The sequence below is a fragment of the Erithacus rubecula genome (assembly GCF_903797595.1).
Source record: "Erithacus rubecula genome assembly, chromosome: 18".
Lineage (NCBI taxonomy): Eukaryota > Metazoa > Chordata > Aves > Passeriformes > Muscicapidae > Erithacus > Erithacus rubecula.
This window is the reverse complement of record NC_136670.1, coordinates 8,556,898-8,627,804: the sequence shown is the minus strand read 5'-3', so window position 1 is coordinate 8,627,804 and position 70,907 is coordinate 8,556,898. Positions and strand designations below refer to the sequence as shown.

At 47.2% G+C, this 70,907-nt stretch overlaps 1 protein-coding gene and 1 long non-coding RNA gene across 3 annotated transcripts in view; both read right to left on the bottom strand.

Annotated features, from left to right (window-relative positions):
• LOC306809863 overlaps nucleotides 1–5,411 on the bottom strand; it is an 11,501-nt gene extending 6,090 nt beyond the window's left edge. Inside the window, exon 1 of the long non-coding RNA XR_013776317.1 lies at nucleotides 5,267–5,411. This is a non-coding gene — a long non-coding RNA (uncharacterized lncRNA). The remainder of the gene's footprint in view (nucleotides 1–5,266) is intronic.
• Nucleotides 5,412–37,932: 32,521 nt separating this feature from the next.
• LOC306809815 (uncharacterized protein) lies at nucleotides 37,933–54,428 on the bottom strand. 2 transcript variants are annotated; one of them, XM_079321695.1, is made up of 8 exons: nucleotides 54,297–54,428; nucleotides 43,953–44,133; nucleotides 41,822–42,008; nucleotides 41,672–41,731; nucleotides 41,152–41,481; nucleotides 40,400–40,475; nucleotides 39,885–39,971; nucleotides 37,933–39,171 (listed from the first exon to the last, which is right to left on the bottom strand). In XM_079321695.1, exons 3-8 carry the CDS (start codon nucleotides 41,994–41,996, stop codon nucleotides 38,724–38,726), a joined length of 1,176 nt encoding a protein of 391 aa, XP_079177821.1. In that variant the 5' UTR covers nucleotides 41,997–42,008; nucleotides 43,953–44,133; nucleotides 54,297–54,428; the 3' UTR covers nucleotides 37,933–38,723. The 2 variants fall into 2 exon arrangements, with proteins under 2 accessions (XP_079177821.1, XP_079177822.1); XM_079321696.1 differs by lacking the exon at nucleotides 54,297–54,428 and adding an exon at nucleotides 44,265–44,314.
• Between the last annotated feature and the right edge of the window lie 16,479 nt (nucleotides 54,429–70,907).

Below are 70,907 nucleotides of genomic sequence, written 5' to 3'. Positions count from 1 at the left end.
GGAATGAGGGAAATCCCAGCACAATTCATGGAGCGTTTCTCTCCCAGATGATTTATGGATACAGCATCTGCTGGACATGGGGTGGACACTGGGCCTTAGCTCAGCTTTCACACCCCCTAGCCTCATTCACAGTAAATTTGGGTGTTATTCTGGCAGTTGGACTAGATGATCATTGAGGTCTATTTCAACTAAAATATTCTATTCTATTCTATTCTATTCTATTCTATTCTATTCTATTCTATTCTATTCTATTCTATTCTATTCTATTCTATTCTATTCTATTTTTTTTTCTTTCTAAAAATACCCCTCAAAAGAGCTAAAAGTGCCCCTTTGTCTGATCCCAGTTGTAGATCCAATGCAGTTCATCCAGGCAAACTGCACTGACAAACTCAGCCCAAGGATCATGCCTCACCCCGTGGGAGTTCAGTCTCAGCTAGGGTGTGATGGAAACACCAAATCAACCTTCATTTCTTTCCTCTGCACACAGCAGGGGCTGAAACCTGTCTCATCAAGTAAAGCCTCCTTTAAATTAGGTTGATATTATGGACTTAAGAAGCTCCTGGTGACAGGATCGACACAGACAGGCTAAAACAAACACCTGAGCTGAAAGCAGAGGTTGCAGGCAAAAGAGAGCAAGTCATAAGAGCTTTGAAATGCCCCCCAGCTCACAGCTTGGGTGTCCTGGTGAGAGACATCCCTGTAGTTCTGTCTTTGCACAAAGGAGAATCAGAGATTTGGAAGTGGGAAATGTGTGTTCCCTTCATGTCAAAAAGAGACAGAACCCCCCTCACACAGACCACCACCCCTCACAGCAAATTTGCCAGCCAAAATCTGCCACACCCCAGCTGATTTCGTGTCCACACGTCAATCTCTAATCATGAAAATTAATCGTGAAAATTAATTTTGAGGCATGCTGGCACTGACACATCCTGATGGCTCGGTGAGGGCAGCTCCACTTTGGGCTGCAGCCCTTGTCCCTGCCAGCAGAGCTGTCCCAGCCCCACGGGTCCCCTCCCCAGGGTCCCCGGGCAGTGTCCGGCTGTGAGGGAGCACCGGGCACAGACCAGATGCACACTTCTGTATCAGACTCACTAATGGCCTTTCAGGTACAACATTATTATTTTCCTCTAATGGCTGCTTTTCTCTTTCTTCCTCGCTGGCTCATAAAAGACACATCATAACTACAGAGGGAGGGGGGGAAAAAAAAGGCGAAAGCTTTGCAAATTACAGCAATCAGAGAGCCTGGACCATTAGCAGCATCTGGGACTGCATTTTACATAACAGTGGACACTTTCTTTGAAACAATTACAGCTAATAATGAATTAGGATTGACTGGGCTGTAAACGTTTCAAATTGCAATTCAGAGACTGTCACTCCTCGCCATCCCCTTCTTGCTGGAAAAAGCCCTCATAATACTCCTACTCAATGAGGATCTTAGGAGATGAGGATCTCCGTGGCCACGAGTGCAAAGTCCTATGCTGTGGCCTCATCCTGGGCTCTGATGGATTTGGGATCTTGCCTCCAAATGCAGATGCTTCAGGGAAGAGTTTACAGTGTAAATTGATGTATCAGGGTGGATTGTCCTGGTCTTTTTTAACTAATCCAAATTTAAGGATGGATCAGCAGGCTGTCCTTGTCTGCAAAGGAGCAGCTTTCCAAAGGGATGAGGGGATAGCTCCTCCCTAAGTCACACTGAGGAGCTGCTGTGGCCCGTGGGGTGTCCTGTCCACAGCTGCCCCAGTGCTTCCCTGACCCTGAGCTCAGTCTATTCCCGAATTTCTGTCCCATGTGGGGTCAGGGGCTCGATCCTCACATGTACCACAGCTGAGACCACAGCTCAAAATCCATTACAGTCTGGGGATTTTCTGCCTCATCTGGGGCAATGAGATCCTCCAGCTGTTGGGAATTTTAAAAGTATGGGAGTTTAATATAAAACAGAAAAGTTATTTGATAATATGGGCTGTTCTCACCTTGTTTCTGGGGGTTACACTGGCTCTGCAATGCTTGGGAACACACCATACCCACCAGGACAGGAGCCAAGAAGTCCCTGTGTCCCCCAGGCAGCCCCAGACCCCCCAGACAGAGCAAGGGCAGAGCTGGGGGTCACTGGGGCTCAGTCCCCCCCCCCATGGCCAGCACAAACCCCCCAGCTGAGCTGTGTGCCTGCATGCTCAACCTCTCACTGCAGCTGCCTCAGCAACACAGGTACCCCAAGAGAAAGTGTAAAAAGGCTTCAATCCCTTCCCTTTTGCTGGAATAAAACCCTTCCTTTAAAAGAAATAAACATAGAGGGGGAGATTGAGAGGAGGAACACTCAGGGTGTCTGTGGGAGTGCAGATGTGCTGTAAATGGGGTGCTCTCAAAGCCCCCTTCTCTCCCGAGCTGGCAGGTCCTAAAAGGCCACTTGTTCTGCAAGCTGGCTGCTGTTTCACCCATCGTGTCACCTCAGGTCTGAAGATATTCACACAGGCTGATGCTCATCCTCGTTCCCAGGAGGGTCACCAGTCACACACTGAAGCAAAGGGGACAAGAAGAGACAACGAGCACCCCAAATCTCCCCCAGCCCCAACCCCTTCCAGGGGAAAAGCAGCATATTCAAAATTAAAGGAGACAAAATCAATCTTAAGCAAAATAACCCCTGTGTTCCTGTGTCTGATACACCCTGAGGAACAGTTTTGTTTCTATTCCTTGATGACATTTGAGTTTTGAAATGCTCAGCAAGATGCTCCAGTGCCAGCAGACCATGGCTGCCACCTCCTGCACCCTGGGCACACCTCTCCTACCACTTGACCCTGCCAGGTTTCATTAACAGCATCTCTTTCCCATTTTTGGGAATCCTGAAGCCTAGCACTAAGCGTGCCTGGCAAATGGCTGCCAATTTCACAGAGATGGCTCACACCAGCCTTAAAACTCTAATTATAGAAGAATAACAAGGCTCTAAAGCTCAGAAGCACTTAGATATTATTTCAAGCCAACCAACGAGGAAGTTACAGCTGCTGTAATTAAACATGACACGGAGAAGTCAAGCATTAAACGCAGGTTCATTAAGAAAGCGCAGGGGCTCGGTGATCCATAAAGGCAGGACCTTGTAGTTGTGGGCCAGCTGGGGAGAAATTCAGAGAGAAGTCTCGCCCATCTACCTCGAAAAGGCAGCAGCAAAGCTGCTAATTGTGTTTGCATGACGATAACGAGGCGCTGGCAGGATTTCTGGAGGACAGCTCAGTTGCTGGCTGTGGTTGGGTTATCAGGGCACCACCCCGTGCTGGACACCAGCCAGGCACAGTGTAGGGTCAGACCCTGACCCCACAGCACCCAGAGCTTCCCTGGCACCTCTGTGAATGAGCTCTTACAGGAAAATAGAGCAGGCAAGGTAGGATCCTGCCTTCCCCTTCCTGTTTCTCTCCCAGCTTCCATCCCCTCAAGGTGCCATCTCCAGGTACCCACCCAGAGCCCTCAATCTCTCTCAGGAGGCTGAAAATGAGCATGCACTAATTCAGCAGTTCTCTGGGCTGGTTCCTCAAGTCCTGCAGAAACTGGGGTGACGCATCCCAGGCAGGGACCATCTCAGGGAGTTCCAGAGGAGCAGAGATGGGAAATTCTGTGATTTCAACTGCAGGATGCCACATTTGGTAGTTTTCAATTTGCAGATCCAGCAGTGTAACCAGTGTAATAACCATCTGTGGTTATTACACAAAAACATCCTAAACCCAAGAAAATGTTCTCATTATTTAGATGCTGCTCCACTTGCAAACACCTCCAGTTCCCCAAGCTGCTCTTGCTGGGTGCAGGGCAGGATTGGACTGAGCCAGGTGGTCTGTGGGTGCTGGCATGGGGCAGGTTCACTCTAAATTTTCACTCTAAATTTTCACTCTAAATTTACCTAAGCCCAAGGCCCTTTCCACATGGGAATGGCAGTGGGACAGGGAGGCAGCCAGGCACACTGGGACCCCACAACTCCCCATGCAGCACCTTGAGGACAGGACCCACAACCACAGAAACAGGTCCATAACCTACCACCCCACTGAGACCCCCGAGGGGAGAAAAAAACCCACTGGGGAGTGGGTGGAAACACGCCACGAAAAATAGGCACTAATCCTCAACCACCCCCAGATCTGCAAATAAATAAATAAATAAATAAATAAATAAATAAATAAATAAACAGACCCCATCAGGATGCAGAAGAGGGGACGAAGAATGGAAGAAAGGAGGATGAACAGCGCGACCCCCCCCGACCCTGAGCGTGCAGCCCCGGCTTTGTGCAGCCCCGTCCCCCCTGCCCGCCCTGCAGTCAGGGCAGCTGCCTGGAACGGGGCCGGCTGCCGTGGGGGAGAGGGCAAGGGGGCAGAGAGTAATTTATTTACTCTTCACAATGTGCTGTTTGAACAGACTCCCAAAGAAAACCGAGGAGGAAGCAACACTCTGCCAGGCGGGAGGAGGAGGGGGATGCGGGGCTGGGGGAGATGGTCCTAAATGGATTAAAAATTTACCCTGCAACTGTGGGGCTTTAATTGATACAGGGGGAGGGGGGGAGCGGTAAAATTTCCCTCTAATTGTATTAAAGATACACTAATTAGGTTGATTAAAAACAGAGAGGCTGTTTCTTTCTTTCCCCAGAAGGCCTAAGGGATGGCGATGGGGAGGGGGGAGAAGTGCAAACAGATTGGAGTTTAAAAAAAAGAATGCAAGAGAGAGAAAAGTGCTCAGCCCCTGTGAGAGGTGCAGACCCATCAGCTGCCCAGGGCACCATGAGAGCAGGAGAAGTCTCCCAGGAATGGTAGGATGACCCAAGCTTTACATTCTCCCCAGAAATGAGGTGCCAAGGTGGCAGAGTCACTTTCAGCAGCTCCAGTACCCCAAAATCCAGACCTTTGCTCATCTGTAATGCCCTAAAATTGGGGGTTACATTAGTTTTGGCCCTGTTTTGTGGACTTTGGATCATCCTTATCTGCATCCTTATCTACACAAATGTCTATAAATCCTGTGGGTAAACAGATGTGCACATATATAAACTTTAAAATACAAGCTGTACTTTTGCCCCAAAAAGAACAAACCTAACACAGTGATTTAACTGCTTAGTTCCCACCCAGGTGACCCAACCATTAGAGAATGGAAAGGGAGAGGATGAGCAGGTTCATCTCCCATTGCAGGTATTCTCCTTCTCTTTCCACTTTCTGATCTCGTTTCTGCTCACTGATGCCACCCCTCAGCCCAGAGCCCACTGAGCAGAGTGTGACAGCCCCTCTGAAAGCCTCAGTGAACTTCTTACCTGGGAATTCCTGGTTTGAGGAGCCACCTGACCTTTCCTCTTTCTTAAGAAGGACAGAAAATTACTTTTCAGCCTGGGGAAGAGTTTCCCTCTGAAAGGTTTTATTGCTCGTGTATGAGGCAGTTGCTAATTGATCTGTCAAACGGCCAAGCTGTAAAACAGGAATGGCAAATAAAGAGCTGTGACTTTAAGGGAGATAAACAATATTGTGTCGGCTGCTTTTTTTTTTCCTTCCTTCCTCTTCCAAATGACCATTTTATCCTTAGTCTGAAACCACGGGATGAAGGGCAAACTCAAATTGAGGAAGGAAGCTTGATGATTTCTGATGCTTCCATTACTGCATAATCAAGGACTAAAACTGCAATCAACAGAACCGCCTTTGCAACCCAGCAGCTTTCAAAAAACTCAAGTGAAAGGGAGATAATTTTCTTTGTGGGACTTTATGTTCCTGAACCACCACCTCCCTTCCGCCTTATTTTCTTAATGTTTGTTCAGGAAAGAGAAGTGGAGGGCTCCAAGGAGACAGGCGGGCTTGGATGAGCGCAGTGAATTGTGGTTTAGGTTGGAGGGGACCTTTGAAGGTCATTTATGCAGAGGTCGAGTGCAGAGTGATGCAGGACAAAGGCACTGCAGCCCTGAGAAGGCAAAGAAATCCTGGAATGATTTGGCTTGGAAGGGACCTTAAAGATGACCTCGAGCCAGGGACGCTTTCCACCAGAGCAGGAGTGAAAAGTGCCACATTCCATCACCCCCACCTAGAACTCGGTGTGAGCCTCTCCTGGCAGCAGCTGCTGGTGGCACTCTGGTTTGGCTGGCAGCAGGTTCCTGCCAGGTGCTGTGACAAGAGGATTGGGGTGAACCAACTCGATTTCCCAGTGACACCAGCAGCGCCACCTGAGCCTGCACTGGCTGTGCCCACAAACACCCCAACTCGAAACCAAATGTAAAAACTTTTCTTCCACCTCCCCCTTTAATTTAGGCATCTCTGAGGCTCTGGCAGGGAAAGGGTGTGCAATTGCTGGGGCTGCAGCAAGAAGCGATGCAGCAGAGCCTGGATCCTTTCATCTCCGAGTGACGGGGCGCGCTCCGCTCTTGAAAGCGTCTCTTGGCTTCAGAGGCTTCCCCAGCCCCTTTGACAAACACCTCCAGCCTTTGTAGGTGACTATCACGCTCTGCCACAAGTGACACGTCCCGCCAGCTCTTCCCTCCCCTGCACAAAAAGCAGCACTTGAAAGGCAGCTTTTGATGGCGCTTGACTCGCCCCGTTTTTGAGCAGCCTCGGAGCAGCAGCGCTTGGCTCTGGCTGGAGGGACCCCTGCATGCCCAGGGTGTGCCAGGGGGGTGGCAGGGTGGTGGTGGCTGACGCCAGGTGGGAAACACTCAGAAGCAGCCCACCCTGTTGTATTGCAGGGCTGTCTGCACCCCTGCACCTCCACACACTCCCCTGGATAAAGCACCAGGACAATCCCCTGCAGTCATTTTGGGGTTCCAAGGTGAGAAGCACTTGAACCAGTGGTGCCACGAGGTAGGAGGAGGAAGGGAAAGGGACATCAGCATCATCAGCCAGCTCTCAACCTGCTCCAGCTTCACCCCCCACCACCAACCCTCCTTTTGCATATCAGATATTCCTCCATCAAGTCTCCTTTTGCATGTCAGATATTCCTAAACCAAGTCTCCTTTTGCATGTCAGGTATTCCTACACCAAGCCCCCTTGTGCATGTCAGGTATTGCTGCCACTCTGACTCTCAAGGAATTGAAGGTGAATAAAGCTCTCAGTGCACAATCCCATTATTACACAATGCTTTTACACCACAGAAATGACAGCTGAGGTTGTAAGACAGTGGTAACCCCTGCTTGGCTGCCCAGGTTGCCCATTGCTCTCAGCTTTCATTATACACAAAGCCACACTTTATTTTTTCAGTACTACTATGTTTGCTGGGAAATTAAGTTTTAGAAGGACTAAAAATATTAACAAATTTAGGCTGAGAAAATGGGAGGAGGAGGAGGAGGAGAGCGGATTTTAAAAATGTCAAAACACTCAGATGCAGCATTTTTAATGAAATGTTTCACTTCAGAAATGCCAAAACATTTTGTTTTGACATTTTCAAAGTGAAACTTAATGATTTTTTTTTTCCTTAGTAACATCATGGATTGCTTTGTAATAACCCAAGTTAAAGAAAAAGGAATGAGGAGAAAACTTTCCACCATTCTTCCAGCAACACATTGACATAGAAAGAGCATTTCCTTCCCTCTTCCTGCCATTTTGCCAACAAATTTAGGCATTTTCTGTTTCACTTCACATTGCACTAATGAGTTTCCCTCCTTTTTTGCACTGAAAGCAAGCTCTCATCTTCTGGAGGATGTCCTGCCCACTGTTGCTCTCCTGGCCCAAAGAGGTTTCAACACAAGCAGCTTCCTTGGGAGATGAGCTCCTCCTCTGCTGTCCAGGTGCTGAACATCCTGCAGAATGAAACCTCTCTGTGCTCTCACCCAAGCCAGCAATCACCCTTTTCCTTTGGTTCCAGCTGCACTTTGGATCTTCCTGGGTCCCAGGCTGGAGGAACTGTGGCATGATCCAAATGAGTCCTTGACTTCACCTGGAGAGCTGTGTCCAACTTGGGAACCCTCAGCAGAAGAAGGATGTGGACCTGTTGGAGAGAGTACAGGGGAGGATGTGAAGATGCTACAAGAGCTGGAGCTGCTCTGGAGCCAGGCTGGGAGAGCTGGGGGTGTTCAGCCTGGAGAAAAGAAGAATCTGGGGAGACCTTGGAGCCCTTTCCAGTGCCTAAGTGTGCTCCAAGAGAGATCAGGAGGGGCTTTGGACAAGGGCATGGCCAGGACAAGGAGGGATGGCTTCACACTGACAGACAACAGCATTAGATTGGATATTAGGCAGAAATTCTTCCCTGTCAGGGTGGTGAGGCCCTGGCACAGATTGCCCAGAGAAGCTGTGGCTGTCCCACCCCTGTAGGTGTTCAAGGCCAGGTTGGATGGGGCTTGGAGTAAACTGAGATGGTAGAAGGTGTCCCTGCCCATGGCAGGGGGTTGAATGAGATGGTCTTTTAAGGTTCCTTTCAACCCAAACCATTCTGGGATTCATGATTTGATACCCCCCCCAAACCTCTCACAGGGCAGAGGGAGAGGGCTGGTCCACAGCCAGCAGCATCCTGAGCCCTCCTCCTCTGCATACACAGCCATAAAATGGACCATGAAAGTTTATCAGCCATGAACCAAATGACTGTTTACACGTGTTTATTATGCACTTATTTGTGCTCTGCAACCCTTCTCCCAATGCCTTGCTCATAACAGTCCCTGTCCTGTGCTGAGACTCTGCAGTCTAACACTGACCAGTGCAGGATTGGGGATTGGGAGGGTATTTCTGGGATCAGCCTGCATGGAAAGGTCAGAAAGCTGAGTAATAAACACTCCAGCCCATGGGGCCATGAGGTACCAGGCATCCTACACTTGTTTTGAGGCACTGGAGGAGGACTCCCCAGCCCGGCAAGGGGAGTCCACCACATGGCATAAATCCAGGCCAAAGGGGCCCTCTGGATAAAAATAACCCTTGCAAAGGGAGAAACACAAACAGAGGGAGTTGCAAGCTGTGAAAAGAGCAAATAGAATCTCAAACCCCCAAAATGAAGTGAACTGGGTGCCTTTGCAGCCCCTTTGGATGAGGTCCCAGCCCAGGCATGAGCAGCTGCAGCTGGAGCTCCAGAACTGCAGCAGTTTTGGCTCCTAGCAAAGGAGGGTAGATGTTTCCTCCCCACAGGTAAAGAGCTGATTCCTTGCAGGGAATGGCAAGAGCTGATGCAGTAGTGGAGAAATACATAAATCCAAAATATGTCAAAAAAGAATAAACCTGTATGAGGAACCAAATGAAGACTTTTGTCACTTCTTGCTGGAAAACACACACCCAAGGAGGCAGTGAGGACAGCTGGTGGCATCACTCCAGGGGAAGCCAAACCCAGCAAACCCTGGCAGATTTTCACTGGGGGAAGGAGGCAGAGCCCCAGATAACCCTGGCCTGCCACTGACCTGTGCTGGGCCAGGCTGGAGCAGGGTCAAAGCTCAGGAGAAGGTGATCCAAGCCCTGAGCAGCCTTTTCTTTTCCAGGCTCATCCACATGTTCCACTGTGGGACACTTCTCTTTGCTGAGTGCAGAAGAGATCAAAAATAATGAACTGCTTGCACACTGCCTGCATATGCAGACCTGTATTTACATATGGAAATTAAATCCTTGGGTAGGCAAAGCCAAGCACATCCAATGGATTTACATCAGGCTCCTCACTGGGGCTTGCTTGGAAGTGTCTCCACAGTGCCAAGGCTCACAGGCTGAGCCACAGTGTCCTCGAGTGGCTGAGGGCAGGGGACAGGGAAGTGTTTGGGGATGCTCTTGGCACAGTGGCACTGTGGTTATCCCTGCAGCAAGGCCAGCTCCCTGCCCCTCAGAGTGGGGACCAAAACCCCTCCATTTGCTAAACAGAGTTCTGCATCCTATTTAAAGGACAGCGCTGCCTATTAAGCAGTTTACTCATTTTTAATTAAGATTATTCAGTACAGCAGGTTTTGCTCTTGCAGCTGAGTGCTTGCAACTGGCCACGGGCTCAGCAGGAGGAAAAGAGCTTCAAACACTCATCCTCTGCAAGGAGAGGCGTTTTGTGGCAGTGAAAAACTACAGGGAGAAAGCAACAGCCCCCGAAATGTGAACTGTCCCTTTAATTTCTGTCAAGGCTAAAGCCCACAGACTACAAAAACAACATTTTAATTTAAATTCCGATTCCACATTCATTCATGGGAGCTGGCTTCGAGCGGGGATTTCATTAAAGGCTTTAATAGATTTTATAGGACTTGTCAGATCCGGAAAGGTTATGGAGCAAATGCATTTTCTCTGCTTCCAGAATTTCAACAACGGCTCGGTAAACAAATTTACCATGAAAATGCAAAGAGTCCAACCTTGTACAGACAAGGAGAAATGAACTTCATCTGAGTAACTTAAAGGCATCAAGATTCACTCTCTGTCCCTTCCCACCTCGCTTCCCTCCACTCTTTTCCCTTGGCATGCTGTGCAACTTCCAACATGGTTCTTTCTTTTTTTGGTAGAAAACCAGAGAAGGAGAAACATCCTTTTCCATGGATCACACTTGGATTCAGAGCTATTAATTAATAATGGCAGCTTTGGCAGCAGTGCAGGGATGAGGGGCTTAGAGGGGCTGCTAAGAGAGCTCTCATCCAAGATCAGCTCAGAGATTTTAGACACCAAGGTACCTTCTTTCCACAGGATTCCAGAGGAAAGCCAGACCTTCCCACATCATCCCTGGAGCTTCAGAGGAAACTGCACCTTCTACAGGGGCACTGCTCCAGCTGAACCACATCTGCCACTGCAGGAGGATGCAGCCACCATTGAATGGGACTGCTGCCACCACCCTGACTGACTGACAGGTGTCAGCTTGGATTCTGACTCTGGCAGTGTTTTGGGATTGCTCTTTGTAATACTGCATTTCTATTTTAATTTACCTATTAAAGAACTGTTATTCCTAATTCCCATATCTTTGCCTGAGCACCCCTTAATTTCAAAATTATAACAGTTTGGAGGGAGAAGGTTTACATTCTCCATTTCAAAGAGAGGCTTCTGCCTTTATTGGCAAACAGCTGTCCTTCAAACCAGGACAGAGAGTGAGCAGACAGGAGAGTACAACAGCCACACCTTTGCTCCTGATCCATCAAGGGCTTTGTGAGTTTTTCCTCAGGGTCTTCTTGACCAGCCCTTCCATTCAGCCAGAGAATGAAGCTGATTTGGGCTGAACAGCCAGAAATGCACAGGCAGATGTCCCACCTTGGGGACACGGTGCTGGGGTGGCTGCACTCACCAGTCAGAGACTGGAGCTGTGGGGCATCACTGGTGAGAGCCAAACTGCAGGAATCAAAGGCTGATGCCTTGGCAACCGAGTCGTGGCAATGCTGAATAAAGTGAAGAAAAGGCCTCTTGTTTTTGGATGAGCTCTGTAAACAGAGATGAATGTCAGAGGAGATTTTGCCTGAGCATCCTTTAGAGGCTCTATAGTGGCATCACAGAGAGAATCAGCTTGGAGAAAATTATAGCTAATGCAAACCTCCAACCAAAACCTTTTTTTTCTGTTAGAGGCTAAGACAAGTTGATGACTTTATTATTATTATTATTACGATGATTATTTTCCCTCCTTATGACTTTGCAATTTGAGATTGACAGGTCCTACCACAGCTGCTCTGGATGCTTTCCCAGCTCCACAAAGAGAGAGGCAGAGTGAAAAGCAGCCGGGCGGTTCAAGAGCTGCTGGCAGGGCGGGACTGGGACACAGAGCTCCAGCACAGAGACCCCATGGATGTGGGACCCTGTGCTGAGAGGGGTGGAACATCTGGGAGCCCCTTTCATGGGAACAGGCTCTGCAGGTGGCTGGGATGTAGCTGGAAGCTATGCTGTAATTATAGGAAGCTGGGGAAAGAAGCAGATTTAAATCAAATGGCTACTGAGTTAAAGCATGAGAATTCCTGTGTAATTTATGGTGCATTAAATAGCCTAAATATTCTCTCCTCATGAGTTACTCTAATAGCTAATAGCCCTCATTTCAAAGCAGCGTTTTCTGTGATTCACCTTAATCTAGATTTTTCTCCCTAGCTGGCAAGCACCACAGTAAAATTTCCTCCTCCAATGAGTGGCATTTTCTTCAAATGATTCAAATTCCTTAGGAAATCAGCTTGCTAAACTCTGGTTACATTGACCAAGAATGGAACTTTAAACAAATTCACCAAACAGAGTCTCTAAAGCACCTCAGGAAGGTTTATGGCTGTACCTGGGAGACATGGATGGATGGATGGGTGGATGGATGGATGGATGGATGGATGGATGGATGGATGGATGGATGGATGGATGGATGGATGGATGGATGGATGGATGGATGTGGCCTCAGGGTCCTACAGACACGCCTAGGACACCCTGACTGCTGTTTGTGAGGTGTCAATCAGCCTGGATGTTGTTTCTGAAGACTCCATCGACACTTCAACACTCACAGATAATGTAATCACTTACAAGGCAGTGAAAACCATGTTGCATTAGCCCAGCTGAGTGTGATCAGCACAGCAGAGCAGGAAGACAGAGAGGAGACTGACAAGAAAACCTCTGGACATTCCTGATCCAACCTCCTTTCTGAACAGGGTTGGAATTTAACTCAGGATTTTGGAGCCTTGCCCAGCCAGGCTTTGAAAACTTCCAAGGATGGAAATGGGAAAGTCTCTCTGCCTGCACAACTCTTGCTTAAACCCTGTCTCCCTTACCAGGAGCCACTTCACCCCCTTGGCTGTGAGGCACCAGTTTGTACCACAAGTTTTGGGCTGCTGTGATGTGTGGTTTGCTGGAGCAACCCCCCTTCACATCCCCATGCACTTGCAGGTGCTTCCCATGCAGATTGCTGGAAGCAGGAGCATGCTCAGAAAATCCTCTCAACCCATTCATTAAAGCATTCAAAGTGATCTAAGTGCAGCCAGGGCTCTGAGCTGACCCAAAAACCCAGAGCCAGCAGCAGGAAAACACTACCCAGAGCAGAAGTCATAAAGAAGTAGGAAAATCTTTTTTCCTGCTGCCATCTACAGCTCGGAGTGTGGCAGGAGGCTGAAGGGGAAGGCAGGGAAGGGAAAGGCTGAACTCCAGAAGCTGCTGCCATCTGCTGATGTGAGGGCAGCCAGCACAGGCAGGGTGGAAAAACTTGGCACACGAGCACACCCACCCCAGGGACTGGAATGGGAGACTGAGTCCCCACTCTAAAAATCTTCTCCCTCAGAAGAGATCCACAGCTCCAGATTGTTGTGCTGCATAGAGTGTCCCTCTCAGCAGCTTCTCCTTGGCTGAAGTGAGAGGGCAGAGGCTGGAACACCCTCAGGCACCTCCTGGGGCTGCTTTGAGCAGTTTCCAGCCCTAATTTGTCACCGCAGAAAATCCACCCCTGCTGTGAGGAGCACCCTGAGTCCCAGTGACCCTGCTCCCCACCACCACACTGTGCCACCCTAACCTGATTTTTAGTGTCCCCTGGGATTTCCTGAAAGCTCTTATAGGGTATTTTTAAAGCAGGTTGGTCTTCACCTCCCCTGGCCTGGTGCCCTGCTCAGATGAGATGACATGAGGGAACAATGTCCTCTCAGTGCCATCCCCCTCAATTCTGAAAACTGCTCTGCAAACTCCAGATGGGATTTCAGTCCTGTTCCTCCTCCAGGAGCACTGACATTTTTAGTCTCCTGCATATCTTCTCCCAGAACTAGAAATGGAAGAATCCCTGCATCTGTGTCTCTGTGGGCACCATGCAGAGCTTTTGCAGGAGGAAAGGAGGGAGGAGGAGAATGGCTGAGTAACTTCCTGGCTTAGAGTCAAAAAATCCCATTCTGTATCATCTTTGTCTTCATCTGCATGATTAAGTTGCACATTCATCCTCCCCAGGCATGTTTTGGATCTGCTGTTCCTCCTTCCCTGCTCTGCTTGGGTGGTGGGTCAGATGGAGAGCCCCCTCTCCATCCAAGAGAGGGGAGAGAGGTGTCAAACCACAGCAAAAGGCCAGGGCAGAGCTGTTCCAGCCAAGCAGCAATGACAGAGACATTCAGACCTCAGGTGACCAAGGATATAAAGCAGGAGCCAGAGCAGGCAGTGGCTTCCCAAAGGAGCTGTCATAAAACTGGCAGCAGAGTTCATGCTGGAGAGCTGAAAGGGATCCAATCTAATGCAAGGAGGGGTTGAAAAGAACAGTAATAATTGACTCTGACATTAACTTTGAGGTGGTTTGGCTTGGGGATGCACAAGGAAGGAGAGCAGGACAGGCCCCACCCAGGAAAGATGAGTGGGGATCTTGTTCAAACAAAAGGGGGAGTGACAGAACTTTGGGATTACTAAAGCAGAGGGAACACACGGTGATCTGTGCTGCAGGGGAAATGAGGTCAGGCTCTGTCAATGCATCCCTCTGCAAGCAAAGACAGCTCCAAAGGGCCTCAGACTCATCAGGAAGGTTTCCAAGGACTGAAAGCACCCTCTCAGTTCATCCCCCTCCTTCAATGCAGGCTTTGTGGAGCTCCCACTTCCAGGACAGGCAATATTCCTTCCTGCTCTGTCTTCCTCCAGCCTCAGGGCTGCAACAGAGCCAGGTTTGTTGGATGGCACAAAGGGAGCACAGAGCATTTCCCCCAGATGTGTGGCTGAGCACATCCCTGCTCCAGCTGCCCCCTCCCACAGCCCTGTTCTGCCTCCCCTCACTTCTGCATAAAACACCAATTTCACAGTCCCAGCCTAAAGATCAGCTCAGTTTAGCCTGGCAGGCAGCATCCCCCAGATCTGTGCTCTGCCCACTCTGAGCCCACCCTGGAGCATCCCTGGTGCTTCACAGGGACTCTGTGTCACACTGTGCCACCCCAGTGCCACACTGCTGTCCCCCCACGGGGCATTTCCAGCACTCCTTTCCAGCAGTGCCAGAAGGATTTTGCAGAGTGATTTCCCTCCATCAAACAGCAAAGAAGGCACCAGAACAGCATTTGGATTTTCCAAGGAGTAAAAATTTTAAAAGCCATATTTTGAGAGGAAACTCAGTGGTGCAGAATCTCAGCAGGTTGCAAAGCATTCCCAGCATCATCCCAGCAGCAAACTAAATTATCACATCTGACATTTCCCCTGTCCCTCCAAAGGCCAAAATAATTCCTTTGCTCTGGATACAGATCAGTTGGCAAACAAGCTTTCAGACACAATTATTTTGCCCTGAGAGGATTCTGCAGCTGCTCCTCTTTTTCTTGAGATCAATACCTTAAGGATAATCCTGCAGATTATCCTACAGTTTGGTGCTGTTAGCTCAAGCTCCCTTGTTTGCTTTATTTCCTTGAAGAATTATAACTCCTTCTGGGTGGGGGAGGGAAGTATTTTTATATTCTCTATTTCCACAAATGAGACCTGATATCATATATTGTCTATAGTTGCTTGGAGATGAATTTTGTTGACTTTTTAGTTAAATTGAAACCTTTTCTGAGCGCATACTGATTTCAGGTGGTGAGTCATTCCTTCCCAAAAGAGCAGAGCAAACAATAGCAACCACTTAAACAAAAACAGGGCAGATTTACTTCCAAATCTAGCACGTATATTCTTTTAAAGTAAATCAAATCTGTGGGAGTTTATTCTCTTGCAAAGTCCCACAGGCCTAAGGCAGCAGAGATCAGAAATCTGTTCTGTGCTTTGGAGGGTTATTTTTATTTGTTTTGAACAGTTCTAAACATCCAGAATAGCAACTCTTGACTATTTATGGCTGAAAAGTTTCCCAGGTGTAAACTTGAAGAGATGGGAGACTATCTCTGCTACTCCTGGGATAGACAGGATGTTCCTAAAATAAAGTTTTACCTCAGAATAACATCTTTAGAGCATTTGTTTTCTGTCCAGTGTGTCAGATTCATAAAGCTCCACAATACATAATCAAAAGCATCCTAGCTGTGGGATGAAGGAATCTGCAGAACCTGAGGGACTTCTGAGGGCTTGTGACAGGACAAGGGGCAATAGCCTCAAACTGAAAGAGATTTAAATTAGATGTTAGGAGGGAATTCTTCCCTGTGAGGGTGGCACAGGGAGCCCAGAGCAGCTGTGGCTGCCCCTGGATCCCTGGAAGTATCCAAGGCCAGGCTGGACAGGGCTGGGAGCACCCTGGGATAGTGGAAGGTGTGGAAGGGTGGAACAAGATGAGTTTAAGCTCCCTTCCAACCCAAACCATCCCATGATTCAATTAATCTGAGGACTTCAAAAATCCCCCTGTGCCTGAGGTGGACATGGGAGCTCCAGGTCACTCTCCTGATCAGCCACCCGAGGCAGAGGAGGGTGACACTGTGTGAGCTCCAGGTCAGCACACAGCATCCTCAGATAGCACAGCATCCCCAGAGAATGTGGGGCCAGCTGGCAGCAGCACCTCCCAAAACCACCAAACAGCCCCAGGCACCCAAACCCTCTGCTCCTGTCTGCAGCCCTCACCTGCTCCTTGGCATCCTGCACAGCAGCACTGGGAGCACCAAAAACCACCAGGGGAGAGCTCTGGAGTCAATGCAAATGTCACATTTCTTCCAGGATGTTGCACTAAAACTGTGACTTCAGCATCAGCTTTGACCTTTGCCACACAAAGGATTTCCAAACAGATATTTTCCAATATCTCGCAAATTTATTTTTGGAGCTCCCTGCAAGATATAAAGTAAGAAAAGGGGTTTTGGGGTGTGAAACCTGCCAGGCAGATGAGGGACACGGGACAAGCCCACAAGGTGGCAGAGCTGTCCCGCTCACCGCTCACGGCAGGGATGCAGCAAACGCTGCGGGCTGGGGATGCTCCACCCCGGCACCCCGGACTATCCAAACGGGAATAAATTAATAAACCCGCTCGGGAAACAGGAGAAACAGCTCTCGGGGTGTGGCCACAGTGAACAGAACAGAAAAAACTTTTCTTTTTTCTTTTTTTTTTTCTTTTTTTGTCTGCTCTAATGTTTCTAACTGAATTTTGCTGGGGGATGTTACAAAGTTCTTAACCCCCTCGAAGAACTTGTAAGAAAGAAAATGCAAATTCTCAAGGAGATTTTGCTTTTATAAATTGTAAAATTATAACAGTGCTCCAGAAGTGAATGGTGGAATAATTGGAGATTTCCCAGCTGTTCAGAAATGGGAAATTTCTTCCTGTCTTCTCTGTACACACCCCACTCCAGCTCAGTTAAACAACTGGCAATAAACTGGTCATAAATATATTCAAGCAGGAGAATAACACTGAGTTTCTAAACTTCAGAACAATTATATAAAAAAAATATATAAATGAAGGGAGAAAGAACCAGCAAGAAAAAATAATTAGCATTATCTTGTCATAGTTCTTGATCAGTTGAGGAAGAGCAATAAAACAACCACAGATTTCAGCCCTGCTGTCACATCATTCCAGGCTGTGCAGTGGTAAATTTGGTTTAGTTTGTGTGAAGCAGCATCTTCCTGTGCTTTTCAGTGGTGTCCTTGGGCTTCAGAGCAGACTGGAGATTCTCCTCCCTGCCATACACTTATTTTCTAGGTCTTGAGTGTCCCTTTTCTCAGCTGGGTTTGGAGCTGACTCTGGTTTTAAATAACCACCAGGACATGACCTTGGAGATTGGTGTGCAGAGGAGAGAGGTGAATCACAGCCAGCCCAGCAAATGGACAAATGGAAGGTTCAGTGCTCTGAGTGGAAATCAGAGAGAAGTGATCTTTAGAAAGAATGCTCTCTGAAGTGAGGGAAGCTTCAGGAGGAATTTTTTACCAAAGGAAATCACTCTCAGAGAAAAGAAATCATTTGCTAAAGCAAAATTAAACCTTCTGTCACTCAAATACACAAATCAGCAGCTTGACAAAACAGTTACTGCAGCAACAGGTGGGAAAAAATGCCACAGAAAACTCAGATATTCCCTTGCCCCCCAATAAATTGAGGAAAAAACAGTTTCCAATTTCACTGAGCATCACACAGATGTGCAGTGGCTCTGCACTCTGGGCTGGGGTTTGTGCTGGGATGCTGCAGAGCCAGGGTAGAACTCACAGTTTGTTATTGCAAACCTTCCTCTCCATCAGTCTGAGAAAAGCTGGGAAACCCTGACTGATTTGTGAAGAGCTTTGTTTTCTAGGAGAAGGAGGAAACCTTCAAGGAAGCTGCAGTGTCAGTTCTTCAGGAAAGGGAAAGAAAAAAGTTTCTAAAAAATCAAATTTATAATAGACAGATTTGGCCTATGGGGCCAAAGAAGTCCAAGTGCATTTGACCCCAGCCCCTGTGCTGTGCATTTCCAAAAAATTATATTTCCAGCAGGACTGATCAGACCTTGAGCTGTGCTGTCAAGTGCAAAGCAGCCAAAATCAAACATACTCCAAGAGCCATGAACCTCAGCTTCCCATGGCCAGTGCCAGAACAGACACAAAAATCCCAATTTTTACAGCCATGGCACACAGTGACCCCTGCAATTCAGTTGACTCTTGCCTTTCCTTTAATTACTGCTTCACTATGTGCAAATAATTGTATTTATGCTGAGGAACCATCAGCCTGGGGGTTTGTCCTGGCTGAGGAGGCTGTGGCTGTCAGGACAGGCTTGAAGGGCTCTGCACAAACTCTGCAGCTGCCCCAGCAGCACCAGCACCTCTGCAGCCTGCACATCCTCCACCCCGAGCATCCCCCTGCCCTGAGCTCCAAATCCCAACAGGTGGGCTGCAATAAGGGCATGTTTGCTGCTGGCCAGTGAAAACTGAAACAGAACAACCTCTGCAAACATCACAGCTCTCCACAGAGATCCCAGACAAACCAAACAGTGCTCTACCTTTTCATAAAAGCAGCCTTTGCCAGTTCAGTGGGTAATTACTGGCTCCACAGATGCCTCTGCCATCCCATTTGTGGGTATTTTTATCTTGCCAAGGAGCCAGAACTTTCCTGTGAGCCCCATTCTGTGCTGTCTGTTCTGAAGAGCTCATCCATCCCTCACTTGCCTTGCTTCATATATTGCTTTAATGTCTTTTCCTTAACAAAGCAGCTTTTAATTCTGATTCCTGTGCTTCCAGCTCTCATAAACAGCACAAAAAGGACATTACAGTCCCCCCCAGGTTTATTTAAGCATGTCCTTTTTATTAACCTGCATCATGACTGTCTGAGCTGAAATGCTAACATTTGGCAATAAAGCAGTAGAAATGGTTTGGGCAGCTCTTTTAGGTAGGTCAGTAGTAAGGTGCTTAATTAAGGGAAGAGTTGTTTCATGGCTGAAAATATTCTCTTTGGTCACTTGTTTTCTTCTTCCAGGTCTTTCTGCTTGCTCCAACAATCCCTCTATATCCTACAGAGTGGCAAAGCCCCATTAGCCCCCAATAAATAGTGTTTCACTTCTCCCCTTCTCTGCACCACTTTATGGATTCACCAAAAAAAAAAACCTCCCTCAAAAAAATTTTAGTTTTTCTCTTTTTTTTCCAAAACTATCATTTCCAGCCTGTGATTCCAGCTAATTTATAACACACCACTGCAAAACAACATTGAACTATAGAGAAAGACCATGGGAAGCTTTGACACCATTAGTGTATGGAGGAATTAATGGGACTAGACTGTTAAATATGATTATTTTCCTCAGTCTTTCCTTAGGGTGCCGATCACTGGAGCACAAGTGCCACGTGCATTAATTAATTGAAACAACACATTTACATGATTAGGGATTAACTCCTGTGCTTCTCCATTGACTAATTAGTGTATCTATAGATCTATTTAGAAAGAAAATACCTTGGGGAAAGCAGGAGACTTCAGAGTTTATTTCATATAAAGTGTCTGTCAAATTCAGGGATTAGAAAAATGCTCACTTCTCCCTTCCCTCCCCTGGCACCTCATATTTGCTGCTTTTATTTCTCTTGACTCCCATGTGGTATCTGCCACGAGTTTTACCAAGAAAACACTACTGAGGTTTTCTTCCCTCATTCTGGTCCCAAGTTTCCTGTTGGTTGTCATCCTCAGGCTGCTCATGGGCTCCAACTGTCAACACACTCTAGTGGAAAAGAATATTTGACTGGGGAGTTCAGCCTGATGGATTAATTAACTTCCCCTTCTCCTTCAGCTTTCCTTGCTCAGGGACTCTCACATTTCACCCCAGTTCCCGTTTAATTTTCTCTTTTGTGTTGTAGGACACAGGACAAGAAAAGAAAAGGCAAAGCTGCCCAACTCAGGAAAGGCTTTGTAATAGTCTGTAGCTGCAGCCTCTAAAATGCTCCATCCCTGGCAGAAAACTGCACAGAATATTGACTTTTAACATCATCTAGTCCTTTAAAACTTCACCTGATTGCACAATAACTTCCCACCACTGCTCAGAGAAGAGGCTTTGTTTCCCTATTCTCCCAGAGAGGCTTTTAGGGGCCTTGCTGATGGCTTAAAGGCAGCACTTCAAGGTACAAGAAGCAGTAAAAAAACCCAGCACCCTTCTGTCCCTAGAGCCTCACTTGTATTCATTTAAATGAATCTTGGCCAAAATCTTGACAAAACAACCACTTTCACCATCACCTCAAGGCAGAAGCAGCTCTGCTCCTTTCCAGGGCTGGCTGGTTGGAGGCTGAGGAGGGGCAGGGAGAGGAGAGTGAATTCAATAATTACCTCTATTAGCTCATTTCTTTCCCCAGCTCCAACAGTGGAGCTTCCTCTGCTCATGGCAGGCTGAGGAAGAGGAGGCTGAGTCCCCTCCTCCTGCTGAGCTGTCCTGTGGCTGGACACAGCAAACTTTGGGAATAAATATCCTTTCCTTTACCCCTTTATGGGGCTTTTGGTTTGAAGTGCAGGGAAATCCTGGATGGGGTTTCCTCCAGGGATAATATTCATATTATCCCTGCAGATCTTCATGCTGCATATCCTCATTAACACACTCACTAAAAGACCACTACATCCACATACTTTATTTATGCTGTATTGCCATAAAACCTGTGTTTTAACACCTGGACACATGCAGATGTTTCACCTTTGTGTAAGGAAAAGGACCAGGACTGGTTTTCTGTATCTAACCCCAGGGTCCCACCCCAAGTGGTCTGGGGAGCAAAACCACCTCCCATTGCTGAAATGTGTCCTCAGTGGGAAATATAAACAGAAATAGAAGCAGCAGCCCTTTCTTTGGTCAGGATGAGATTTTTGGAAAACCTTTGGAGGGTCTATGGGAAACACTGAGATGCTGCAGAGCTGACACTGCAGCCACTCTCAGCACCAGGGAAATGTCATTTCACACAGCAGCATCACCCAGCCATCAGGGGATGAGGTTTTGGGATGGCTGTGCCCCTCACGGCCTGGGAACAGCTTTGCCACCGAGGCTCAGCAGCAAACGTTGCATTTTAGTGATTCACACTTTCCCTCATTGAAGGTTCGTGAGCTCGTTTTGGAAACCCAGGAAAAGCAGGACTCACTGCTGTGAGAAATGCTTTATTCTAACCCAAGAGAAACTCGACAGTTCTCACAAAATGAAATCCCAAAGGAGCTTTTTTCATTCAGTCCTGCTCAGTGACCCCTGCTTTTCACCTTTAGATATCTGAATTGTGCTGCAGGTACCCACAATACCAGGCTCACAAGCTAATGCCCAGACCAAAGCTCTCACACTGCAAATTGCCTTCCAGAGAAGCAATATCTGCACCCACAGCTCTAGAGCTGCTATAAAGCAAGATACTTCTCCATTTTTGTAATTTCTGTAATGTCTTGGACTCCTTAAGTATCTGAAATAAAGAATTCCTGAAAAAAATACACTGTGCCTACATAAGTACATGTTGATTTTAGGCTCAAATTCCAGTTTTCTGCTCTCCAGCACCACTCATACCCAAATGTATTTTTCTATTTTATTCACACTAACACCCACAAAGACAACAGAAATTAAAACAAGCCAAATGGTTCTTTATCTTTTCATACACTCATTTTGAATTTTAATCTCTGCTAAATAAGCTTTGATGGATGAAATAATTTAAAACAATGCTTTGACTCAAAGAGACAAAGAAATCATGCAACTGAACATCAAAATTATAATTCCTTCCTCTTGATTTTGACAGGTTTTTGAGCGAATAACACATTAACTTACAATCAGCAGGTTCAAGAAGCTCACTCTATTTTTTTTTCCCCTGTATACAGAAAGGAAAAGGAGGATAAAAAAAGCCACTTGGCACTCCATTAGCAGCCGGTCCTTCACTTAGTTTTAATGAGCAGAGCTGGCTGCGGTGACTCACGCTGCTAAAATCTGTCCCTGCAATCCCGATCGTGTGCTCACAGCGACACCCCAAAGGAGTGTCGGCTCCTTGAGGGGTGCAGGGGGATCCCACACCGACAATAAATAATACTTCCCCGTCAAAAAATCAGCGCTAACATGGGGCTGAAATTAGGCTGGAGAGCAGAGTCAAACAAAGCAGCGTTTTCAGGAGGGATTCACGGCAAGGAACTCACACCTGGGGTTTGTTCTGGTGAAGCAGGACACGGCTGGAAGGTGGGCAAGTCACAGATGAGGTTGGAACTAAATTATCTTTGTGTCCCTTCCAATGGCAAGGAGGGCCAGGCTGCTGCCTCGGGTCTGTGCTGCTCCTGAGCTGCAGAGATGAAGATGGATAAACCAGGGAAGCAAAGCAGGAGGTGATAGGAGAGCTCCAAGCAGGCTGTGGTCCCCCTGCAGCTGCCTCCTGATGCTGGTTCCTTCCCTGGGCCAGCAATGCTGCAGGTTCCAAGCTGGGAACCCATCTGACCCATCTGCCCATTTTTGTTAGCTAAAAGCTCTGTATAATTCAACAACTGCAGTCATTTGGGAGTTGTCTTCAAACTGAGTTATGGAGAAACACTTTTGCCAGGTTTCTTCGAGGCTTTTTTTCTTTTTTTGAAAACTAAAAGAGAAGTGCAGCCATTCAAAGATTAAAAGAGGCTCCATAATCCACAGTAAATGCTGCAGAGCCTCACAAAATTGGCCCACACATTTCTTAACCTAATCTAAAAGCTCAGCTCCCACTTGACAGACTTTGAAATATTTCTTAACATTTGCAATGTTCTCAGCTCCAGCTTTGAAGCTCTCCCCAAAGACTGGGTTTTCCCATCTCTGCACGGATTTATCATCACCTGCCAACATCTGTGCAGATCCTGAACTATTTGGGGAGTTTGGTGCTTTGAAGTGACAATACATCAAAGCCACAATGCAATCAATGCCACCCCCACATCTGCCCCAGTCAAATATTGACATGCCAGGAGGTCCCATTTCCAGCTTGCTCTAATAACACCTTGATGCACACAGAGAAAGTTTTGTCTGCTCCTATTCCTTCCTGGGACTTGGTGGGATTAAAGATACTGCAAGAGTTATAAAATGCCATCTGCTCTTCTCACTGGGTGTGATGCCCCCATGGGTTTTCCTCCCTGAATTTGTCTGATAGACAAAATATTCCCTCGTATAAACCAAAGCTGGCACTGCTGGTAATTAACTTCCCTGAACTAGGATAATGAGATTCCTTAGGAATCACCATCTTCCTCACCTGCTTCCCAGACACCAGCAGGTTTTCAGCACTGCCAGATGTTGGAAGACAAAGCCTGAGCTGTGGTTTGCTCTCACCTTTCCTTCCATAAGGAAACCCAGCCTGGGCTTTGCATGTTTGACCCCACCCAACCCCAGCTCTCACCTCAGGGAACACCTCACCCCACCCCACTGCACCCTCAGGGACACTAAACCCCCTTCCTCACCACAGCCCTAAGACAGAACTCCTCCAGAACAGTCAGATTGCCAGGACAGAGGGAGGGAATAACCCAAAGGGATCCACCTGCATTTTTGCACAACAGGTTTCCCAGCTGTTTGCACCTGGATGCAGTCAGGCACACACAGCAGCCAAGCAGAGAGAGAAAAACACATCACAGCCAGGCTGGCACATGGAAACAGCAATTTTCCCAAGTGGAGCAGCTCTGAGTAGCCAGCAAATAATGAAGAGCAAAATTGGAGGCTGGAGCTAAATAGCCTGGGCTGTGTGAGTGGGAAGAGGAAGCAGGTGGCTCTGAGCAGAGGCAGGGCTGCAATTTAGGGGATTTCAAAACAAAGATTAAAGTGCTTCACTTCTTTGGTCAGCTCATGTTATCCTTGTGCTTTTCAGCAAGGACTTTTGTGTCTGTGGGGAGAGCACTGTATTTTATAGGAGCTTAGTTTGATTTACTGGGCACACAGGTGGAGCAGTGTTTGCTTTTGCAGCTGTAATTTATGATGACTTAAAAAGAAGAATGATGTTTCTGTACTTCACAATGAAGGGCTTAGTGTTGCTTTCACTCTTATTTGTACAAAAAGTTTAAAGTGGTGCTGGGTTTGAACAGTTGAAAGTAGAAGCTGGAGTGAAGATCTAAACACACTCCCCTTGGCTCTCCCCAGGCAGTGAAATGGGCTCATATTAATTCTCAAATCAAGCATTATCATCATTACATTTTCCTACTTTGCAAGTACCATTTTACAAATATACATAACATTTCCTGCTGGATTTTTATATCCCATTCCCTGATTTAATTGAACTGTCAGAACCATCCTTCCCCCTCATAATTTAACCAGACTTTTGGCTTCCCTTGTGTGGAAAGATGAGTTGTGGACATGATGCTGAACATTTTCCAGTGCCAGCAGCTCAGCTGCAGAACAAATCTGGTAGAGGAGAAAGCTCTCAGGATTCTGGGGTGGGTTTGAGGCCAGATTGGGGTGAGCTGAGTCCACATCACAGCCTGAAAGTGTCTGTTCCTCTTACACATCCATGGGATGATATCCCACAGTGTCTTGGCCTGGGAATGAGCTTGGGATGCAGCATCCAGGAGCAGAGGTGAGGTGGTGATGTTCAGGGGTGAGGTGATAATGTCCTAAGGTGAGGTGGAGATGTCCTGGGGTGAAGTGGTGATGTTCTGGGGTGAGGTGATGGTGTCCTGGGGTGAGGTGATGGTGTCCTGGGGTGAAGTGGTGATGTTCTGGGGTGAGGTGATGGTGTCCTGGGGTGATGTCATGGTGTCCTGGGGTGAGGTGGTGATGTTCTGGGGTGATGTGATGGTGTCCTGGAGTGAGGTGATGGTGTCCTAAGGTGAGGTGGAGACGTCCTAGGGTGGGGTGATGGTGTCCTGGGGTGAGGTGGTGATGTCCTGAGGTGAGGTGGTGATGTCCTGGGGTGATGTGGTGATGTTCTGCTTCATCCCCACACCCCCTCCATGCCAGTCAGCTTTCACAAGGGGACATGTGCAGTAAAATCAGTCCCTGTTCCCCCTGCTCTGACCCCAGTTGTCACCATGCAAAACCAGCCAGGGTTAGTGCATCACCAGTGCCTGCTGCAGGGGATGCTGGCTCGTGGGCTCTGTGCTAATTAACAATGCAGGGCCTGTGCCAGCAGTTATCTGCTTGGAAAGCTTGGACAAGCAGAGCTCAGCCTCTCAGGACTCAGCAAAGGCAAAGCTCAGCAGAGACCTGCTGGAGAGAGGCAGGATGGCAGAGGAGGAAGAGGAGGGTGTGACAGTGACCCAGGGGTGATGGAGCTTGGCTGGGTTTTCCAGGGTCACCAGGAGCTCTCCTGTGATGGACAGCTTGGATGGGTACCCTGAGCTCAAGCACACAAACCCAGGGAAGCCACCAGCAATGCATGTTCCTAATTCACCCTCACCTCGAGGGTCTCCTCTTCCAACCAAAAAAAGGTTGGAATGAAATAATTATAATTTTCCCCAGTTTTTGCTGCAGCCTGACACTGGTGCAGGGGCACTGCTGGTCTGCAGAGAGCTCCAGGCTGGGCACAGCCCAAGAGCAGCTGTTTGCCCTGGCAGAAGAGAGGGACAGAAAAAAATTAATGAGATTCTTTTCAATTCAAACAACTGCTCTGACCAATTTTTACAAAGTATGGCTATAAATAACCAGTTCCCTTCCAAAAAGTCCATTCAAAATGATGTTTTGCTCCCTAATACCACAATTAGATGTGATAGTAGAGAAACCTTTTCTTCTTTACAAAAGTAATTTTGTTTGAGACAATCCTGCCTTGCAAAATAGTTGAATGGTGATAGAAAAGGCATTTTCATTAACAAGTTCAGCTGTTCCACCCTACTATGCTGACAAGCTCTTATCAAATGGCATTCACAAGCATTCCCTGGTAGGAATTGTTGTAGAATCCTCTCCCTGCATTTTTAAAGTCCTTGCAGCTGGATTTTTATCCTGGTTTCTAAAGGAGAAGAGCTTTCTGCAACTGTGCTGGTTTCTCATGTTCAGTTCATTACCAATTTTTAAAATCATTCAGTTATGGGGGGAAGGGTGGGTGGGAGAAAGGCAGGAAGGGTCTGAAATTGAACTTTTGGGAAAAGTATTGCTTGAGTAAAGTAAATTAAACAACCAAAAATTGTGTTTTCTGGTGGCAATGTGCTCCTGGCTGGTCAGGCCATGCTGCTGGACCAGTCTACATCCCTCCCTCTGCCCTGCCTTGTCTGGACAGCATGGCCAAGGGGCAGGATACAGGATCAGGGTTACTGAAATCAAAGAGAACAGATATGAGATAAAGGATACAAACCCATGGGACATAAAAACTCATTAGTCCTGCTGCTGTATGAGATTCTGCAGAACAAACCCTTGGAAAGTAGCGCTGGGTAATGGGAGCAGGATGCTGTAAAACATGAATCACAGCCTCCAAATGAGAGAGGGGAAGGCAGGACCACACTCTTCTAATATTCTTTACTGACAGCAGCAGGAATACTTAGGGGAAAGATTCAAGGAGCTCTTGTACTTGGAGCTCTGCAAAACACTACAGAGCTCTTCAGGGGCAACGTTAAACAAAATTGCAGCCATAAAGAAACCCCAGAATACTAGTGCAGGAGCTCTGATTGGAACCAGGTCTGACTGCAGAGCATGTGAGTTTGGGAAGAGGCAGGAGGGGACAGGGGATCCCTCTGGGGTGACCTTCCCCTGAACAGTCCTGGGCTCCTCCATGAGCAGCTCTGTTCAAGCAGTGCTGTGCCACAGGTGAAAACAGGTAGGTTTACAAATTTGATACATAAAAAGCCACCAGCTTGCCCAAAGATGTGTCTTATAAAATAAAAATATTCCACTTGGCCACTTGTCAAAAGAAAGGCAAGGTGATCTCTACCCTGAGCTCACCTCTGGAACTTCCCTAGCCCAGGCTAGGTGGGAGTCAGGCTTTGGGAAGGGGAAAAGGGCACTGGAGCCAATTGTGTGGGGAAAAGTCGAGTCTCCAAGTCTATGAGAGTTGGGTAAACAGGAATGGAAATGATAAATCAGATGAAGCTGGATGGAGGAGCAGATTTCTGTGACATCCTGATTCTCCCTCCCACCCCCATTTTCTATGACTGGGCCTGCCTCAATATGTAAGAGCAGCAGGGGGATTTCAGGATAAAATCCTGGCCCTGTTTTTGTTTTCAGGGTGTTTTGTCATTAATCCAAATGGCTTCATTTTGGTGACATTTTGCCAAGCTGTACTTAGATTTGTCAAGTGGGGCTTCATTTCAGGAGAAGCCCTGACAGCCAACATCCCCAGGGAGCACTGGGCTGTGTTAGGAAGCAAAGGGAAGCAGCTCTGGTCCCATATATTGGTGTCTTCACCCAAGCAGTGCTCAGAGAGCCTGGAATCTGGTTATTCTTCCTTTCAGTGCCTGCTTAGGTTTGCTCTTGTAGTCCCTTTTGTCTCAAATTCCCTGCACTGCAGGAAACAAAGGGTAGAGCTTCTGCTCTCACTGTTGGGAATCTTTCCTCCACTGCAGCCTCAGTGTGAGGATCAGATAAAAGGCAAAGGCAGAAGAATTTATGGGAGCATTATCAGCTACCTTTGAAAGTAAATCAAAGGATGGGACTGTGGAAATAACATTTGATGGATGATATGGAATTTTGGGAAGGGAGTTTTTTTCAAGCCCAATTGTTTGAATCCTCCATGAAATCCCCTAATTCATGGTTGTGCCTCAAAAATTGGTGGTAATTTAATTCCACTTACTCTTTCCCTTTCCTGCACTGTCATCTCCTCAGATCCCTTTCTTCCCTGTGAGTCCAGTGCTCTGCTTCCAGGGCTGAACAAACAAAGCCTAAAATAGGACAGCGATTTAACAAAACCAAACACCCAAAGGCCATGTAAAGGCCCTGCTGGCTCCAACAAACAGCTGGCACAGCACCCAGGAACCCACACTTGAAGGAGCAAGGCCCTGGTTTTCTTGAGAACTTGCTCATCTCCAGGTATTGCTGGTGGCAGTAAGTTCCTCAAGCTGTTCATGTCCAAGGACAGAATCCAGAGCTCCACTTCAGCCCCCTGCTCTTAGCAAAGACAAACAGGAGCCAGTGGGGCTCCAGCAGAGTGAAAAGCTCAGGTTTGCAGATTCACATGGAGACAAGGCTGAGCCATGGGCTGCCCTGACTGCTAAACAAAACAAAACAAAAAAACCTAGCACAGAACTGCCATCTTCACCAGCACTGAGATTCAAGATTAGTTTCACCATCCTTAGCTCAGAAAGTTCCTTTCAGGCTCACTCTCAAGCAGCCCTGCCCTGACAGCCAGCCTGAGTCCATTGGCTTCCCAGGACATGAAGTGTCCCCAGTGTGAAACAGCCTCTGGACCTGTCCCTCCAAATGCATCCATCCCTTTTTCTCATGGAGAGGAGACCCCAAGGCCATGCTGTGGGCTGTATTCTGGGAAGAATCTCTGCAAGAAGCTGGCAGGCCTGGCTGCACATCAGCAGCCCCTCAGCAGTGTTTGTTCAGGGGCATTTCCAGCGAGGATGCTCTGGGGGTGCTCCTCCCAGGAGCACAGCACCCTCTCCCCATCCTCAGCAGGGATGCACAACAACATTTACCCTCTGCTCGCTCCAGAGAAATTCCATTTACTGAATTCACCCTCCCTGCTTTTTATCATTAAATTGCCTTTTCTTATTTCCAGTGATGAGGCTGTTAGGATGGCACTCATGGATGTGTGCAGGGATTTGAAATGTACCCACTTCAAACCCTGCTCATGAGAGGAGTGGGTAGTTAGGCTCAGACACAGTATGAAAAATAATATGCTAGGCCCAAATGTCAAATATAATCATGGGTGATATTAACCTCCCCAGTGAAAGGAATACATCCCTTTATGAAATAACCTGGCTTTAATGTTCAAGATTGCTACAACAGATTAAAAGGCAGCTCCTGATAAGTTGCCCACACTAAAAGCATCATGGAAATTTATACCTCACTTAAGTGATTCACACTATTAATATATAGAGTTTTCCAAACTATAGTTTTATCAAAGTTGAGGGGTGAGAATAAGTGAGGGGTTTGTTTCATTTGTTTTCTGAATAAGAAAAGAAAACAGATATATTTAGGTCCAGTGAAGAAAGAAGTAAAATTGTTTTTGAGAAACAGAAGTTGACACTTGATCAAAATTCATTCTGTGCTGGGTAGATGGGAAGGGAGAGCATTGCTGTTGTGCTGCCCTTTTCCTAAAAACCCTTAAATCTGTGGGACAGTATTTTAATATTCAGAAGCTGAACAGAACCTGTGATGGTGCTTACCCAGGCCAGGCTTCAAATCTGGTAGGTGATGATGGAGGGGAGACACTTCAGAGCCCCACTTCTGCAAGGGTGGGCTGTAAAATTTGGTCACCTGCAGGCTGTAAGAACTCCTTGCATGAGATAAGAAAAAAATTGTGATACAAACCCCAAACCAGACACACTCATCCCCCTCCACACAGACAAAAGGGCAAAGCAAAGCAAAGTAGATGTAACAAACAATTAATAATCTTGCTCTAGGTTTTGATGCCAGCAAGTGCTAATTCCTACTGTAATGGTAACCAAGATGATCAGTGAATGCTTACAGGAGGGGCTGAGGGGTTCACTGGGATGGAGATGTATCTGCCCACCATCACCCACTGCTTCCAAACACTCTGAGATTTAGAAATATCAGACTCCTTTCAATTGCAGCCTCTCATAGCCAATTCCAGTGGCAAGCCTGAGGCTGGCTCTCAGAGCTAAACCATCTTGTTTAATCTGCTTGTTGACGTCCCAGATTTAGTGCTGCACCTTCGGTCTGCAAAAACATCACACAGCTGCTCCTGCTCCCTTAGAGGCTCTTTAATATCCAGGGCTGTTATCTCTTCAGAAATGGTACAGTGTGAGCCCAGAAATCCCTTGCCAGTGCCTCTGCAAGCTGGGAATGCAGCTGCCTCAGAGCACCTTTCCAAATGGGTATGGACAGGGAGGATATTGCACCTCACCCCCAGAGCTGATGGCTCTTGTGTCGTGTTCACAGCCCTGACAAACACCTGCCTCCAGCCCCTCGGGACAGGAGAGCCCTAAAGCACTTTCTCAGTGCCAAAATGAGGAGGAAAAACTGCAGCACTCTGTGCCACTGGCAGGTTTCTCACTGCTTTGACACTTGCCCAGATGGGTTGGAATCTGGCTATGGAGCATCACTGTAGCAGGCACTCCTATTTCCAGTCCCCCATGGGATTAGAAAAGCTGGGCTTGAAGTGAGAGAAGACAAAGGTTCTGGGAAGGAAATCTCAGTATCCATACTGATGTATGCACTAGCAGGTGCTGCAGGTCCAACCATGGAATGCTGGAAGATTAAAGATCAATGAGGGGATGCATGGAGAACTTGCTGGTTTTGTACTGGGAGGCAAGAGGGTTTCAGAACTTCATCCCTTCATCCCCCTGCCAGCAGCTCCCTGCCACATGTGATGGGGTTCATACCATTGCCTGCAAGACTTTAATAGAGCCTTGGGGAGAGGGGCTTGTTCTGTCACAGACTCAGAGCATCCTTCCCATTTCTCCTGAATCCAGTAATGCCTCAGCTACCACCACTGCCAAAGGAATCTTGGTTACCCAAATCCCAGTGATCCCTCCACTACTGAGAGCCCAACACACAATGGCAATGGGGAGGTTGCAGAGATGGAGCCAAAGAGCTGCCCCAGCCTCTCTTCACAATCAATTCCACCCCAGGTAAGAAGCTCACCAGTCTTATATTTTATAGATTTAACCATGAAAAGAAAAATCTTTGTCCAGTTCCTGTCCAGTTCCCAACAACTCCTCAGTTTGAATGGAAATTGCTGCCTTTTGGAAGTGTGAGTTATGGAGAAGAGGGACAAAGCAGTGCTGTGCATCCCCCAGTGTGCCTGGGGAGGAACCCACTCTTTAAAACTTGATTCTGAGACAAATAAAGATCAAGCCATTATGGGATTTGTAGCCACAACATTTCATTTGTCTTTATTCCTCTGCTTAGCAGAAAGCTCTTGAAATACCCAGAAAATAAGAGTCCCAGTGCACCAAAGTGATTTTGAGCAGCAATAGTCTGTGAAAAATTCTCATGAAGCATTATCAGTCATTAACATCACAGAACAGAAAAGGCTGGGCTGGGGGAAAGAGCTGGAACCTCTTTGGTCCTGCTTTCCCTGAACTGGATGGATAAACCAGAAGCTCTCAGGGTGAATCCACTAAAAACAATCCTATCTTTGTATTTAGGTGGATAAACACAAAGGTCTGGGGAAGGCTCCAAGCTGAAGGTGATTTACTCGCCTCATTCCTCTGCCTGTAAATGCACCCAGCAGATTTCCAGAAGAATTTCACCATTTCAGTTTCTGCAGGAAAAGCTTTAAAGGGATCAAACAGCACAAGAGCTCTCAGCACCCTCTCTCCTTCCTGTCTGCAGCAAAAATAATATTTGCATTTTTTCTATGGACTGCTGTTGTCAAATTGAAATTCAGGGATGGAAAATTGGAGCCTGCTGAGTTCTGATGATCTTTTTTCTTCTTCTATCTGAATTTCTGATGGTCAAAGGTTTTGAGAAAAACTCACACTTCAGAAATGAAAATTGGACCCTGCTCTGGCATCCTGGGAAAGGGATGGGAAGAGCTGCCAGTTCAGCAGCTTACCAAAAACATTATCCCAGTTTTCAGCCTGGAAAATGGAAAAAAATTTCTTGTGTTCAGGTACATTTCTGCCTGTTATTTTGGGATCTATCCACTTTTCCATGTTTTTATTTATAAAGACAGAATAGGCTTGCATGTACTATATTGGAGCCATGTGTGGCTTTTTGACTGTACAATACCATTAATAACCAGACATTGCAAACTCAAAATTAGCTGCATGGAGGCCTCCCCTTCTCTGGTTTTATTCTCTTTCAAAGTCTCTGGCACATCTGCCCTGGGGACCACAAAACACAATAAAACATATTCTGTAGCTAATTCATACTAACTGTCATCATTAGGCATTTAACAGGCAATGTCAAGACAATGTCCATGCAGCTGGAAGTGTCTCCACTTGCTGTCTTTCCTAATCAAGAATTAACTCATCTTTCTTCTCACAAGAGAACATGAGCTTTCTCCATTCCCACTTTCCAGGCCATTTGTCATCAAAGATTAGTCCAGATTTATGACACACTTTTGCCAGGGCAGGCAGGGTTAGTGGGTTATTTTTCCTACAGAACAGTGCTGGTAGGTCCCTACCCTCTCTCAGTTCTTTGGAAATGCCCACATTTCCCTGGTTTTTATTGGTGGCTCTCAAGTGACCTGGTAAATGCAGCCCTCCAAGCTTTGCAAGCACAAAAATGTGGGTCAGAGGCTGCAGCAATTACAGGAAAAATACAGGGATGACAGTTCCAACTTTCAAATTATTCACCAGAAAGTAGGTCTGCTCCAGGCTTTCTCAGGAATTACTTTCCCTCCCACAAATAAACACTCCTAGTCCACTCCTCAGAGCATTGACTAAAACAGCACTGGGTATTATATAAATAGGAATTATTGAATTAATTACAAGACTACAGTAAGGTGTAAAATTCCTCTACCAAGACAACCCATTAAAGTGACTGATTCTATTTTTCACCCTAAAGACCTCATGGGAAGGGTCATGAATACATTCATATTTGCTCCTTCCATTCTGAGCCAAGAAATACAGCAACACCTCCACATGGGAAGACAGCACTTCTGCAAAAAGCAAATCCAACTTCTTCCTGGTTCAGCCCTAGAGAGCTGGGAAATACACTACACAAAGACCCAAAAGGCAGAGAGCAGCTCCCACCTCCCTTTGGCCTGCACTAATTACAACAGATATTTTTTGTGGGTGGTTTGTACCTTTCCCTTTTTATTTTCCAGGAGGGGAAAGAGTCCTCTTGGCCAGAGGTATAAAGGAATGTGCTGGAGTCATTTGGGGAGTGTGAAGAAGAGCAGGATTCTCTAATGACAGTTTTACTCTTGATCCAAAACACCTTAAGAAACAACATAAAACTCCTGTTATGACTGAAAGGATATTCCTATGGCTTTCCTTGACTTTTGGCAATTTATTCTGAATTCAGGGTAAGTAAAACCTCAGGTAGACTCAGTTTAGCACAGGGAGAAATCCTAACATAAGTGAAGGTGTGAGTGCTGGTGGTGTTTCCTGCTTCCCTCCTGCCTCTGGGAAGCTGAGGGAAACTCACTCCTGACCTTAGGATGTCCAGAAGAGAGATTTGACCCTTCTCCAGCACCAGCCCAGTGAGCTTGCTGAACACATAAAAGCAATGATGTTGCTCCTCCAAAGTCAGTGATTTTATCAGTCCTCTCACTTAAGAAATGATCGATTTTCCCATATTACCAGGATAAAATCCAGCCTGTAATATGTAAGTCATGAACTCAACTTTCTCCACCTTCCTCATCTCTGGGCACAGTACAACCAGAATTAATGGCAATAATAATAAACTCCTTTGGAGTTTAATGATTATTCATTAGCAGGAGTACATCAGTTCTGCAGTCTCCTCTCCCCTCGGATGCCTGACGCTCTGGGCTGCTCTGCTTAAGAGAAGCAATCAATGAGCTCAGTGCAGTGCTGCCTTTCTGGGCTGTTAATCTCTCCATTACTGAGTTAGGCACAGTCCCCTTGGCTTCAGCTGGGTCCATGTGCCAAAGGAAAAGCCCACACAATCAACCATCACCAGGCTGCATCTCCTGAGAGCAGCAGTGTCCTGGAGCAGCAGGAAAGTGCTGGTGACAAGGGACACCTGGGGCATGTCCCTCACCACTGCCATCTCCCAGCACAAATGAAGAAGCCAAGTCCATATCCTAAAACCTCCTGGGACCCCAGGAGAGCAGAGAGGGGCAATAACAGGGCTGAGGAGCCACCACACCTCTGCAGGGTCCTTCCTCCATCCAGAGACCTGGGCAAGAACCAAGTGAAGGTTGAGACCTCAGGAGGCAGCAGGAAGAGCTCCAGCAGCTTCAGTAGGGATTTCACTGGGAATATTTCACTTCAACAGCCTGTGGCCCTGTGACTCAGGTGTTTCATCAAGGCCTGAAGCTCATTCCCTGAGCAGAGCACCTCACCTGCTCCCAAAGCTTTCCTGGCATTTCCCCTGGGCTGCACATCAGGGCAGGGAGAGCATCCTGCTGGTGGAAGGCTCCAAGCTCTCTCTCTTCTCTCTTTTTGGCCTCTGAATATAATTCATCCAAGCTTTTATGAGGCTATTCACATCCAGATTTTATTAGAAGTGGAAGGCCCTTTTATTTCCTCAGTGTATTCAGCACACAGAGAACTGCTCTGTGCTCTGGTTAATTTTATTTCTGTGCTTTCTGTGTTTTAATAATGATCTCCCCAATTCTATTCAGCTCTGAAAAGGTGGGGGAGATGGAGAGATATCAGTTGGAATAATGTAATCATGTACTGCACACAGGGAAATACTGGTTAAAGTGAAGTATAATGAATCTATGACTGAGGCAGAGACATAAAAGACTGTTTAAAGCATAAAATCTAAAATCTGATGTATTTGCACACCTACCAGGCATGGGAATGCACTCTCAAAAAAAAAAAAATAGAAAAAAAAGATTTAAAGAGGAAAGTAAAATTATATAAAAACTTGCTTTTATTAAAAAATAGTCCAGAAGTGCAAAAACAACACACACATGTAGCTCTGGGACCACACTCAATGTGGGTTGTTTAATTTTTACTGACTTTTTGAAACCAAACAAGACAAAGATTTACCAGAACAAACAAAAAACCATCTTTCTGTGACAGAGTATTTGTGTGTGGGTGACAGTAGGAAATGACACACAACTCCAGGCTCACACAGGCCAAGGCTTGTCCCTCTGGTATTTCTCTCATCCCCCAGCTCAGATCTCCCTGTTCCTGCAGCTGCCTGGTGCAGGATATCAAAAAGACAATTCCACCACCCACTGCACTATTCCTCCTGTGCAGAAGATTTTTCCAAGTGGATCCAACCAGCTTGGAACACCAGGCAGACCCAGGGATGGCAGTAGAGGCAGCCAGGCTTTGTAAGCCTCGACTAAAACCCAGGGAGGGATTCAGCTCCATTTCAACATCATTCCTTTATCTGATGCTGACATTCTGCATGTCATTAAGTGAATTGTGTTTTGGTTTCTGGGGGATGCACACAGTGCAGGCATTGAGAGACTCAGCAGTGAGTGTTTCCTACAGACCACATAATGGAAAAATTTTAATCTGCCTGCACTGAACATGGAACCCCCCTGGCAAGGTCAAGAAAATTAATTTTAAATAAATGGGGTAAAACACTGAGAATCTCCCTCTTGTTTGGGCAGGGCTTTTTTTCCCCACAAGAAATCATGCTGCCAGCAGCACCTCTACAACTGCATTTTTTTCTTTTTTTTGGCACAGGTTGTCCAGAGAAACTCTTGATGCACCATCCCTGAAAACACTCATGTTAGATGGGGCTTTAAAAACTTGATCTACTGGATGATGTCCCTACTCATTCCAGGGGGTGGAAACTAGAAGATCTTTAGTGGTCCCTTCCAACTCAAACAGTTCTATGATTTTTATGAAATTCCAGAAGCTTCAAGTTGGCCAAGCTGAAAATGGAAAGGCTGATACAGAGCAGGCTGGAAAGGTTCCCATCTTTACCTGAAAGCCTGTGTGCTGCTGCCAGTGAGTAACATGCAGCTTTTCCTAAGGAACCAGCAGAGGTGTAACCTGTGGTGTGGGTGTGCAGGGCCCCACTGCAGCGTTTTGGGGTGTGGGGACTGAGGGCTCACTGAGGTCTCTGCACACCCCAGCTGAATCAAACCTGAGGCCAGCCCTGCTGCTCCAGCTGGCTGTTCCATTTCTGTCCTGCATTTGCAGAAGTTGACAAGCACCATTTCTCTTGCTTTCAACCAAATGCAAAACCTCCTTGGAGACCTGCCGTGAATCTTGACCTTCATTCCTGCTGCCCACACCCTCCTGCACCCACCTCACCTAGAAGCTGAGCAGGAGCATCATTTTTAACAAGATGTTTCAGATTCAGCAGAATAATTAATCCCACCAGCAAGTGCTGTCCACTTTTTCCTGGTAATTCATTTAAAGTGGGAAGTTAATTCCATTCCATGGAGCTGTCCTTCACCGCTTGGACAGAGAGGCTTTGAACATCCCCGAGTGAAGCGGTTCTGGCACAAACCTTCCTCCTCCTCCTCTATCCACGCTGACCCCTGCATCCCCTGGGGAAAGCCACATGCCAGTGCTGTGTGATCCTCCCTCTGGAGGCTGATTAGCCAGAGCTGCAGAGTTCAGGGAGGTGAGAGCATCAGCATCCTCCCGCTGACGTTTGATCGCCAGCGCCGCCGGTGCTCCCAATTAGCCTGCAAACGCTGCCTCGGGCTCACAAACACTTGAAAAAATGAAGTTTGACGAAAAGCCGCCCGCGTTGCCTTTCTTCAACCCTCTCTGCCATATCAAAGCCTTTGAGAGTATCTGAGGACAGCTTTTATAGGCGAGAAGGGCCCATCTGAGCTGCTGCTCGTTAGTGCCGTGGCTGTGCCGCGCATGGAGCTGCAGAGCATCCATCAGCCACTCACCAGGAGCACTCCTGAATACCAGTGAGCGTGTTAGGCTGGCAAGTTACCTCTGAGGGAGCCACCAAAGGGCTTTTCAAGCAGAGAGGTTGCCCAGCTCATCTGCTTCCAGGGGAGCTGATTAGAGCTGGTGTGTTTCGGGAGCCGTGGCATCCCGCAGCAAGTCCAGTCCCTGGCTCTTTTTACTGCCTGTGCTCACAGTAATGATCTGCAGCTCACCAGAGGGGGCTCAGCAGGGGAGGACAGCAGCAGCACTTTTTTTAATAAATAACACTGCTGAGCTGGCTTTCCAGGCTGCAGGTTGGTGAGGGATGTGATGAACATCGGGAAGGAAGTTGGAGAGACACTGGCCAAGAGAAGCTGTGGCTGTCCCAGCCCTGGAAATGTCCAAAGCCAGGTTGGACAGGGCTTGGAGCAACCTGGGACAATGGAAGGTGCCTCTGCTCATGGCAGGAGTGGCACTGGATGAGCTTTGAGGTCCTGCAGGGTAAGGCTGGTTGTCCTTGACCTTCTCTTTGATAAGTTAACTTTTCAAACATCACCTGGGGCATTTCCCTGAGCAGCGATTCCAGCCTGAGGCCTGTGCTGGGAAGGTCCCATGTTTCTGGCAAGGCTCTGCTATTTCAAGATGTGTTTCTGCACTGAGGAGGTTTTGGGGCAGCTCTGCTCAGTTTCAATGTATTTTCCAGGACTGGCTGCACTCTTGGCTCTAAGTGACCTCACCAGACCTGCTCCAGCTGCTGCTCAGGTCAAGGTCCCTGCAAAGGAGGAATCATCACCAATGTGTCTGCACAATAGCCAGGAAAAGTGTTTGCACTGGGAAAACAGGAGAAATATCTGTAGTGATTACCTACTGCAATTTAACATGATTGTTAGAGTTGTCTGATGAAAATAAACATCCCCCTCCAAAACCAAAATGCATCACAGCATTAACCCAACATTAATGGATTAGCTCAAAAAAAATGCAGAAGGTAGAGGAAAATTCTGAGAATAACACCTTTTCTTTTCCCCTTTCAAAACAGTTCCTTGTTTCTCCAATACATTTATTTTGCATTATTTCTCCTGTAAATGTGAAGAAATTAAGTACTTGAAAATACAACAAAACATATAAATTAAGCCACATGTTTTGATTAATGCAAACCATTGGCATTTCTTTTCCTGAATAATTTAAAAATTAAGCTGAGAAAAACAATTTCATGTCTGAGAAGCCTCTGTAAAAGGGAATGTTTGGTATTTTGCAGCACTTCTGTCAAGTGCTGGACTGATGTCAGCATCTCATTCTTTTAACACTTAGAACAATTTTAACCCGCCCACACTCCAGCTCTGAATTATTTAGGAAAAGATGTGTCTTTCTAGACCTTTTCTATAGTCTCTGAGCAAAGTGTCTGGATGCATTTGGCATTTCTCATCTAGGATAAAAATACTGTATTTGAATAATAGTGACAGTGTCCACAATATGTTTATTTTTGAAGCGAAGTTGGTCCATATTTTGTCCTCCATCCCTCACTCTTGTGTCACAAGAATGTAAGAGATTTCTCCTGTATGTATTTCTCCTAATAATCTGACCTTGGAAGGAAAATTAATGTAACCTCCATGGGTGACCCCTTCTCTTGTTCAGCAGGTTTTGTTAGGAAAGACAACTCTTCCATATGGCTACAGTAAAACAGACAGGAAAAAAATCAAGTTTTCTTTTTCTAAATGTTTTAAGGTGTTATTTTAATGAAAATACCTTTCTGTTCCTGCTGGAAACAAAACATTCACTCTGAGTAAAGAGTAAATGTTGTCCTACAGGCAGAATGAGGCAACCAGAGGCAGACAGAGAGAAGCCACGTTGGGTGACACAGTCTGTCTGCAGCTGGACTCCCTCTCCCAAAGCTAAAAACAGGGTTACCTTCCTGACCCCTTCATGGGCTCAAATGGAGCCTGAAGCCTCTGAGCACATCATCAGAGTCACACAGGTGGTTCTGTGCACCCACAGTGAGGTTTGCACACAGGCTGCAGGTGAAGGAACTTGCAGAGTGCAAAAACTGAGCCAAGCTGGGCCAGACTCCTCTTGGTTACTGCAGGCAGAGTTTGGCAGTGCTTGAGCTGCTCCCAGCACATGGCTCACTCGGGTTGGCTCCCTGGGGGAAACCTACTGAGCAGCAGCTGCTCAGCCCATCCCTGCTGGGAAGGCTGCTCAGGAGACACCCCCAGACCTCAGAGACATTCTGTCTTAAACTTCTGCCTCAGGGCTTTCTGCACGTTCTGGATCTTCTCTGTGATCACGGTGTCACTGAGGTGATCCCCAAACTTCTGCTTCAGCAGCACCCTGATGATTTTGATGCAGCGTTCGTCCATCATGGGCTTCGCCTCGCGGAAGGTGTTGCCCCTGCGCCCCGTGATGGAGTGGCTCTGGATGTAGTCAGAGGTGAAGAGTTTGTAGAGCAGAGTCTTGCAGGCTGTGCTGATTTTCTGGTCAAACCTGATGGTCTCTTTGAGCTGCTCCTTGGTGTAGCCGTTGAAGAGCTCCACCACCTCACAGGGCTGCCGGTGGGGCTCCTCCTGCAAGGACAGGGATTCCAGCCTCTGCACCTTCTTCTTCAGAGACAGCACGTCCTGCTGCAGGTCTGACACCAGCCTCTCCAGCTGCTCCATCTTCTCTGCCCTGGAAAATTAAAGTTGCTGGTGTAAAGGCAAGAAGACAGCACGTCCTCACTGTGAATATCAGTCCTTCACCCGAGCAGGGATTCAATTACTTCTGCAAGCAGGGCAGGACAACTTCTTCAACAGAGAGCTATTCCTGGGTGAGGAGTAAGGCAAGAGAGAAAAATGACATGGTCTGGACTTTCCAGTGCTGAGGAATGTTCAGTTTAACCCTCAACTTCCCCTTGGCATGCATACATGGAGACTTTGATGCTCAATTTTCTTCTCAGTTGTAAGGAAAGACATAAAGCCTGTCTTGTAAGTCCCAGGACACACATATTTGTGATATTAAACAGCAGACTTGTGGGAAATGACAATACAAGAACCATAACTTGAATTTTTTTGGCACCCATTTCTTTGCAAGAAAACTGTCCCTAGCATCACTTTATCACTGGATACTGGTCATCAAAGTAATAAACAATAAAACAAGGAACACACAACCATGTTTTGATGGTTATAGGCAAGAGCTTTGTAGTTTCTGCACTGTTTTAGTGCCCTCTTGCATCTCTGAATCGAAGCCCTACAATCAGAAACACCCAGATTAGTTGTAAAGAGACTCAGCAACTTTGGGGTTTAAAATTGCCCCACTTTGTCACCCATCTGTGATCTCACTGCTCACTCTTGTAGTGAGAAGGAAAATCCAGTTAGGAACAAGTGCCTTCTTTTGCTAATTACCTTTCCACCTCACCAGGACTGAAATTTTTGTGAGTCCTCTCAAAGCCATCCATCTCTTGCAAAGCATCAATCTTTCGCTCTTCACGGCTGGAAGAAACAAGCAAGTCAAAGAGCACTGCCACAGACAGCTTTGTGCTCATATTCATATTCATTCCTGAGGAGAATTATCTGGAATTCAAAGCAAATCCAATTCTGATTTCATTTGCAACAAGAATAAAATAGATTGAGAGGGAGGATGAGGGGTTCTTCATGTGAACAAACTCCTGTGCATCCCCTGGCACACAGATAAGGGGGAACCTCCCACTGACCCACCACAGAATCAGGACTTGAGAGCACAGGCTCATTTCTCTGCTCTTTGTGCCCACACAAACTCCCATTATCTTCTGTGCTTTGGGTTTAACCTCCATGAGCATCTACTCAAAGCAAGCCCTGCCAGAGAATGGAGAGAGAGTGGACATAAATCAATGTGTGTGGTGTGAAACATTCAGGGTCCTGGCTGTGCTCTCAGGTGTTACCTGTTCAGGCAGATCTGCTGCTGGCACGGGGACAAGATGCCATCTGACTTCCTCTTCATTGGAAGGGCAACGTAATCTGCAGCAGGGGTGGGAGACAAGCTGAAGAATCAGCTGTTGAAAAGATCCTGAATCCTTCTGTCTCCAGAACAGATTATCTAAGCACCCCTGCTAGATTGCATGGCAACACGTTATTCCATTTGCATAAGCAGTGATCCAGACAGGCTCTCCAGGACTGATCCATGGGGATTTGTTGTTAGAGAAAGGTGGCATCTCAAGGACTTCTGTTCCCAGAGCAAAAGATATGGTGGGGGCAAGGCAAGCAAAGCCAATGTGTCCCTGGAAGCTGCTGTTAGTCAGCAGGTAAATAAGACACCAGCATATTTTCATAAGTGCATTTAATGGGTGTAGTAGTGGGTGGAAAAATAGGGAAATGGGCAAATCTGAGAAGGTTTGTCTAATGGAGAGACAGGGCTTTTGGGAATTTCAGTTATTCAGGTAGGTATTCATTCAGATTGTCTTTTGTCTTGGGGGGAGAAAAATGCTAGCCCAGGAAACAGAGCTGGTGCCTGACAGAGCAGAGACCATACACTACACACAGGCATCTCCCTTTAGACACCTCTCCTGGAGGAGATCTCCCAGGTGGAAAGGGACAAAGAGACAAAGCCCACACAGAGCAAAGCAGAGGTTTTCTGGCTGCTCTGCAAGTCCCCATCCCACCCTGTCACTCAGAACCAGGCCAGACCCAAGGTTACCTCTGGCAGCTGGACCAGCCCTGTCCTCTTCACTCTGGGAAGCTGCTGGCCCTGGCATGGCCATGGTGATGAAGGAGGGAGGGGGTGTGAAGGCGCTGGCTGGGTGGGGGCTCCCTGCCATGCTCCCCAGGACACGCCTGTCCTTGAGGATGGAGCAGCTGCTGGCATCGTGGGGCAGGCTGGCCTCAGCCACCCTCAGCAGTGGCTTAGCAGGATAGGTCCTGTCACTGGGGTATTTCCTGGATGCATTCCCTGGGGTCCATTTTGGAAAGGTCTTCCTGGACTTTTTTGGTGGGGATGGCATCATGCTCTGGACAGCTGGTTCTTCTTCTGAAAGGAAGAGAGAGACTCAGGATGTGTGATGGGGCAGCAATGTTGTGTATCCTCCACTCCCACTCAGTGCTCTGCACTCTGACTGCAGTGATGGGAAATTCATGATAGGACTACATCATGCTCAGCATCCTCCCACCCAAAAAGCCCCCCAAAAGTGGAGGAGCAATATTCAAAAGCCCTTACTCACTCAAGTTCTCCAGCAGCTGTCGATCTTCCAGCAGCTTCTTCTCCAAAATATCTTTATGCTCTGCAGGAAGAGACAATCATTCAGCACTAAACTCCTTCTTGGAAACTTGCTCCTGAGCAGCCCCAAACTGCAAACCCAGGTGTCACTCACCACTTATGCCTTCCACCACGCCCCAGTAGAGCCCACTGAAGCCGGGGCAGCGGGCCAGGACCTGCTCCCCCAGGGTGTAGAGGTGGAAGGGCTTGCGGGGCTCCTTGATGTTCTCCATGCTGATGACCCGGCTGCCGTCGGGCCAGCTGATGAGCACAAAGAGCTTGGCTGCCATCAGGGCTGCCACCTGCAGCACAGGGAGCACAATGGGGATGTCACCACAGGGGTTTGGGCTCTCCTGTGTGGCCACTATAGGCTCAGGGAGAATCTTAAAGGATTTTTCCAGTCTGGCTTTCTCAGGCTCAGCTAGGGTTTTTCTCAAGCTAGAGACCTTTCTTTAATGTAAACATGAGAGAAAGAATTATAATAAAAGATAAACACCTGCTGGATCTGTGAGAAAGCCTGGGACAAGAGGTGTCTCCTTCTCTGACCAATGAACTGTCTGTATTTTGTTTTTCACAAACTCTCTTGTTTAAAGCAATGGCTTTCTTCAATAAATTGCTGTTTCTTGCTCTTCCTTGCTGCATGCAAGAGGGAGTCATGTTACTGTGTCACTTCATAACCCCTGCACAGTAACACTCCTGTGGCTGGGGGTGTTCACAAGGGGTGTTTTACCTGGGGCAGCACAGCCTGCAGATATAAAATACCTGGCCCTGCATTTTCTCTAGTTATTCCTCTGTTCCCATCCCCACCCTTCTGAGCTTGCCTCATCCTAAAGCCCTTTGCTGGGAGACTGTCGTGGGTCTGGCTGTGACAAAAGTGTCCTTTGCAGTGACAGCCAAGCCAGGTCTCACCTGGGATCAGGGAGGGCCAGGTCTCACTGCTGACACTTTGAGCAGACACTGAACAAACCACTGAGCAGGCACAGGCTGGTTCCTCTGCCCCTATGAACCACCACAGCTCAAATGACTTCAGTGCAGGGCTGTGTCTGTGTGATAGCAAGGCAGTGCAGAAAAAAGACTCTAAAAGACCCAGGGGTATTCCAGGAAGTGATCATTCCTTTGCCTGTGCAATTATTTCCCCCAGTAAACACCAAAATGCTTTGATAAGGAGAACAGAAAATTCTCTTCATTGCACCCATGGGGAAACTGAGGCACAGAGTGATGGATATGTCTAAGGCAGCCAAACAACAAAGCTGCAAGGAGCTGGATCCTAAGTCCTGGCCCTGCTCTTCCCACTGAAATATCTCTTTCTGTCCCTGGAGCTGCAGATTTCAATCACTGCAGAAACTGGAGAGCCAGGCTGGTGGTGATTTCCAAAACCTCCCATGCCAGAGGAGCAGCTGAGGAGCCAAGGGCTGCAGGGGATTCTGTCCAGCCCCTGAGGGCCTGGCAGAGCATCACCCCAGCCCTGCCTGCCCTGCTCAGCAGCAGGACTTGGCAGGAGGGTTCTGGAGACAGGGCTGACCCATGTGCTGGGCACCAGGTGGAGAATGGTCACTGTCCCCAAAGAAGATGGGGAGGAGCTGGGACAGGCACAGGAGAGCTGGAGCAGAGACAGGCTGGCAGAAAAGGCAGCTAGCACCCAATTTATTCCAGCTTCTTGTTTTGTCTCCACACCCCCATTAAAGTCCTGCCTGGAAGGTTCAAGTTCACCCTGGAGAAGTTTCTCCTTCCTCACCTCTACCACCATCAGCTGCAGCAAAGCTCCTGGCAGGAACCATAACTCCCCAAACCTGCCAGGATCCCCTGCTGGCACAGCCTCACCTCTGCTTTCCCCCAACCCTTTTCTCCTGACTGATACACACCCTGGCAGTGATTTTTATCAGAAAGCACCTTATACAAATTATCTGTGTGCCTGTCTCCACACATGCCCTTCCAGCAGCCCCCAGCCCTCTCCCAAACACCGAGCAGAAACTGGGATAAATGCATAGCTGAGCCCTCTCCCTGCCAGAAACAGAGCTCCACATTCCACACAGCAAACAACCCCAGCCCAAACAGCTCTCTGGAGGGGTTTTCCTTTAACATTTCAAGAAAACACATTGATCTTCCTTCCCCAAACTAGCTGTTCATTTACACTTATGAATGCAACAAAAGTACACGAACACACAAACAGAGAAAAAAAAAAAATAAAAAAAAAAAAAAAAAAAGAGAGAGATCACAACCCTAATAGCAACAGAGCTGTTCCTTGCCTGGTTAGCACTGCTCCAGGTGTTGAGTCTTGCAAGATGTCTCCTGTCTCTCCAGGTCTCTGCTGCCTGCTCCAGGAGAGGAGGTGACCGGACACTTCCTTGCCTTGAGCTTGTCCCTTCACCTCAGTTCCTTGTCAGGTCTCCTTTGTCTGGCTTGGAAAGCTCCCACCTGCTGTCCCCACTGCAAAGAAAAAAAGGAGCTTTTGCTTTTTTTTTTTCCTGGTTGTTTTGTTTCAGCATTATTATTCCTGTTATTTTCCCATATCCATATATTATTTTTTTTCCTTAGCTTGTTTCAGGTCTGTTTCTTACAGGGAGAGAGAGCAGAAGAGAAGAGAAAAAGCCTTGGGTTTTTTGGAGCATGAATAAACCTTGCATTTCCATGAGTTATTCATGAATAATTCATGAAAATGCATGATTAATTCAGGTTCATGAATTATTCAGGAATAATTCTCGAACATTCCTGGTTAATTCATGCTCACACAGTGAGTGAGTCAGGCTCTAGGGCTTGGAGAATTCCTTTCTCCCTGAGACAGAAGAGAGGCTTAGAGAAGCTGCATTGTGCACTTGCTGTTTACTGCCTCTGAGAAGAGAACATATTTTGGGCCCTTTTTGAAACAAGGGCTTGAAGAAAATTGAAATGCCTGCAGCCTTCTGCCCACGGAGGAATAACACAGCACCAAAAGAAAATAAAAAAAGAGAGAGAGAAAGAAATTGGACTTGCTCACAGAGAAAAACCTGGCAGCAAGTTTTATCCCCTTTCAAAGCATCTTTCTCCCCCCACCTCCAGATTTCTCCCCAGTTAAGATACATCTCACTGCTGCAGTTTTTTACCTGCTGCACAAAAAAAGGAGCATCCACATGGGTTTCTGCTGGAGGAGTTGAGAGGAATGATGGATTTGTCTTTACAAAGAAGCTGTGGGTCTGCTGGTAGATAAGACCAGCACTGAGAGATAAAAGAAACAATGGGATGGGTTTCACTGATTGATGAATGGAGAAAAGATATTTGCCTTTACAAACAAACTCTAGGTTTGCTGATAAATGAAACTGAATATTGAAAGATAAAAGAAACAATGGGGGAAAATCATGAATTCCATAAGAATTAAAAATGAAAAGGGAGGGTTGTACATTAGAGAGGAATCTCAGGTATCAGGCGTTTTGGGGAGTCTGTGCCTCTCGAGTACCTCAGCCCATGGGGAAAGAGAGAGGGAAATTAGAATAAAAAGGGAGGCTGCATCCTCCAAAAATTTGAGAGATTCCAGGGGAATGCCCCATGGCCTCTCCCTTTATTCGAATAAAGTAAAAGGACTGCTCTGCCTCCTTTTTGGACATAAACTCTGGTGTTCATGGATTAATTTTTCCTGGCAGAGTCAAAGGGAATTCCCACACCCCGTGCCCATCTGCCCCTTTGAGTGTGTGCAGCATCTCCATCCAGGTAACAACCAAGGACAGCAAGGACAAGAGGAAATGGCCTCAGGTTGCACCAGTGGAGGCTTAGATTGGAGATCAGGAAAATTTCTTCACCAAAAGGGTTGTCCAGCCCTGGCACAGGCTGTCCAGGGACTGGAGTCACCATCTCTGGAGGGATTTAAAAGAAGAGTGGATGTGGCAGCTGGGGACATGGTTTACTGGAGAGCTTGGCAGTGCTGGGGGAATGCTTGGACTCCAGGAACTCAGAAAGCTTTTCCAAGCTAAAAAGATTCCTGCAAAGCTCCTTGACTCAGCCAGGGCGAGCACTGGGCATGGCACTGGTGCAGCAGGTCAGGCCTGGCACTCTCACCAGTGCAGGCACAAAGCTCTGTGCTTCCCCCTAAAATATCACTGCTGCAGCACCTGGGGTTCCCCAGTGCTGGGCTCTTTATCCCTGCTGCACGGAGGGTCCCATGGCATGGCAAAGGATGGATCCTGTGTGCCATCCATGCCATGATCCAGGCTGGACACAGCAGGGGAAGCTGCAGTGGGTTATCTGCACAACCCAACCAGCCATCCTACCCCAGCCACTGGATGGGATGGAAAAAAAGCTGGGGAGTGACTCCAAACAACAGAACTGCCTGTTTATCTTAGCCAAAACCAGCACAGAAGATTGTTGGGAGAAAGAGAGAATTCAGGTGTTCAGTGACACATTAGAAAAGGACCTTGATCATACTCACAGAGTAAGAAAAATTTTGCATCTGATTTGCATATTTACAGTTAAAAAATACACCTATCAGCCCAGGTAAAAGCAGATGTTCAATAGAGAGCTGGCTGGGATTAGGTAACAAGCAGATATGAATAGAAAAGCACAAGTATGTAACTTCAGTGTAGTTCTGAATGATGTTGCTCAGGACTGAGAGCTGCATGGTAATGAGAAATGGAAAAGCAATGATGAGAAAAATAATAGAGATCCACAACAATGGAGATGAGATTGGATTCTGGTTTGAGGCAGGACTTGGTTCCAATAAAATCTGCCTGGGAAGAGGGCTGGCATTGTTTGCTTTCCTTTGAGGAACAACAATATCCAAAACATAACAGATGAATATTGCTAATTCAACTGCAAACCACAGGAGAGGAAGGGTTGCAGGAACCACAAGAGGAAGACAAATTGTAGTCTCATCAAACAACAGAAAAGTCAAGTGCCTGTGTATAAATATACACAGTGTTTGTGTTGGATTATTCCAGGAAAATGCGAGTCTGAAGTGAATCCCAGGTGTTTAACTTCATGAAAATCATCAAGCCCTGATTAGATTTCCCTCTCAGTCGGTGAATATGAAATCCTTGGGCAGATGTCTCAGTTCTGGGTATAGGTAGAGTTACTGTCTTCAGGAACCTCTCCTCTGCACTTCCCATTTTTTGGAAAACAAGTCTCCACAGCAGCCCCGGTGCCAGCACACGTCACCCTCTGAGCTGCACTCCCTGAGGTTCAGATTTCAGCCAACACTGAGGAGAAACAAAAGCTCCTTTGTGACCTTGCCCAGAGATACAGCCCAGGAACAGCCTTCAGCAGCTGTCTGGGCTCTGCCCAGGTCTTTATCAGAACAATCTTAATTGATGTTTGGATTTAAAGTGCAAACACAGGTGGTTTTAATCCTTTTTTTCCGCTTAACCTCGGCAATGTAGCTCTTCTTTTGGCTGGGTTCAGGAGCCCAGGCATAGAATCTTAGAGTGGTTTGGGTTATAAAGGAACTTAATGACCATCTCCCCTGCCTTCCACACTCCCAGGTTGCTCCAAGCCTCCAGGGAACACCCCCAGGAATGGGGCAGCCACAGCTTCTCTGGACAGCCTGTACCAGGGCCTTATCACCCTCACAGAGAATAATTTCTTCCCAATGTCCATCTAACCCTGCCCTCTGCCAGGCTGACCCCATTTCCCCTTGTTCTGTCACTCCAGACTCTGGTCCAAAGCCCTTCTCCAGGTCTCCTTGATCATCTTTAGCCACTGGAAGGAGCTCAAAGGTCTCCCTGGAGCTTTCTCTTCTCCAAACTGAACAGTCCCAGCTCTCAACCTGTCCCCAGGGCAGAGCTGCTTTGAGTGTCTCCATGGCCTCATCTGGACTGGCTCCAGCAGCTCCACATCCTTCACCATGTCCAGAAAGCAGCCAGAGTTCAACAATTGAGAGACAAGAGCTACACTGTTCACTAATTTTTATCAACACAATGAAATGCCACAGGAACCCTCAAAGCCACTGAGACCAGTCCTGCATTCTTTCCACACTGCCTGGAGAAGGGAAGGGCATCACTCAGGGATCAGCACTGCCAGGGCAAACGTGGGCAGGGAGAGCCTGTCCCTTGTCACCAGGTGGGCAGGGAGAGCCTGTCCCTTGTCACCAGCCCCTCCTGGGGTGCCAGGGTGGCTGATGGAGGCTTTAGGATGGATCAGGGTGTTATCCATGGATGTTCGATTTGTCCAATTAATCAAACAACAAGATTAAATTTAGCAGCAATTTATTAATAGCAGTAATTGTATATAAATTAATACAATCAAGGTGTTAATTACATATATTTTAGTATATACAAAATTTAGCAGTGAGTAATTTAGTATAATTGAGGCTCAAATAAGCAAAACCAACCAGGGTTACACTGATTGGGGGTGCAGGTAGGGTCCTTCCTCCCATACCAAATCAAGCTAAAAATCTCATTTATATATTGTTTGCTAATACATATGAATGCAGAATCTTCTGGAAGGCTCCTCCTAGTTTCTATTCCTAAAATATACATCACTGTGTTGTTGATTGGAGGTCTCTCCTCCTTTTGGGGGTCTTTTTTTCAATAAAGGCTCTGGGTCTTCCTCAGTGTTTGCTGTTTGACCTTGCAGGTAGCACAAGCACAATAAACGTAGGGTTATACAGCTAAGTGTATGTTCCCACAACAAACCTTATTTCAGTGTCCAATGCCTGGAATCATCCCAATTTATCCCAATTCAAGGTCATCAGTTTTATTTCTAGATGCTGTTATCAGATCTACATCCTTCTACTAGTCCCACATCTGGAGGAGGATTCCATCTGCTTTGTTTAACCATTCCCTTTATCCTTTTTGCTTTGTAACAATGGAGCGCAATTTTTCTATTGATATGAAGCAACAATTTGGCCAATATAATTACAATATAGTTAGCACAAATCCCATTTATCACAAGGGGGACAGACTCACATCCCATGAGGACAAAGGCTGGAGCCTAAGGCACTGTCTGTACCCCAGAGCATCCACCTGGTGGCATTTTGCGTTTGAAATTAAACAAGTCCAAGTCCCACCTCTGCCTGCCTTCCAGGGAACAGGGAAATACCATCCAGGCTAATGAAGTTGGAGTTAACAGCATTTTTAATTAAAGAATGTCTCTTTTCTACTAGGCTGGAAAGAAGCTCAATTTCCCAGAGATGGGGAGCAGAGCCACCACGAGGGTCAGCAGCCAGCTAGACCCTGCAAGTCCTTCCTCTCACAGTTTGTCAAATGCTTTCCTGGGTTGGAGCTCTTCCCTGTTTTTCCTCATGTGACAGAGGCCAGAAAACAATGAGAAAATCAGAGCCTGGATGCACCAAGCACAGCTTTGCAATGGGCTCTGCAGAGTCCACTGGCTGTAAAGGCTCATTTACCTAATGCGAGTTTTTATTCCTTCTCCATAATTGCCCTCAATTAATTAAGATTTTTTTTTTAGAGACCAAGGTATTTTATTTCTTTTTAGAAAAGGGTTTCCTCATTGTAATTCCATTCAAAGACCCCTTTCTTTTCACCTTAGCATCTTCCCACCATTTTACTGGCTGGCTGATTTCTAGGAGTTCCTTTGTGAGTTTGGCAGTGAGAGAGAAATAGCATAATTAGCACCAAAAAAAAAAAAAAAAAAAAAAAAAAAGAGGGGGGAAAAGATCACCCCCAAAAAAGGGAAGGAACCTTAATTGAGGGAAGGCAGCAATACATGATGGCTTTTAAATATTCCCAAACCTCTTTCTGATTCTCTCAAGTATTTAGCATTAACCTCTTTTTAGTATTCAAGGGGACATAAGGAGACTAGCAGGAATTAACCAAACTAAGAAGGTACCAGAAATCAAATAATAGATCGTTCCCATGAGACTGAAAAAGAAGAAAGTATTTTACATTGTAATTACATCTGAAAGTGCCTGGGAAATATCAACCTGCTAAACTTCAGGAATCTGAACAGCTCCTGAGAAAGTGGCAGGACTGACCACATTTTTCAATAAAGCACAGACTTCAGTGTCACAAAATCAGGGCCAAAAAGCAGAAAAAACCTTAATGTCTCAGTACCAAACCCCACAGAAAAAGATCCTAGCACATCATCTCACAACACAGGAGGTAACACAGCAAGAAAGGGCTGATGTGGAAAATTCATCTCATCACATCCCAGGGGGGCTCACCACCCTTTCCCACACCATTTCTGGATGGAAAGGTGCTGCAGGGACGAGAGGTGTGTGCTTGGGAGCAGCAAACCCGAGCGCTGAGCTAGCAGGGTGCCACCAGCTGCTCCTGCTCTGTCACTGCCTGGTTACCTTGGGAGCAACCGAGAGCAGCTCCAGCACACAGAACGTCCTGTTTCCTCTTACTCCAGCAGCACAACTGGGATTCCAGATTCTCCCCCTGCTGCTAATTAATTAAATAAAAGCAGGAGCACGTTAGCAGCTGCAGAAGGGACTCACTGGTTGGCACACGCTGCCTCCAGCCCCCTCCACAGCATCCCTGTGGAACAGAGCTCTTTTCACTCTGCCCCCTCCCAGTTTTTGCCCTGTTTCTGTCAGAAGACAACAAAAAGAAGTTATTTGCATTAGGAAGGAATGTGTTCTGGGTTGATTTTGGACAAGAAGCCAGGTGGGACCTTGTCCCTCTCCCTGATGCCCTGGGCTGCCACACTCCGGATGGGAGTTTCTGCCAAAAGCACAAAACCCTCTGATTTCACCTCACTTGGCCACAGCACTAAAAATTTCTCAGAGAGCCTTTGATGCTGCTGAATAACTCAGCAAATTCCCTGTAACCTGTCACAGCTTTGGCTGAGGGCACAGGGCCCTTTCAAAGTCACCTGGGTGGCACCACGCAGGCAGGGCGTGGCAGGATCTCATCCAGGACACCATCTACAGGGATGCAAAGAGAATGGAAAGCTCTGTCAAACATGCTGTAAAATCAGGCAGAGACATTGTCCTTGACCAGCTGACTCTCCAAGCCCTGCTTCCAGGGCTGGCACCAGCAAATGGGCTCTTGAGTGAATAAATCTGTCAGAACCCATGGGAGCAATTCCCATCCCAGCCCTGCCTACTCAAAGTGGCATCATTTTGGTACCTGACTACTTTAAAGGTGAAAGCATATTCTCTCTAATTTGTTAAATTGGCAGATTTACTCCTCTCAAGAGACAATCTCATTTCCATCTTCTAACTCTTTAGCTTTGTACATCCAGTCCATAACATGAAAAGGTTTTTCCTTAATTTGTTCTCCAGGAAAGAAGGAATTGACCTTTTATTTGTGGCACTTTAAATTGGCATGTTGACCACAAAAATCCACTGCTCATCGCATTGAAGCCTGATCCAATAGTGCTGATTATTCCAGTAATGGAGATCTTTACAAGGAAGGTGGAAGGGACAGGATCAAAATGCATGGGTTTTCTCATTTGGAAGGAGGCAGAGGAAGAAGCAGAATCTGGGAAGAGAGTGCACTTAAATGAGGACATCTGCTGTGCATGGCAAGACAAAACATGACCCATTTCTCATCCTGTCTCTGGGTGTGACTCAGCCCACTCGTCCCCAGCTGTGGAGCGTGATGCAGAGTCTGGTCCTCACTCCCCTGGCAAATGAGAGAGCTGAGCTGATCTCAGCCTGGAATCCCTGGGGACTGACAGCAAGGACTTGTACAAGATGTAACTCGTGTGTTTGCAACAAGCACAGCATCCACTGGCAAGGGATGATTTTCCCTTCATCCTTCTCACTTTCCAGGTATTTCTCTAGGAAAATCCACTCTCTAGTGTGGACAAAGCAGCACAGGTGGAAGGTTCTGTGTGCCCCAAAAAGCCATCAGCCTGTTCATCCCACAGCTCTCCCACTCACAGCCATCAGATCTGCACAGAGCAGGCAGCAAACTGGTCACTGCTGGTGTTGCCTGTGGTCTGAACTGGGAGCTGTGGATCACCAACAGCTTCAAGTGTTTTCTAGTGTGAAGTATTTTACACAGTTCCCTGCAGATTCTGGTTCTGGGTCAGTCCCACAGCAGGTTTGGAGAGTGTTTAGATCAACAGGGTCCCCCCAGGCTGCAGGTGGAGCTCAGCACAGTAAAAAAATAAGTACTAAGGTCACAATGCAAAATCCTCTGCTAAGCCTTCTTTAGAGTCTCTCAACTGCTAACTCCAATTGTAAAATGCTATTTAGAAAGATCAGACTGAGAAAAATCAGAACATTTTTGTGGATGTTTGTAAAAATGCTTTTTGAAGTTTTAAGATGGAGGGATTTTCACTGAAGTCATTATTCCTCTTACAAATTTTTCAGCATTCTGTTGTTTTGACTTTCCACTCCTATCTCCAGCCAACTTTTACCTGCCCAGAGCCAATTGTCTTGCTGACAGCTGCCATGCCCATGTGCCATTTGCTGAGCATCACCTGCATGAGGTGCTCACTAAGGAAAACTCACTTCTTCAAAACTCACTTCTTTGCAGAACCAGGGAAGATCTTGTGTGCTCAGTTGGGCAGTGGAAGAGATTTTTTATTCAAACCTACTCTGTGTGGCATCAGTGATGTATTTTTGACTCAGAGAAATCTGTTTATTTTCTACTTTTAAATAAAGAGTGAGCAGCTCCATGAGCAACACCACAGGAAACACAAACAGGCTGTTACTCAAACACCATCTCTGAAGGGATTGTGCTCTGCTTTTCAGATGAGATTAAGAGCTCAATTACAGTAGAGAAAGAGCCTTTCATTAAATCACACATAGAACATAATAAGGACAAATTACAAAGCTCTTCAGAAGCAAATCTGTGTCAGACTGCTGGGCAAGGAGGCCCTTTAGGGGGAGCATTCAGTGGTTTCTGCTGCCCTTCTGAAGAAATTAGTCCTACACACCTCATCCAGACACGTTTTTGAGGAAAACTCACAACCAGAGTCCTAGGGGGCATCCAGTTCTTTGAATGCCTCTCTTCCAGTGGCAGAGATGAGCAGTGTAAGCAACCATCCCTTTGTAATGAGTGGGTGAAGCCTCAGTTAGTGCTGGTGTGCAGTTTGGAAGTGCAATGGTTTGTTCTGCTAACACATGAAAAGCCCAGAAGCTCAGTGTTGACTCAGTCCCATATTGATAACAGGAGATGAATCAACCATCTAAAGGCAGATCCTGGACATAACTCTTTAATTCCAGCATTCCAAGCTTCCACCAAGAAACTGCAGATAGAGGAAAGAACAGATTGAAACTTCTCACACAGAGGAGAGAGCCCAGAGACCCCCAAGCCAAAGAGATCCTTCCCTGTGCATCCAGGCTGCCCAAACTTCCAAAATCAAAGCTCCAGGCAAATCCCAGGCACACAAAGCACAGGCAGAAATACCCACTGCCTTTGGAATTGCAGGTGACTGTACAAGTGTGAAGCTGGAGCTGAGAGACTGGATGCTTTTCCCTCCCCAGAAATCCAAGGCACTGCATGGCAGAGCTCAAAGTGGACACTGAAGGGTTACAGCTGCCCAGAATCCTGCACCTGGGAAAGGGGAAGGCCAGGTTCAGTCACAGAGTTGTCACCACTTGATTTTGTTCCCTTGTTATTCTGATCTCCTGGAATATATTATGGTTAATTAAAGGCAGTTAGCTAATTGGATTGTAAGCAGGTGCTGGTGAAAAAAAAACAAAAATCAAACCACTGTTCCTCTTTGAGATTCCAAACGAGAGATTAGTTGAAATTCCCTTTGAAAAGACGTCGCAAAACTTTGTCATCTGTTGGTGAAAACAGTCAAGGAAAAGTTGAGGAAAAAAAGAACAAACAATGATTTTCAGGAGGTTTCAAAATTCAGGCAACTGCAACCCCCATCAATCATTAGAATTGAGGATTGTCAGTCCCACATCAGGAAAAACTTTCAAAGACTTTAAAACTTTCATTGAAAAGCAGTCCAAAATGCACAAAGTTGAACAGGAAGGCCAGGATGAGATGAGTAGGAAAGGTTGACTGGGGCTCTTCAAAAGCCAGACCTCAGAGCTGAGATGGGATTTAATCCTGATATCCCTTTAGTTATCCAGAAAAGGATCAAGAGGGGGCTCAGAAATCCAGAGTGCTCAAAACAGCAGCATGTTCACAGAGGGAAGTAGAGCAAATACAGCTGGATACTTCCTAATTCTCTTCTTTGAACTGACCTGATGTCTGGTGAAGTGAGTCACAGGAAACTGGCTCAAAACATGAGGGGCAGAACTGGAAATGTTCACTGGTAAGCAACAGAAAAAATTAAGAGCAAATAGGAGTGAGCACAGTCACGAGGACCTGGAGAAGAGCAAGGACCAAAAGGCCAGACATGATGTAATATTGTGCATAATGAAGGTAAAATACATGTTGCTATTCATCATCCATCCAAAGAATTACAAAAGGGTTTAGGTTGGAAGGGACCTTTAAAGGTCATCTGGAATGACAGACTACTGAAAGAAACAGAAAAAAAGTGTCTTAACTTGCAGAGAAAACTGTATTGAAACAACCAAGGATTAGAGCCCCAACAGCAACATCTTATCTTAGAACTAAAATTTACCAATAACTAATGCTGTCTGTCACTGAGGGACCAGAGCCCCTCCACTGCAGTTTTCCCATGCTGTGATATCACACCTCCCCATGCTCCCAGTTCCTGCAGAAACTGGATTTTGTGATGTGACCCAAGCATGGCAGCAGCAACTCAGCATCACCACTTCTACAAAATAAAGCAGTTTTTACCTAAACAGCAAGCAACACTAAACTTCCCTGGGAAGCTCTGGGTGCAGGACAAGCAGGGACAGAAAAGGGATGTGACTGTGGAGCAGAGAGCTGGTTTAAATTCTCATTAGGTTGTAAACAGCTGGTTTCATTAGTCTGCCTACAGACAATCATAATTACTCAGTGGCTACTGCAGGGTGAAAAGCCATTTCAGTTTATTAATATTATCAGAGCTGAAATGTGTCAGGGAAATTACTTTTTAAGTGCCTTGTAAAGTTTGTCTCTTCTCAAAGAACATGTCAGACTGATAGACTGGGGTGTGAAATTTACACCCCAATAAAAGGGAGTCTGGATGCAGTTTAGTAGCACTTGAAATGTTCTGCTCTGAGAAAACATCCCCAAAGTCCAGGTGGGCCTTTCTCCATTGGAACTCTTAGAAATTTGTGGAAGCTATAACATTGGCATTAATTTTACAGGAGCACTTACAGCGCAAAGGTCAAGACCAAAGCCATAAAATGCTGCTCAAGGTCTGAGCTTACTCAAACCAGAGTTAAACTTGTACCTAAAGGCGAGTCTGGAGCCCAGGACTACTGAATTTGCTCTAGTTGCAAAGCTTAGCCTGCAATAAAGGTAGATGTGTTGGTTTCATGTGCTCAGGGGAAGGGTGGATTCCCCTCAGTGCAAGCACCACGAGGCTGGAGAGGGGAAGGGACTCTCCTGTCTCTGGGAGCTTCCCCTGTGAGCTGCTGGCACAAATCAGAGAGCTGATCTGGTGATGGAAAGCTCGGGATGTGAGCTCAGGATTCCCCCTGCTCTTGCAAAGGGGGAATGATCATCAGACAAATTATATGAGAAGAAGTCTCAAATTGTCCAAAATTCCAGTAAAAATATTTTTTCCAATGGATACCTTCACCAAAGCTGGTCACACTGCAGGCCCTTTGCACACCCATTTCCTGGGGAGTATCTGCAGTGGGGTGTTCCCACTGCTCCAGGGACCCAACACAAACACTACAGCCCCTCACAAACACAGCCCAAGGAGCTGCACCCTTCCAAAATCATACCAAACTTGGCAGCCTCAGACATAGATTTCTATTAAATATCTACATTTTTCTAGGAAAGAAATACAGCAAACCTTGTTTGTATCTGACTTTGCAAAACCAACACCAGCTCTTCAGAAAGGACTGCCGCCCACTTTTCTCATTTCTCCCCATTTGGTGGAACATTTTCATTCTGTTGCTGTTTGGAGCAGTATTTTAATATTTGCTGCTCAGGCTGCTGAAAATAGTACAGTGAGATACCAGGGGTGAGGGGTGGAAAACTGAGCTCTTGCACATCCAGTGTTTCTGTTTGGGAAATCTTAAATCCCACCTCTCTGGTGCCATGAAATAGGTGCTATTAATCCAATTTCTAAAGTATCATGCATCAAGCTGACATTATTTTAAGACTTTTTAAAAAAGCCAATTTATACAAAGTTCTGCTCTTTTCTATTTTCTCTGTTTATCACAGGAGACAGGAGAGAAGGATTGTTTTGGGAACATTGTTTTCAGGACTCTAAAAATAATATACAAACTGCTCTGCCACACTCTCAGCTGTTACAGCCCCAAAAAGCACTGGCTGTCTTTGCTCACAGAGTCACAATTGTGGTGGGATTTCTACCACACCACAGGACAGTCATTTTTTGTTTTTCTCCTGGAAATACCTACAGCACTTCTGGGTAGCAAGGCAAACTTCAGCCTCTTTTAATGGCTCTTGAAACTGGACGTGTGCAATGAGGTACACAAAGCCAAAGGCCAGCTCAACCGCTAATCTCTGAATGGGTCTTCACATTCTTCCCAGGAAGATGAATGGGAATTACAGTTTTGCCTGGGAAACTGCAACTGCTGGGAACATAGTGTAGAAAATGTGCCTTCTGCTCCTCTCAGAGCCAAAATTCCTACACATTTCTTGTAAGTCCTTCTTAGATAAGGACCGTGTTCAATTGAGTGACAGTGAAGTAAAATGGCAATGCAGGAATAATTTTTTCTGTACACAATATCCTCCATCCACATGGATGGTTACTCACTGACACACAGGAGGAAGGAAGGAACCCCAATGCAACATTGTACATAAATTCAGACTTGTTGAGGAATGAAAACATCTCACAGAGATATGGAAACCTCCCCTGCAAACCCAGCTCAGGAGAGCCTGAGCTCTTTTGTGGTTCTAGACATGAGGATGCTCAGGATGCAGGAGGACTGTTCCTACATCTCGCTCTGGAAATGCCAGTGCTCAGCTGAGAGCTGTGGGGATGATTTACATGGCATTGAGAGGGGCCACAGTCCTGCAAGGCTCTTCCATCAGGAGCTAACAGCAGCCTGGAGGGTGGGGAGTGCTGGATCTGTGCCACTCTGCTCATCCTTCATCTTAATGCAGAGCTGCCCCCAAAGTTGCCATGGATCACCTTTATGTTTCTCCTGTTGCATGTACTTTGGAGCAGCTGTTTTATGGGGCTTTTGATGGTGATCCTGTAGGAATCAGCATTTGCCTGCTGTGATATCCTCACAACTAATACTAACTCCTCATTCCCTTTGCTTTTATTTGGGGTTTTTTTTATCTGTTTGTTTGATTGGTTTGTGTGCATTTCTTTGTTTTGAGTTTTTGTCTGTTTTGGTTTGAGTTTTTCATTTATGTTTTCATGAATGACTGGTGAAGGTGGTACAGCCAAACTCAACAAAATGTAACACAGACTCAACTTTCCAGGAATTATTTTTTACTGGGTTTAGCTGCATCCCCCAGGCTTGCAATCACCAGGATATTTGCAGCTTTTGCTCAGCACCATCAGCCTGCCCAGACTCTGCTAGGGGTTTCAGAAATGGATCTTCTGCCAAGTTTGCTTTCAAACACCAAAACCTGGGATAGCATGGAAGAAAAGAAAAAAAATCACCAGGTAGCAGAGAGCCAGTGTACCCCCATCTTGCCCTCCACTGTTTTTGATTTTGTACATTTAGAGACAAAGCTGGGTCTAGAGCTTCCATCTCTCAGCTCCTGAAGCTCTTTGCTACCTTCAGCCTGACTCCCCCTGATCTGACTGACTGCTGCCCACGGGGGACTGGGGGTGCTCAGCCTGCAAAGAGAAGCTGCTGGGAGCTCTCACTGCAGCTGGGCAGGACTTGCAGGGTCCCATAGGAAAGAAGGGGACAGAGAGTCCAACAGGGCCTGTGGGGAGAGGAGAAGGGGGATGGATTTCAGCTGCAGCAGGTTGATGTGAGCTGCATCTAAGGAAGCTGCTCTTTTACCCTGAGGCTGCTGAGGCTGTGCATGGAGCCTGTGGATGCCCCATCCTTGGGAACACCCCAGGCCAGGGAGGAGCAGGGCTCTGAGCAGCATGGCCAGGGGAAGACTGCTCAGCTTGGAACAAGGGGATCTTCAGGCTCCATTCCCAGCCCAAGACTTCAGGGGTTCCATCATTCCATGGTCTCCAAAGGCCTCCCCAGATGGAACCCTGCTGATTGTGATGTCAGAGTCACTGTTCCACTGGAGCTGCCAGCAACCAGCAAAGAGCCCAACACAAGCACTGGCCGTAGTGTCAGCCCACCCTTGGCCTTGCTCCAGGGTCACTCCTGTCACCTTGCTTGCCCCTCGCTCCCTGATACCCCTGTCACTCCTGAGAGCTCTCTGCTGGCTGCATTCAGCCCCCATTCCTGCAGGATGCCTACAGCTGTCCCAAAGAAGGTATGCTGCTATTCCATGCAGGGGACACCCCCAGCTGCCTGGCTGGGATGGAGCTCAGTGGGGATGGAGTGGCAAAGGGATCCCTCTCTGAGGTTTTGATATCCCTGCAGGCTGTCACAGGCAGAAAGGAAGAGATGGAGGTGGACAAACGGATTGGTGCAAAGAAGAAGACAATGAAAGTGAAGAGAGAAGAGACTGGAGAGGAAGAGATGGAGATAGATGTGAAGCAGGAGATGGAGGAAGAGATGGAAGTGGATGTGAGTGTGGAGGAGAAGATGGATGAAGAGATGGAGGTGGATGTGAAGGAGGAGGAAGAGGAAGAGATGGAAGTGGACATGGAAGAGTCCATTGAGGACATGGACATTGATGAAAAGGATGAGGAGGAGGCCATGGTCTTGGGATGAAGAGCAATGCCAGCAGCAGGACAGGCATGTGCCCCCCACAGGCAGAGCTGGGGCTGGGCTGGGTGGTCCCTGCTCAGGGACACGCTGCCCCATGCACTGGATTCTGGTGGCCATTCCCAACCTGCCCTGTGCTTCCTTTGGGCCACACAAGCCCCATTCCAGTGCCTGGGGCCCAGCCCAGCCCCAGCCAGCCTCAGGGCTGGCAGCAGAGTCCCACTGTGCCAGCGTGTGCCAGCCTGGGGACACATGGAACATGGCACATGCAACAGTCTGTGCCCAGCTGCAGTGACCATGGTGCTGGCTCTTCTTCCAGCACAGGAAGAGAGCCTGGACAGAGATGTCACCTTTATGTACATATGTTTCAGAGTTCATTGTTGTCTTCAGGATATAGGTTTTAGCACTTTAGATAAGTTCTCATGTAAATACGTTCTACAGGTTGTTGTTACAAATATTCCCGCAAGGGAAATATGTTCTATGGTTCATTGTTGTTGTTGTTCTTCTATAAATAAAGAATCTTTATACTTTTTCTCACGCCAGTTGTCTTTGTATTTATTTCGGGCACAAACAGCATTTGCACACTTGTGGTTTCCACTTGCTCCAGGGTCCCAGGGCACAGAGGGGTCCCACTGGCAGAGGTCACCCTCTCCTTGCACTTTCCCTGGACACACTTGGTGTCTGTAGGGGCAGACCCCAGTGGCTCTGCGCCGTGGGATCCCATGTGGGAGTGGGGCTGGGCCAGCCTGGTCCCACAGAGCCTCATCCACGGCTCTTCCCTGGGTGGCCCCAGGGCTAACGAGGGTGCACTGGGCTGGCAACCCCTGTTCTGGGCACCCCCAGGGGCTGGAGCCAGCCTGGAGGGATCAGCTCAGGAGAGCCTGAGCTCTTTTGTGGTTCTAGACATGAGGATGCTCAGGATGCAGGAGGACTGTTCCTACATCTCGCTCTGGAAATGCCAGTGCTCAGCTGAGAGCTGTGGGGATGATTTACATGGCATTGAGAGGGGCCACAGTCCTGCAAGGCTCTTCCATCAGGAGCTAACAGCAGCCTGGAGGGTGGGGAGTGCTGGATCTGTGCCACTCTGCTCATCCTTCATCTTAATGCAGAGCTGCCCCCAAAGTTGCCATGGATCACCTTTATGTTTCTCCTGTTGAATGTACTTTGGAGCAGCAATTTTATGTGGCTTTTGATGGTGATCCTGCAGGAAGCAGCATTTGCCTGCTGTGATATCCTCACAACTAATACTAACTCCTCATTCCCTTTGCTTTTATTTGGGTTTTTTATCTGTTTGTTTGATTGGTTTGTGTGCATTTGTTTGTTTTGAGTTTTTGTCTGTTTTGGTTTGAGTTTTTCATTTGTGTTTTTATGAATGACTGGTGAAGGTGGTACAGCCAAACTCAAGAAAATGTAACACAGACTCTACTTTCCAGAAATTATTTTTTACTGGGTTTAGCTGCATCCCCCAGGCTTGCAATCACCAGGATATTTGCAGCTTTTGCTCAGCACCATCAGCCTGCCCAGACTCTGCTAGGGGTTTCAGAAATGGATCTTCTGCCAAGCTTCCTTTCAAACACCAAAACCTGGGATAGCATGGAAGAAAAGAAAAAAATCACCAGTTAGCACAGAGCCATTGCACCCCCATCTTGCCCTCCACTGTTTTTGATTTTGTACATTTAGAGACAAAGCTGGGTCTAGAGCTGCCATCTCTCAGCTCCTGAAGCTCTTTGCTACCTTCAGCCTGACTCCCCCTGATCTGACTGACTGCTGCCCACGGGGGACTGGGGGTGCTCAGCCTGCAAAGAGAAGCTGCTGGGAGCTCTCACTGCAGCTGGGCAGGACTTGCAGGGTCCCATAGGAAAGAAGGGGACAGAGAGTCCAACAGGGCCTGTGGGGAGAGGAGAAGGGGGATGGATTTCAGCTGCAGCAGGTTGATGTGAGCTGCATCTAAGGAAGCTGCTCTTTTACCCTGAGGCTGCTGAGGCTGTGCATGGAGCCTGTGGATGCCCCATCCTTGGGAACACCCCAGGCCAGGGAGGAGCAGGGCTCTGAGCAGCATGGCCAGGGGAAGACTGCTCAGCTTGGAACAAGGGGATCTTCAGGCTCCATTCCCAGCCCAAGCCTTCAGGGGTTCCATCATTCCATGGTCTCCAAAGGCCTCCCCAGATGGAACCCTGCTGATTGTGATGTCAGAGTCACTGTTCCACTGGAGCTGCCAGCAACCAGCAAAGAGCCCAACACAAGCACTGGCCATAGTGTCAGCCCACCCTTGGCCTTGCTCCAGGGTCACTCCTGTCACCTTGCTTGCCCCTCGCTCCCTGATACCCCTGTCACTCCTGAGAGCTCTCTGCTGGCTGCATTCAGCCCCCATTCCTGCAGGATGCCTACAGCTGTCCCAAAGAAGGTATGCTGCTATTCCATGCAGGGGACACCCCCAGCTGCCTGGCTGGGATGGAGCTCAGTGGGGATGGAGTGGCAAAGGGATCCCTCTCTGAGGTTTTGATATCCCTGCAGGCTGTCACAGGCAGAAAGGAAGAGATGGAGGTGGACAAACGGATTGCTGCAAAGAAGAAGACAATGAAAGCGAAGAGAGAAGAGACTGGAGAGGAAGAGATGGAGATAGATGTGAAGCAGGAGATGGAGGAAGAGATGGAAGTGGATGTGAGTGTGGAGGAGAAGATGGATGAAGAGATGGAGGTGGATGTGAAGGAGGACGAAGAGGAAGAGATGGAAGTGGACATGGAAGAGTCCATTGAGGACATGGACATTGATGAAAAGGATGAGGAGGAGGCCATGGTCTTGGGATGAAGAGCAATGCCAGCAGCAGGACAGGCATGTGCCCCCCACAGGCAGAGCTGGGGCTGGGCTGGGTGGTCCCTGCTCAGGGACACGCTGCCCCATGCACTGGATTCTGGTGGCCATCCCCAACCTGCCCTGTGCTTCCTTTGGGCCACACAAGCTCCATTCCAGTGCCTGGGGCCCAGCCCAGCCCCAGCCAGCCTCAGGGCTGGCAGCAGATTCCCACTGTGCCAGCGTGTGCCAGCCTGGGGGCACATGGAACGTGGCACATGCAACAGTCTGTGCCCAGCTGCAGTGACCATGGTGCTGGCTCTTCTTCCAGCACAGGCAGAGAGCCTGGACAGAGATGTCACCTTTATGTAAATATGTTTCAGGGTTCATTGTTGTCTTCAGGATATAGGTTTTAGGACTTTAGATAAGTTCTCATGTAAATACGTTCTACAGGTTGTTGTTACAAATATTCCCGCAATGGAAATATGTTCTATGGTTCATTGTTGTTGTTGTTCTTCTATAAATAAAGAATCTTTATACTTTTTCTCACGCCAGTTGTCTTTGTATTTATTTCGGGCACAAACAGCATTTGCACACTTGTGGTTTCCACTTGCTCCAGGGTCCCAGGGCACAGAGGGGTCCCGCTGGCAGAGGTCACCCTCTCCTTGCACTTTCCCTGGACACACTTGGTGTCTGTAGGGGCAGACCCCAGTGGCTCTGCCCCGTGGGATCCCATGTGGGAGTGGGGCTGGGCCAGCCTGGTCCAACAGAGCCTCATCCACGGCTCTTCCCTGGGTGGCCCCAGGGATAACGAGGGTGCACTGGGCTGGCAACCCCTGTTCTGGGCACCCCCAGGGGCTGGAGCCAGCCTGGAGGGATCAGCTCAGCCCTACATGGACCAAGATTTCCTTTGGAAAGCCCCAGTGCCACCAGACTCTGCTACAAGCACTGCACCAGTGGATCCTCCTGGTTAAAGGCGTGACATTCACTAGTCCACATTTGTCCCTTGGACTTTCTAGCACAGCAAATGTCAGGGCTTGTCATTCCTGTTCTGCACTCCCTGCTCAGGCACCAAAACATCTGAACCTGCAGAACATCTTAAATTAGCACCAACCTGCAGAGAGCTACAGGGGGAGAACCTACCCCCAGTCACACAGAGAAATACTTGACACTGATAATCTGGGCCAGAGCTGGAACTGAAGCATTTAATGCCAAGAGAGAGGTTTTTTATTGCTGAATTCATTCTCCAAGAACAGCAAGGAAATCTTTTGGTCTCCTCACCTGCCACACATGTGCATTGCTGAGGTTTGCTTATGGGTCATGACTGATTTTATTAATCTGTTCACAACTCTGATGCTGTTCCTGGCTAAGGTGCAGAGATGATATTTGAGAGCTTGTGCAACACACAGAATTTCCACACCCAGACATTCAGGCCATGCAAACTGATACCTTTTCATCTCTGTGCAAAGATCATTATTAGGACATCATTGATGTACCACACACTCCTCAGAGCTGTCCTCTTTATCCAGTCACTTCACAGACTTCAAGCAGTTGCTGATAGAGTTCAGTAGCACTTGGCATCTAATCCTGGCTTTTCCTCATCTTCTCCTGAGCTGTCTCCAGACATGGTGTGTGGGCACTGTCTGACAGCAGCAGCATCAACGTGTCACCTCCCTGACATTGAGGTTCATGTCACAACTTTTCATCAAAAGCAGCAAATTATTGATTCCCACTGGCTGCCACACAGCTGCATGGGGACTTTGTGTGGCTGCAGCTCCAGTGCAGGTGCACAGGAATTTCAGGGGATACACAGAAGGAATCAGCCACTCACAGAGATAAACAAACATCACTTTGCATGACCCAAATCCCCAGAACACTGCAGACTGTGGTAACTCAGACTCTGCATTTACACTTCATCCTCTGTGCCTTTCTTTTCCTCTCACTAAAGCCCCCCCCCCAGTTTCCCTCATTCTCAGCTTCCCAAGATAATTAAAAGCAGCATTAGGAGCAGGGATAGATGATGGGAACTGTCCCAAGGCTTGACAAAATTTCTCTTCTCACGCCTGACAATTCCAGCCAAGGAGAGAGGAAAAGCCTGCATGAAAGAGGTGTGAAATCAAAGCAGTAATCAAATTTAGGTAGAATGAGAGAAGCTGAAGAGGTTTTCAATGTTCAGAACAAGATCAGCAGCTCAGGGCACGGGAGGGATGTGACATTTCCCCGCTGTAACAACTCTGGGATGCAAATTGCCCCTCAAATACTTCTCCCCAGCTCTGGGACCTGTTCAGCCACCAGGGTGGTGCTGAATTTTTAAAGCAGAGTGGAAGCTGGTCAGAGAGGTGGCTTGCAAATAAAAATCACACAGGACAGCTTGGAAGCAGCAGCCAGAGCAAAGAGAGGCAGAGCCTGGCCCTGGGGTTCAGCACATGCCTGAAACTCTAAGAAATTCAATTTCTCACTTCTTTTTCCCCACAGGAGATAGAGAAGATGCTTTATGGAATCCCTGCCTCCTTCACACTGCACCAGCATGCAGGAGAGCACAAGTATGAAGATTACAGCATGGACCCACAGCACTGGGCACGTGATTTCTTCTTAATGGTCTGGATGCAATTTTAACTTCTTAATGCCTGGATAAGATTCTCCATCTCCTGAACCCCCTTAATGAGAAGGAATAAAGCATGAAGTCCACAGATGTCGGCAGAATGAAGATCAAGTTCCTGATGGGAAGAGATTGAAAAGATGCAACTGATAAGTAGCTGAAAACCCTTTTTTAAATTTTTATTTTTGTGGGGCTATGAGGAGATTGTGGCTTCACCAAAATTCCTTTAAACTGTGAAATATACTTGGGGAGGATGGGTGCTTGAGGTGAAGACTTTCCTTGCCTCGGGAAATGGAGCTCTCTGTTTGGGACTGGAATATAAACAGAGACATTGGATAGAGAAGATGATGAAGAGGATTTTGTTTTTCACCAGCCTGCCTGTAAATGTGGTACCCCAAGTGTGCATCATAGCCCATAACACAGCTCTGGAAGGACTGTGGGAATGAGAGCAACATTCATTGTTCTGTGAATTCCCAGAGGATGCAGACTGTGAAGGTGAAGACACCCCCTAAGCCTAAAGCAGAAAAAGGAACTTTTCTCTCTTAAGTGAACTGCAATGATTATTTGAGTGCATAACTGACTGAAATATTCTCTGTATGTGGTTGGTAAAAATGTAGAATGAAAGGAGGAAGGAATAATCTAGGAATCTTAGTCTGAATAATTTTTTTCTTGTGTTATTAATAAATTTCTTCTTGCACTTTCTTTTTAAGTTTTCAGCCTGCGTTGTCTTTACTCCTCAATCCTATCTCTAAAGAAAATTAAATATTTAAAATTGGCAAACCCTTTAGTCACAACTTGACAGTAGATTTTCATTTTAGTTTAGTTAAATATTGTCCCTAAATCATCATAAATTATCATTTCCCCACTACAATTCGTACTTTGCCCACTACTAGTTATTCTTTCTTCTCGTCCTAAGCACCATCCTTACTCATACAACAGGTTGATGGCTCCCATTAAATTCATTCTTCTACAGACATATGTTGGATTAAAGTTTACCTGAATGAGAGCTTTATCCAGCTCCTGCCACAACTAATGGAGAAGATATTTCACTTTATTCACAGTACAAGATCATGTTTAAATTAGAATAAAAGTTCTGCCAGAAACACTATTGCTTTGTTTCCCCCAACCATTCACTAAAAGCCCTCAGTCACTTCAGACCTTTTTTAATCATTTCTAGTATTCACTACATGGCCAATTATTAAAAGAGCCCTGAACCTGCAGTGCACTTAATGACCATCTCTGACATATTTCTGACATGGATTTTCCCCCACATTTTCTTGGACAGTAGCTAACCAGGCTCCTTCCCCTTTTTATCTCCTTTTAAATCCATTTACTCTCATCCTCCATGGCACAGCACATGATGTTTCCTCAAAACCTGCACCAGCTGCTACTTCACTACTCACCCAGAAAATCCCAATCTTTTACACTTTCACCTCTCCATCTTCCCATCCACGGAGGGGAGTCGAGGTCAGCCAGGTGCAAATGAGTGTTGGAAGCCCAGGGGTGATGAGGCAGTGATTGTTTGATGAGTGCAGGAGGAGGAAAGGTCTTGGCTGTGCTTTTTAAACCATCCTCACTTGGGCAGGAGAATTAAGGACAGAGCAGTGATGCTCCTCTAACCAGCTTCTCCATGGCACCATTCCTGTCACACAGTCAAAGACAGGCAGGTCACACATTCTCTTACTCTGATTCCTGCTGGGATGACAACATTGAAAAATAGAAAAAAAATATATTTATCAGGGATTTTCATGGTGTGAGCTCAGAATTCCCCCTGCTCTTGCAAAGGGGGAATGATCATCAGACAAAGGATAAGAGAAGGAGCCTCAAGCTGTCCAAAATCCCAGTAAAAATATTTTTTTCCAATGGATACCTTCACCAAAGCTGGTCACACTGCAGGCCCTTTGCACACCCATTTCCTGGGGTGCATCTGCAGTGGGGTGTTCCCACTGCTCCAGGGACCCAACACAAACCCTACAGCCCCTCACAAACACAGCCCAAGGAGCTGCACCCTTCCCTCCAGAGCTGGGGACCTGCAACAGCCACCTCTGTGCTGATCTCAGCCTGTTTCTCCCCAAAAATATCTCAAAAAGATTGGCAACGGCATTCTTGTCTCCTCCTAAAGAGCCATCCTCTCATAACTCTAATATCCACACTGACACTTTATCCCTTTAAAGTGTCCAAATACACTGGCAGCATCAAGGAAGGCACTGAAGTGGGTCAAGTTTAACCCAAAAGAGCACTCAGCTCCCTGGGAAAGCTCAGACAAGCAGCAGAGAAAGAATTAATGCTCCCATAACTGGCATCTAAGAGCCACAGGGCAAGTGAAAAGTTGCTTTAGAGAATGAAGAAAAAGCACTAAGTAATAAAAGGTGAGAAAAATCTATCACTCCACTGGGTAAATGAAGGTAAACCACTTGAAGAAACAGAAGTAAATGGGGGAGGAGAAAACCACAATTACTAGTGTCTGTGACACCCAGTGCCAAAATAAGCCCAGGGGATCAGGAAAGAGGTAAGCACATGCTCCAAACAACAGCAGTAATGAAGTGAGATCTCTGAAGGCAACAAAAGAAAGAGGCAGACTGAAGAAAGGAAAAAATTCCTCCCCACCTTTCATTTCCTGCCCACAAGGTCTTCTGGTTTTTTCATCAAGAGTCTCTTGTATTATGTGGTAGAAATTCAGAAAAATAAAATGTTAGGAAAAGCATGGTTTATTGGGAATATTCCTGCACAGCAGACAAGATAGATCCTAGTGAAAATTGTTCCATGCAGCACTCACATCTTTAATTGCTTCTTTTCCCCTTCCTGGGGAAGCAGAGTTGCTTTATTTACTCCAATATTTTTTCCCTCTCTGCCAAAGAACAAGTTCCCATCTTGGCAAGTGCTCACTGCTTTACTTAAAGCTCATCCCACCCATGCTAAGGAGAGTGGAACAGGTTAATTTATCACTTATTCCAATGATTCCCTTGCCCAGCTGCTGGGTTGAAGAGCCCCAGAGTGCCCCAGGGCACACAGGATCACAGCAGGAAAAGCTCCATTGAATTCAGCTGCTGCCACACTGGCCATTTTTGCCTGTCCAACACACTCAGCTGCTCTTGCACTGCTCTGTGAAAATGCCCCATAAAATACAAGTGAAAATCCCTCATCACCTGTGAGAAAGCACAGCTGGCTTCTGCTCAGGGCATTTCAAACTATGTGGGGGATTTGTGAGCTCCCCTTGCAAAGGCAGCATCTCAGGGAAAACAAAAGTTTCTTTGCATGGGCTCACAGGATGGGTTGGGTTGGAAGGGACCTTAAATCCCCCCTTTTTCCAGCTCTCCCCACACTCAGGACACCTTCCCCCAAACCAGGCTGCTCCAAGCCCCATCCAACCTGCCCTTCAACACTTCCAAGGGTTCCAGCTTCTCTGCAACTTCTTTTGTTCCTCCCTCATGTAAAATCATACCAAACTTGGCAGCCTCAGACATAGATTTCTATTAAATATCTACATTTTTCTAGGAAAGAAATACAGCAAACCTTGTTTGCATCTGACTTTGCAAAACCAACACCAGCTCTTCAGAAAGGACTGCCGCCCACTTTTCTCATTTCTCCCCATTTGGTGGAACATTTTCATTCTGTTGCTGTTTGGAGCAGTATTTTAATATTTGCTACTGAGGCTGCTGAAAATAGTACAGTGAGATACCGGGGGTGAGGGGTGGAAAACTGAGCTCTTGCACATCCAGTGTTTCTGTTTGGGAAATCTTAAATCCCACCTCTCTGGTGCCATGAAATAGGTGCTACTAATCCAATTTATAAAGTATCATGCATCAAGCTGACATTATTTTAAGAGTTTAAAAAAAAGCCAATTTATACAAACTTCTGCCCCTTTCCATTTTCTCTGTTTATCACAGGAGACAGGAGAGAAGGATTGTTTTGGAAACATTGTTTTCAGGACTCTAAAAATAATATACAAACTGCTCTGCCACACTCTCAGCTGTTACAGCCCCAAAAAGCACTGGCTGTCTTTGCTCACAGAGTCACAATTGTGGTGGGATTTCTACCACACCACAAGACAGTCATTTATTGTTTTCTCCTGGAAATCACCTACAGCACTTCTGGGTAGCAAGGCAAACTTCAGCCTCTTTTAATAGCTCTTGAAACTGGACGTGTGCAATGAGGTACACAAAGCCAAAGGCCAGCTCAACCTCTAATCTCTGAATGGGTCTTCACGTTCTTCCCAGGAAGATGAATGGGAATCACAGTTTTGCCTGGGAAACTGCAACTGCTGGGAACATAGTGTAGAAAATGTGCTTTCTGCTCTTCTCAGAGCCAAAATTCCTACACATTTCTTGTAAGTCCTTCTTAGATAAGGACCGTGTTCAATTGAGTGACAGTGAAGTAAAATGGCAATGCAGGAATAATTTTACTCACTGACACACAGGACGAAGGAAGGAAACCCAATGCAACATTGTACATAAAGTCAGACTAGTTGAGGAATGAAAACATCTCACAGAGATATGGAAACCTCCCCTGCAAACCCAGCTCAGGAGAGCCTGAGATCTTTTGTGGTTCTAGACATGAGGATGCTCAGGATGCAGGAGAACTGTGCCTGGATCTCACTCTGAAAATGCCAGTGCTCAGCTGAGAGCTGTGGGGATGATTTACATGGCATTGAGAGGGGCCACAGTCCTGCAAGGCTCTTCCATCAGGAGCTAACAGCAGCCTGGAGGGTGAGGAGTGCTGGATCTGTGCCACTCTGCTCATCCTTCATCTTAATGCAGAGCTGCCCCCAAAGTTGCCATGGATCACCTTTATGTTTCTCCTATTGGATGTATTTTGGAGCAGCTGTTTTATGGGGCTTTTGATGGTGATCCTGTAGGAATCAGCATTTGCCTGCTGTGATATCCTCACAACTAATACTAACTCCTCATTCTCTTTGCTTTTATTTGGGTTTTTTATCTGTTTGTTTGATTGGTTTGTGTGCATTTGTTTGTTTTGAGTTTATGTCTGTTTTGGTTTGAGTTTTTCATTTGTGTTTTTATGAATGACTGGTGAAGGTGGTACAGCCAAACTCAAGAAAATGTAACACAGACTCAACTTTCCAAGAATTATTTTTTACTGGGTTTAGCTGCATCCCCCACGCTTGCAATCACCAGGATATTTGCAGCATTTACTCTGCACCATCAGCCTGCCCAGACTCAGCTAGGGCTGAGGCTCTGCATGGAGCCTGTGGATGCCCCATCCTTGGGAACACCCCAGGCCAGGGGGGAGCAGGGCTCTGAGCAGCATGGCCAGGGGAAGACTGCTCAGCTTGGAACAAGGGGATCTTCAGGCTCCATTCCCAGCCCAAGCCTTCAGGGGTTCCATCATTCCATGGTCTCCAAAGGCCTCCCCAGATGGAACCCTGCTGATTGTGATGTCAGAGTCACTGTTCCACTGGAGCTGCCAGCAACCAGCAAAGAGCCCAACACAAGCACTGGCCGTAGTGTCAGCCCACCCTTGGCCTTGCTCCAGGGTCACTCCTGTCACCTTGCTTGCCCCTCGCTCCCTGATACCCCTGTCACTCCTGAGAGCTCTCTGCTGGCTGCATTCAGCCCCCATTCCTGCAGGATGCCTACAGCTGTCCCAAAGAAGGTATGCTGCTATTCCATGCAGGGGACACCCCCAGCTGCCTGGCTGGGATGGAGCTCAGTGGGGATGGAGTGGCAAAGGGATCCCTCTCTGAGGTTTTGATATCCCTGCAGGCTGTCACAGGCAGAAAGGAAGAGATGGAGGTGGACAAACGGATTGCTGCAAAGAAGAAGACAATGAAAGCGAAGAGAGAAGAGACTGGAGAGGAAGAGATGGAGATAGATGTGAAGCAGGAGATGGAGGAAGAGATGGAAGTGGATGTGAGTGTGGAGGAGAAGATGGATGAAGAGATGGAGGTGGATGTGAAGGAGAAGGAAGAGGAAGAGATGGAAGTGGACATGGAAGAGTCCATTGAGGACATGGACATTGATGAAAAGGATGAGGAGGAGGCCATGGTCTTGGGATGAAGAGCAATGCCAGCAGCAGGACAGGCATGTGCCCCCCACAGGCAGAGCTGGGGCTGGGCTGGGTGGTCCCTGCTCAGGGACACGCTGCCCCATGCACTGGATTCTGGTGGCCATCCCCAACCTGCCCTGTGCTTCCTTTGGGCCACACAAGCCCCATTCCAGTGCCTGGGGCCCAGCCCAGCCCCAGCCAGCCTCAGGGCTGGCAGCAGAGTCCCACTGTGCCAGCGTGTGCCAGCCTGGGGGCACATGGAACGTGGCACATGCAACAGTCTGTGCCCAGCTGCAGTGACCATGGTGTTGGCTCTTCTTCCAGCACAGGCAGAGAGCCTGGACAGAGATGTCACCTTCTTGTACATATGTTTCAGAGTTCATTGTTGTCTTCAGGATATAGGTTTTAGGACTTTAGATAAGTTCTCATGTAAATACGTTCTACAGGTTGTTGTTACAAATATTCCTGCAATGGAAATATGTTCTATGGTTCATTGTTGTTGTTGTTCTTCTATAAATAAAGAATCTTTATACTTTTTCTCACGCCAGTTGTCTTTGTATTTATTTCGGGCACAGGCAGCATTTGCACACTTGTGGTTTCCACTTGCTCCAGGGTCCCAGGGCACAGAAGGGTCCCACTGGCAGAGGTCACCCTCTCCTTGCACTTTCCCTGGACACACTTGGTGTCTGTAGGGGCAGACCCCAGTGGCTCTGCCCCGTGGGATCCCATGTGGGAGTGGGGCTGGGCCAGCCTGGTCCCACAGAGCCTCATCCACGGCTCTTCCCTGGGTGGGCCCAGGGCTAACGAGGGTGCACTAGGCTGGCAACCCCTGTTCTGGGCACCCCCAGGGGCTGGAGCCAGCCTGGAGGGATCAGCTCAGGAGAGCCTGAGCTCTTTTGCGGCTCTGGGCATGAGGATGCTCAGGATGCAGGAGGACTGTGCCTGCATCTCGCTCTGGAAATGCCAGTGCTCAGCTGAGAGCTGTGGGGATGATTTACATGGCATTGAGAGGGGCCACAGTCCTGCAAGGCTCTTCCATCAGGAGCTAACAGCAGCCTGGAGGGTGGGGAGTGCTGGATCTGTGCCACTCTGCTCATCCTTCATCTTAATGCAGAGCTGCCCCCAAAGTTG

Bases quoted from the DNA above. Each gene is read 5' to 3' on its own strand.
- LOC306809815 (XM_079321695.1), bottom strand. From the start codon at position 41,996: ATGGCAGCCAAGCTCTTTGTGCTCATCAGCTGGCCCGACGGCAGCCGG. The intron at 41,732-41,821 runs GTGAGTGACACC...CTCTTCCTGCAG, and splicing joins CGTGGTGGAAGGCATAAGTG to AGCATAAAGATATTTTGGAG. The intron at 41,482-41,671 runs GTGAGTAAGGGC...TCTTCCTTTCAG, and splicing joins ACAGCTGCTGGAGAACTTGA to AAGAAGAACCAGCTGTCCAG.